The sequence below is a fragment of the Grampus griseus genome, assembly GCF_964374135.1.
Source record: "Grampus griseus genome assembly, chromosome: X".
Classification (NCBI taxonomy): domain Eukaryota; kingdom Metazoa; phylum Chordata; class Mammalia; order Artiodactyla; family Delphinidae; genus Grampus; species Grampus griseus.
In genome coordinates this window covers 57,986,503-58,057,446 of record NC_138999.1, presented here as the reverse complement: position 1 = coordinate 58,057,446, position 70,944 = coordinate 57,986,503, and the positions used below count along the sequence as shown (strand labels likewise).

The 70,944-nt window shown below is 49.5% G+C and overlaps 2 protein-coding genes across 4 annotated transcripts; both read left to right on the top strand.

The window, feature by feature from the left end:
* The first annotated feature begins 41,042 nt into the window (after positions 1-41,042).
* On the top strand, positions 41,043-41,405 carry LOC309839927 (large ribosomal subunit protein eL37-like). The gene has a single exon (XM_082681924.1). It carries the CDS (start codon positions 41,059-41,061, stop codon positions 41,350-41,352), a length of 294 nt encoding a protein of 97 aa, XP_082538050.1. The 5' UTR covers positions 41,043-41,058; the 3' UTR covers positions 41,353-41,405.
* A 7,573-nt stretch (positions 41,406-48,978) lies between these two features.
* On the top strand, positions 48,979-53,802 carry PJA1 (praja ring finger ubiquitin ligase 1; the record flags this gene model as incomplete). 3 transcript variants are annotated; one of them, XM_082681259.1, is made up of 2 exons in its annotated part: positions 48,979-49,077; positions 51,551-53,802. In XM_082681259.1, the coding sequence occupies one exon, from the start codon at positions 51,618-51,620 to the stop codon at positions 53,358-53,360; it is 1,743 nt and encodes a 580-aa protein (XP_082537385.1). In that variant the 3' UTR covers positions 53,361-53,802. The 3 variants fall into 3 exon arrangements, with proteins under 3 accessions (XP_082537385.1, XP_082537387.1, XP_082537386.1); XM_082681261.1 differs by having other exon boundaries at positions 48,992-49,077; positions 51,557-53,802; XM_082681260.1 differs by lacking the exon at positions 48,979-49,077 and having other exon boundaries at positions 51,453-51,745; positions 52,313-53,802.
* Between the last annotated feature and the right edge of the window lie 17,142 nt (positions 53,803-70,944).

The following is a 70,944-nucleotide window of genomic DNA, read 5'->3' as shown; positions in this document are numbered from 1 at the left end:
GGAGGGCGTTGGTAGGAGTATCAGGAATATCCCAAGGAGGGGCCACTGGTCACAAATGAAGCCCCACCAGACCACATCTGAGAAATTCAGTGTGAGATAAGGTGGGGCGAAATGGAAACTGGCCCAGCCTGAGGAAATAGGGAAGACAGGTAGGGGCTGGAAAGCAGCTGGGGCAGTAGATAGGCCAGCCCATCCCTGCCCGAGACCCAAAGGGCTTGACGAGAGATCCCAGGTGCCCACAGAACTGGGTGGAAGGGAGCCAGAGAGCTGAGAGGCCTGCCCCGGGGGCACACTCAAGGCTGGTTGCCCTAAAGAAAGGGAGGCACAGAGCATTCAGTCAGCCCCCTCATCCCAGGCACCGGGGAACAGCAGGAGTTCCTTTAAGCTACATACCCCCAGGAGAACAGACTGAGGTCGTGAGGTCCTGCCAGCCTAGACGCCTCAGCCTGCATGGAACTAGGTAGGAGTCTGGACTGGCAGACCAGTTCCACACCTACCCCTCAGCTTCCAACAGAGCTGGCATCCCTGGAGCCCCCCGTACAAGATTCTACTCAGGTACTGGCCTCAGGTGCTTCTAAACCCTTTGGGGTGACAGGGGTCTCTTCTATGCCTCAAGCCCTCAAGAGGAGATTACTGGCCTCCCTGGAACTCTTCCCAGCCACCGACCAGGATCCTTCACGCTGCAGCTGCTGCCCTGGCCTACCCTTAGTGGGTTCTGCTGTTTGCTGCACATTCGTGGGTGCTTGCTTCCTCTGTGCCACCAGGCCCTATGCTGCTTTTTGCACACATATCGCCGATGAACGGGTTAACACCATGTGCCCCACCAGAAGCCCTGCCCCCCGTTCTGGCATCTCCCCTGTACCCCTCAGGCAGCAGGAGTCATATTCCCTAAGGCGGTGCTTGGCAGAGAGGGGCCTGCTCTGCCCGGCTGGCCACATGTCCCTTCCCTCCCCCTCCCCCTCCGTTCCTCAGGCAAGTGTCAGGAAACAGGATCCAAGGAGAAAGCAGGCACCTGTTCCTGAAGTTCCTGACAGGCCTCCTCTTCCCTGCCCCAGCCCCTGGGCCCCCTGGGCCTGATGGGAAAGAAAGGCCTCAGCAGCACAGGCCACCTCTTCCTAGTTGCGTCTTTATTTGGCCTGCCGCATTTGGCCGACCCTGTCATCAGACGAGAAGCTGTAGAATGTAGCTGTGAACAAGCGCAGACTCCATGACCAGGTGGCCACGTAACAGTTTCGTAAACTTGGGCAAGTGACATCGCCTCTGACTCTCAATTTGCTCATCTGCAGAATGGGCATCATAATAGCATCCACCTCATAGGGTTGTTTTGAGGGTTACTTGAGGTAATATACGTATTTAGAATAGTGCCTGAGACATAGTAAACAAACAAACAAGGAAATAAATCATTAAATAAATACCACTCCTGTTTCCTAAGGTCTGCCTCAGGGTTTCCCCAGTTTCTGATCTATCTTGTTGCTCTCCTTGGACAGGCATGGAAACTCTGTCCTTGGCTCCTGCCTTGGCCCCCTCTATCACTGTCTGTCAGTCCCCTAAGGCTAGGCCCTACTCCTCTAAAACGGCCTCTGGGGATGCTGGAGGGCTCGAGGAGCCGGTTGTGGCCTGGCCGGAGCCTGCCTGGGAACCGGCCTTCCTCCACCTGCAGCTCAGCAGGGGCCTCTCCCCAGGAGGCCTCTTGCCTCCTCCTCCCCAGAGTGGGGCAGCTGCTCTGCCTCTTTAAGGCCCTAACTAGGTCATCGCCCAGCTGAACATCCCCCTCACATTCCCCTCACACTAAACAATCTGATCTGATCACTGGTGATGAGGTCAATTTCACATGGCTTTGTTCCTGCAGTGAGCTTGTCACGACCAATCATTTCTGAGCGAGGAGCCCATAATCCTGCACTGACTCCCTTGCCCCCAGAGGCCATGGCCCCTTTCTTGCTCGCCAATGTGAGGTCCCTAAGGTTGGCTCAGCACGAGTTTCCTCATGGCCTCTCTGTGCCCTCCTGCTCTTCCTGGCTGCATTGGGAGGGGGCCTGGGTTGGGGTCAACCATGCGGCTGCCAGGAGAGTGCAGAATGGGTATGCCGGGTAACCTGGGGAGGCATCAGTCCCCAGGGAGGGAGGTGGGTGGCTGATGAAAGAGGTCGGCCGCAAGACATGTATTTCTGGGCTGTGGGCCCACCCAGCTCAGAGAACCATCTTCTCCTTTGGGGTGACCCAGGATGGAGCCTCATGTCCTTGGGACAGGCGCTTATGAGAGATGCCGAACATAGAAACCCCCATGCCCCCTTGCCTGGGCCCTTGCATAGCATAGCGGCGGCTAGTGGGGGCACACTTGCGCATATGCCAGGCGTGTGTGGGCTGGGGCATAGTCATGCTCTGCAGGCAAAAGCATACTTCTTGGATTGAAGACTTGGTCTTCATTTCTGCTACATGCTCTTGGCCAAGTCCCTTCTCTCTGAGCCTGAGTTTCCCCAAGTGTACTGTAAGAGCAGTATGACAGAGCCAGCCAATGCTTCCTTTCAGTGTGGAGCGTCCCTAAGCCTTTGTGGGAGGAGACTTGGAGGCTTGGGATGCGGATGGGGAGACAGGGGTGGATGTTTTGCTGCCTCTCTGTCTCCCAGAGGCGCTTGCATGGCCCCCCACAGAGTGGGTGTCAGTTATGTTTGTTTTTGGTGGGGATAAAAAGCATCGTGACACAGGAAATGAAGGTTTCTTCTTTATTCTGCATCCTTTTGGCATGATAGGACTCATCCCATCTGCCTGGGCCCCAAGGAATGGACAGTAAGAATGAGAGAGAGAGGCTGGCAGGGCCCTGCCTAGAGGTGCTGGCTTCTGTGTGGAGGCTGGGGGGAGAACACCAGGGCAGCCAGGGCAGCCTGCTGGGCATCTGGGCTGCAGGTGGCCCCCATGGCCAAGAGGGAGGAGGGAAGGCAGCATGCCAGGCTCTGGGCAGGGGGCTTTGGCCATCTCATCTCATGTCTCATTTAGTCATCATGTAACCATAGATGCAATGGGCTGCTCTTGCATTTTACAGACGAACCCGCTAAGGCTGCTCCCCCTTCAGCTGCAGAAGTGGCTGGTGTCGGGAGTGAGGTGGGGCCGGGGGGATGAGGCGGGCAGAGCAGAGCTCAAGGCCAGGTTTAGAACATAGCAGTGGCAGGAGACTCCTCTTTAGACAACTGATATCTGGGAAAGTGTGATCCAAAGGCCTGGCCTAGGGCTTCCCTGGTGGCGCAGTGGTTGAGAGTCCACCTGCCGATGCAGGGGACAAGGGTTCGTGCCCCGGTCCGGGAGGATCCCACATGCTGCGGAGCGGCTGGGCCAGTGAGCCATGGCCGCTGAGCCTGCGCGTCCGGAGCCTGTGCTCCGCAACGGGAGAGGCCACAACAGTGAGAGGCCCGCGAACAGCAAAAAAAACAAAAAAACAATAGGCCTGGCCTAGCACAGGCCTGAGTCATGTTGTCAGGGAAACCACATCAATCTTGGAATCACACAGACCAGGCTCCTACTTCTAGTCTGCCACTTCCTTGCTGTGTGACTTTGGGCAAGCCACTTGCTTCTCTGAGCCTAAGGTTTCCTCCTCAGTCTAATGGAGGTAAATCAGCTTGACCTGACAGGGCAGTCAAGAGGATTCATTGAGGTGCTGGCTGCACTAATAATAGATGCCAAATAAGTGATCTTTCTTATTCCAATTCATTAGCAAGTCCTGCCATCTTCATCTCTAAATAAATCCCAGATCTGACCACTTCTCCATACCTCCACTGTCACCACACCCCTCTAGGCCACTATCACCTCTTGCCTGGATTACTGCAGAAGCCTCCTCATGGTTTCCCTGCTTCTATTTTTGTCCCCTGCCAACTGTTATTCACACAAAAGCCGAGTGATCTGTTATAGTCCTAAGTCAGTCATGTCGCTTCTCTGCTCAGAACCCTCCCCGGGCTTCCCATGTCACTCAGAGTAAAATGCGAAGTCCTTACCCATGGCCTATAAGGCTCTTCATAGTCTGGGCCCTACGGACTCCTCTGTCTCCATCTGGGATCACTTTCTTCTTACTTTGTTCCAACTGCACTCACCTCTTCTGTGCCTTGACCCCACAAAGCTGATTCCTGCCTCAGGGCCTTTGCACTTGCTGTTCCCTCTGTCTGGAACACTTCGCCCAGTTCTTCTCATGGTTGATTCCTTCATGCCATCCAGGTCTGGGCTCAGATGTCAAGTTTTTAGAAGATGCTTCTTCTCTAAAGCTTTCTTGGTTCTAAGTCCTCATCATCTGGGAATTCTTCCTAATGTCTAAACTACAGCTGTGCTGCATCATTTAACCTTGTTCCTTTGTGCTCTGTCCTTCGCATAAGATGTTCCTTTAAGAACACATTACTCAACTCTGAGACCCTCAGCACTTACTACTGCTGGGGTTCTGCTGGATAAGGCCCCCAGACAGACTATGAATTCCCAGGGGTACAGGTAGGAGAAGGAAATCGTAGTTTATTGGGATGCCTAAGGAATGCCAAGTATTTGTACACAGGAGCTCTCACCTAGTCCTCATGTTATATCATTTACTTCTTGCAACAGCCCTGTGAGGTAAAGGATTCCTCTACCCATTGTACAGATGAAGAAACTGAGGCTTGGAGAGGACAGGTGACTCAGCCAAGATCACACAGCTGGTTGTGTAGTGGTTTCCTGATTCCAGGGCCTGTTTTCTATCCCCCACATTAGAACGGATTCCATGCCACATGCATAGCAGAAGTATTCCTGGAGCCCCTGATAAGCCTCTTTAAGTGCTTGCTGAATACCCTTAGAGTTGCCCATTAGCTGTCTCTTCTTCAAGCGTCCTCTGATGTCTGACTCCCTGCTCCCTGCTGCCTGTTTCCTCTACTGGAAGGTGCCCCCCTTTCCTGGTCAGTCTCTGCTTGGTCTTGGAGAGGAGATGCCACCTGCCTCACTGTCCTCTGTACTGACCACCCTGCTGCTACTGTTCGATTCCATTACACTGGGCCAAAAGCCCCAGGGCCTCTCCTCCGGGCTAGGCTCCAGGCTGGCCACGGGGGACCAGAGAGAGCCCAGACCCCGGCTTCCTCTCACACCAGGAGCGGGTGGCACATGAGTCCCTGGGAATGCAGGCCTTGGCCAGGGTTTCCTTCACAGAGTGGAAAGTACTTGGACTGGACCTTGAAAGATGAGTGGGAATCTTTTACCTGGAGATGGAGCAGAGTGGGAGGGAACAGCATGGGTAGAAGCCTGGAGATGGGAAGAGCAGGGTGAGTGGCTGGGGGTGGCAGGAGCTTTGGGTGTGTAGAGAGAGCGGCTGGAGTTGGTGGGGGGACAATTGGGGCTGGGCCTCCCCTCCCCTCCCCAGCTACCTCCGGCTCCACCAGCCATTCGTTCTGCCCAGTCCCCCTGGACAAAGTGGGCAGGCATGCCTGCTGGGGCCATGTGTGCCAGGTTATGACAGCCAGAGTAGTGAGGGCCGGGATCCAGGGGCTACCAGCTCTAAGGCTTTGGGGGAGTCGGTTCTGGGCATTTTTACAGACAAAAGATTCTGCTGTGGTGGGAAGGGCCAGCACTGGGGATCAGCAGGTCTTGGGGTCTTGGCACTTGGACCAGGAGGAAGGGAGAGGCATGAGCCTTGGTCGAGAGCAGATAGTTTTCACCCTTGGCAAGAGACAATTACCACTGTTCAGGCCCATTAACAGCCTAATAAATTAGAAAGAAAGCATTAGCACTTGGGGGAAGCGTGGTGTGAGAGGGAGGTGGGATGAAGGAGGGGAGGCCAGATGAACCAGGGGCCAAACTCCCTCCCTATTGTGGGCCAGAGAGGAGAAAGGGATCCTGGGATCCAAAGTGGCTTGAATACCCACCGCAGGCCAGGCGGAGAGCTTTCAGACCGTTTCTCACAGGATTCCCGTGCCAGCCTGGGGGCCAGGCATTGTTGTCCCCATTGTACAGAAGGGAAACTGAAGTGCAGAGAGAGCCAGAGACATGCCGGAGCTCGCCCAGGATCACCTGGCTGCAGAGAAGGAGAGGCCCTGAGGACCCCTCCACCACCACCCAGGGCAGCTGGAGGGGGATGGTGAGATGCGGGGGGAGGCTGGGATTGGCTTGCCCACCTGAAACATTTCAACTTACGTCCTTGTAAAGTATAAATGCCTGACTATAAAGAAAGACTTGTTCACACACGTTTTGGGCAGCCTCAGTGCAAGAAGATAGCAGGGAGCTCAGAAGATCTAATTGCTTATGTAATCTCCGTTGAATTTGGTCTATTGGGAAATATCTCTTCGAAGTGTTTATCACATCCCCCGTTATAAATAGCCACACTCTGGCTCTCCTCCGCGCCTTCCCGTGGCTGCCTGGGAGCTGGGCTTGTGGTGGTCAGGAGAGAGGAGCTTCACAGGGAATACGGGCCCTCTGGAGAGGGAGGGCACCTGCTCTGTCTGCGGGGGCTCTTGGAAGCAAGCCCACAGGGCACTGGCCTTTGTGGAGCATGGAATCAGAGCGGCCGACTATCTTGCCCAAACCTCATCGCATCTCAAAGGGGGGAGGGGGGCCTCAGCATTTCTGTCTCCCCTTGGATCCTTTCGTGTAAAGAGAAGCAGCCTATTCTTGCCTGTTAATATCTCGTAGAAGAGAAGACGTCAGGCAACAAAGGGAAACTGGAAAAGGAGAAAATGTCCTTGGAAGTGCTGCCAATATTAGCCTTCCCATCTTATAGACCATGAGACTGAGGCTCAGGGAGGCAGCAGGCACTGGTCTGTGGTGGTGCTGGGCCTGAAACCCCATGTTTAGGCTTCTGCCAGCCTGACACGGGGCCACCCGCCTGGCGATGAGGGCACTGCCCGTCTCCCCCTGGAGGGAGGTAAAGTGGCAACTTGGCAGGATGTGGCCTTTTCACACACACACACCAACCCCTTTGTCTCCTGCAGCTGCAGTGTCTCTGGTCTTAGCAGGCCTGATCTGTTCCATTTCCACAGCCCGTCTCCCCACTCTGTCCGTCTCCTCCTACCACTGCTCTTGCGGCCCCAGCTCCAGGCCTACCTCTTCCATGAACCCTTGCCTGAGATTTGCAGCCACCAGTTTCCCAGCTTTCTCTGGTCTTGGTCTGGGCCCCCTCACTTGTCTGCTTGTTTCTCTCATCGACTATATTAGTTTCCTGGCCCTCAGCATTCCTTGGCTTGTGGCCACATTACTCTTATCTCTGCCTCCATGGTCAAATGGCCTTCTCCTCTTTTTCTGTCTGTGTCAAATCTTCCTCCACCTCCCTCTTATATGGATACCTCCTTCTTAGAGTATAATTGCATTTAGGGTCAACCCAGACGATTCAGGATAATCTCCTTATCTCAAAATCCTTAACGGCATCTGCAAAGACCCTTTTTCCAAATAAGGGAACACTTACAAGTTCCAGTGATTAGGACCTGATATCTTTGGGGAACATTATTCAGCCTACTCCATCACATTAGGAGCCCACCTGGTCTTTCTCCTTGTGAGACTGGAAGCTCCCAGAGGGTAGAGGCAGTGTCTGGCATCTCCGAATGTTCTCTGCAGCACCCCCATCGCACTCAGAGCCTAAAACAAGCCTCTGGAAAAGTTGTCTGGCTGATGGCTGGCCAGGCAGAGTAGTTGACATCGTGCCTCTTCTGCCCATGGGTCCACCATCAACTCCTGGACATATTCCTTCAGGCTCCTGGGATCACGGGACAGTGTGAGGGGTGCTGACTTCTCACCTCCAGACATCTGACAAGGGCTTTCAGGATGAATTTACAGAGACAGGTGCCTGGTGGCACATGTGTAGACATAGCTGCTCATTGATCAGGTTTGGAGCATGGGTCCAACTATAGGTGGGAGAGCTAATTTCATCAACCTTCAGAGTCTTGTCCTGATAGACAAGAAGGAGGGGTTGAAGCATACAAAGTAGGTACGACAGGGAGAAATGTCAGATCTTTTACTCTTGGATCCTAAAACCCAGTCCTCAGATGCAGGCTGGCCAGAGGGAACAGGCGAGAGGGCCTGAAGCAGAGTAAGGAGGTCTGCTCCTAAATAAGTCCAAGGAGCCTTAGGCTGCATCCATAGGGAGCATAGAAGTTTCTAGAAAAAGGAGGTGACAGACTGCCCTGGAATATGCTGTCAGCTCTAGGTCCACATATTAAGGGTGCCACAGACATACTGGAGCGTGGGCAGGGAGGCAAAAGCAGACTGGAGAGGAAGCTGGAACTCTGGCCTCAGGAGGAAGAGTGGTACGAGCTGTTTGGCTTGGAGAAGACTCAGGGGTTTTGGTGATGGTGATTCTTCAGACCTCTGAGGGACTATTTTAGAGCAGAGGGAGAAGACAGAGTCTAGGTGGCCTCAGGCAGCAGTGCTGTGACCCTTGGGCAGAAGCCACAGGGAGACGAAGTTCAGCCCAACTCAAGAAAGAACTTTCTTAGGGTGAGGGCTATTTTGAGATGATCTCTTTCTTGCAAGTGAATGAGCTTCCCGCCTCAGGAAGTAGGAAAGCAGAGACGGGTCAAGCATTTGGATGGAACATGGTAGAAGGGGCTTGAGCATCACGTTGGGCTTTGAGCAGCTCAGAGCAGACCTTGGAGGCCAGAGAGGGCCTTCTGCCCATAGAGCTTTCCCCCTCTTGTGTATGTCTCTTCTGTGAGTCCTTTCCTTACTCTCCCAGCCCTGCCATCCACAGACTTACCCTCTCCCTCCTCAGAAGACCCAAAGCACTGACCGTGGTGTATTGGAGCAAACCATTTAGGCTTTATTTCCCCCATGAGACTGAAGGCCTTCCAAGCAGAGAGAAGACTTCTTCAACTACGGGTTCACTCCTCCCCTCTCCTCACACATTGCCCAGTGGCCAGGCCACAGTAGCCACCAGAGAAGAAAGAGAATGGTGTCAAGGAGTGGTGGGCAGGTGAGTGGTCCACTGCCAGCCAAGAGCCTTTGAAAACTGGAGAGATTCACACAGATGAAATGCATCCTGGAGAGAGTGAAGGGGCCCTCTCAATATTCTTTCAGGCTTCAGAAGACTGTCATGAGTGTCAACCCAGATACCCTGGCATTTCCTTTTCTTCTTTGTGCCTTTCAGAGAGAGTTCTCCCAGTCCAGGCTCTGTTCCCAAGGGGCTCTCCCTCCCTGCTGGCCCCTCTGGCTCACTCCAAGGCCCCTCCAGATGGGCCCCATCCTCCCTCAAACCCCCAGCTGGGCCCGCCAGCTGGACTTTCTCAGGGAATGAGGCCCCAGGAAGGTCCAGAGCCCACCCAGCAGGCTAGAAGGAGAACAGCTGCCTGTGGGGTGAGAGGGGTGCGGGGTGAGGTTCCCCCATGGGCAGTCGGCCTTGGAAATGGATGAACTAAGAATGGGGATAGAGGTGGGAGTGGCTTTACTGGCCATAAAACAAATGTGTCAAGCCCAGAGATCCCAGGCCCAAAGCAGCTCCATGGGCCCTGTGCCCACTTCAATTCTACATGCATGTGGTGGTCAGTGCCCCACACCAAGAGCCCTGAAGCCCAGGCATCTGTTTCATGTTCTGCCACTGATTCTCCGTATGACCTTGGACAAGCCCTGCCCCCACCCCCTCCCTGGGCTTCATTCAGGTATCCCTTCAAAACTGTTAGCAGTGCCAATTTATGGAGTGAATGACACGGGACTAGGCAGAGTCCAGGCCCCAGCTGTTCTCATGTGGGGATATTTTTGGTTTGCTTACTCATTCATTGACTCCCCCTGGACTGGAAGCTCCCTGGAGGCAGGCATCTGTCTCACTCATCCCTGTATCTCTAGTGCCTAACTAACTCAATGTCCTGCACAGAGAATGCATTCAATCAATATTTGCTACACGAGGAGATGAATGGTAAAAGCTATGGATAGCCACCCCAGAAAACACATCCACACACAGTCTGGCCTATAATTCTAGCACATTCTCGGACCCTAGAAACTCACCTCTCAGACATGCTACAGGTCCATGGTCCCAGGTTAGGAGACCTAGGAAAGACCCAAGAAGGTAGCACACATTCATTGTATTATGCCCCGTGTGAACAAAAGGTTTCCATGGGCCTGGCTGGGGATGAGAAGAGAGGTGATCAGGGAGTCAGAAGGTATGAGGGTGTCTCCGGGCTTGGCCGGGACAGAGTGGCCCTGAGCCATGGAGCTACCAGAAGCAGCAGGCTGCCTCTGCCTCAGCTGTGGCCTTACCTTATGATACAAAGCCAAGGAGAACACAGTGTCTCCTTGATGATTTGATGTTTTACCCCAAGCTCATAAAAAGATCCTTTGGTTGAGGCCTCAGAATCTTGGGCTTTGGGCCAGTGGCAGTCAGTTGCCCCCAGTCTGGTAAACTTGACGGAGTCTTGAGCCTTCAGTGATGAGGAACAGCTCCTGGGTCATGGGGCCCCACAAGGGGAAGCTAGGCCTGGGTAGCCAGTGGGCCATCCCCTAGCCTCCCACCTGCCCTCACACCCACTCTGAAAGCTTTCTCAGTCCTTACCAGCATTAAGTGGGATCGAAGTCCCTGCCTTGCCTCCTTATCCGCCTCATGGGGGCCAGGCAAATACTTTGGACACTCTAAAGATCTGTTCCTGGGGGGTGGCTTTTGCTGTCACTTGGTTTGGGTTCTGTGTTGCAGTCCTCTCTCCGTGGGACAGACATCCTCTAGGGAATGCAAGGCCACAAGGAGGCTGTTTTCCAGAATGGGAAACAATGGGGCTTAGAAGTCAGCCTGGCCTGAGTTAAAATCCTGCCTCTGCCACTTCCAAGCTATGGGACGTTTGGAAAGTTACTTGATTTCTCTGAGTCTCGGCTTTCTCATCTGTAAAGTAGGGACGCCAATACATACCTATCAGGGCTGTTGCAGGGATTCAGTGAGAGAATCCACATGGAGCACTTAGCACAGGGCCTGACACTGGCTTTTCAGTGGATGGTAGATCTCCCTGGTAGTTAATGTTGGCGAGGGCTCCTCAAAGTGTGGTCCCTGGACCAGCAGCATCAGGGCTACCTGGGAGCTTGTTAGAAATGCAGTCTGTGGCACCACGTCCCAGACCTGCTGAGTTGGAATATGCATTTTCATAAGATCCCCAGGTGATTCCTAAGCAGGAGGAAGTTTGGGAAGAGCTAGGCTAGTGTCCAGCCTTCAGCCGGTCATATATGATGAATATCGATTTCTGGCAGCCTGTACAGGAAATAGCCTTCTACATCCTTTACTTTAAATGGTAGTAGCAATGGTTGCAGTAGTGAACAGATATTAAGCACCTGCTATGCACCAGATACTATTTGGGGTGCATCCCAGCAACCCTGTGAACTCGGTCCACAAGCATCCCCATTTTACCAACGAGCAACGCCAGGCAAGGTTAAGTCATTGGCCCAAAGTTGTGGTGAGTGAGTAATGGGACCACAATGCAAACCCAAGCCCCCTGCCTCCAGAGCTTACGCGTCAAGGGCATAGTACCTAGAAGAATCCATACTTAGTGAGCAAAATAGTCGATTCCATGCCACAGGCACCCACTGAATTGCTTCTCTGTCTGCTTGGTCCAGGCCCCAGAGATTCAGAGACAGACAAGACACAGGCTCTGCCTTCAAGGAACCCCTCAATCCAGTGTAGGAGACAGATATCCAAATAAATGATGAAAGGAGGTGGTCTGCAATCCCTGCTGCACCAGCAAGGATGAACACAGTGCAGTGGGGGATCGGAGGAGGGGAGCCGGGAGTCCTGCCTGTGGCCAGCCGGGAGGATTTCCACACGGAGGCGCCTTTCCAGTGGGCTGGGTTGCACCCAGTCAAGGCTTCCTTTGTAAATCTCCAGGCTCTTAGGCATGATTAAAGTGCTTTCCAGATCAGCCAGTGAGGCTAAGATTTGAGGGAGAAGAATTTGGGCAAGGTGGGGTGAGGTGGTGGTGGTCAGGGGCTCTGGATTTGAGCCCTGTCTTAGGTTTTAGCTATCCATATAGCCTTGGGCAATTAGGCCCCAAGTTTCTTCAGGGATGAGAGGCGATGCTACCGATGGGATTTTAAGCTGTAATTGAGGACCCAGGGGCCTGTTGGAATTTCTCTGGGGCAGGGACCACGTCTGCCTTGTCCACTGCTGTATCCGCAGCACGCAGCCTGTCACCTGGGCTGGAGCTGCCGCTCCATAATGCTTCGTTGAATGAATGTTGAGTGAGGAGTCACAGGGAACGGGGTCCAGAGTGACCAGATCCCAGCCCCCCTTATGCCCAGAAGCCCTCCATCCTCAGCAGAATCCAATCAGTCTCTTCTCTCTCTCCAGGGCTCTGCTCTCAACCCCAAGCTGGACTCAGTGATGCTTCTCTCCATCAGGGAAATGGGTCCCTGGAGATGCTCGGTCACTGCTGCCCAGTGAGAAACCCAGAACTGACAAGGCCCTCGGAGACAAGCCCATTGTACAGATAGGGAAAGAGGCAAAGGGAAGGTCCCGGCCCTGCGACGTGCAGGGAACCTGCCACGGGACTGGAACAGGCAGCCACATGTTCTCGTGCCACGTATAGGGCTCCCCACCTGTCCCCGCACTTGCCCGAATGGGACTCCCAAGGGTCAGGGAAAGAGAGGGGTACAGTGTGAATGAAGGAAAAAGGTCTGTCATGCAGAAAGATTGGCCTTTGAGGCCTAGGAGGCCAAATTGGGGGTGGAGGAGGGTCCGAGGTGGCAGTACCAAGGACAAGGCCATACATGGGCACGAGCTGGTGGGGAAGCAAGGGGAGCAGCAGGCAGGAAGCTGCAGCTGGAATGTTGAGGACACCTGTTTCCCATTAGGCGCTCCTCCTCTCCAGCCTACTCTCTCCTCTGGGAAGCAGAGGGAGAAGAAAGGCTGTGATGTGTAGGTGAGCCCCGTTATGCAGGACGTATTGGCAGGAGCTCCCCAGGTAAGCCCCTCTGCTGTGCGAGTTATCAGGCCCAAGGCCCTCCTCCGGGCCAAAGCTCCAACCTGCTTGCCCAGCTTGTCTGTCTTCCTGACGCTGGCTCGGCACCCTCAAGTTCCCTGGCCTGGACACTCACGAGATGCCCTCAACCCACTGGCTTTGAGTCAAACACACCCAGGTTTGAATCTCTCTTCCAACACTTGCCAGGTTACGTGACCTTGGTTAACTTACTTCTCGGAACCTTGGTTCCTGCAACTGTAAAGTGGAGAAAATGATCCCTGCCCGGCCATCCCCTCCCAAAGCATAGTGGAGAGAAGGAGCCGAGACTGCACACTGAATTCCCTGAGCTTCTGCCTGTCCATGGGCACTGGCGGGGGTCAGGAGTCCCTCGCTTCTTTCCCCCCATCCATCCTGGCCCTGCCTGGTGGGGAGACACCTCAAATATCAGGCCCTCTATGCAGTGGAGGTACTTCTGACCCCTCAAAACCGTGCCTTACACCAGCCATCCCCAAAGCAATCTCAGAAGCCTTTTCAGAGCACAAAACACAGCCACACATTCACCCTCTGCACCCACACCCACACCCCCACACACCCACACACACACAGGCTAAGGACTCTCTGCACCCAGAGAGTCCTCAAGCAGACCCCACCCGTAGCAGGGCCTCCACTAAGAGCTTGCCATGTATCACTTCCTCAACTCTTAGCCACACCCGTAAGAGTTGTCATTATCCTCTCCGTTTAGCAGGTAGAAAGGCAGAAAGAACTTTTATTTTTATTGAAGTATAGTTGATTTACAATGTTGTGTTAGTTTCTGGTGTACACGAAAGTGATTTGGTTATACATATATAATATATGTATATATTCTTTTTCAGAATATTTTCCATTATAGGTTATTACAAGATATTGAATATAATTCCCTATACTATACAGTAAGTCCTCATTGTTTATCTACTTTATATATAGTAGTTTGTATCTGTTAATCCCAAACTCCTAATTTATCCCTTCCCCCCCTTTCCCCTTTGGTCTGTTTTATAAGTCTGTGAGTTTGTTTCTGTTATGTAAATAAGTTCATTTGTATCATTTTTTTCAGATTCCACATTTAATTGATAGCATATGATACTTGTCTCTCTGTCTGACTTATTTCACTTAGTATGATAATCCCTAGGTCCCTCCATGTTGCTGCAAATGGTATCATTTCATTCTTTTTCATGGCTGAGTAATATTCCATTATATATATATGTGTATATATATATGTATATATATGTATATATGTGTATATATATGTATATATATATGTATATATGCCACATCTTGTTTATCCATTCATCTGTTGGTGGACATTTAGGTTGCTTCCATGTATTGGCTATTGTAAATAGTGCTGCAATGAACACTGAGGTTCATGTATCTAGAAAAGACTTTCTTACTGCAAGTCTCCCAGCTCCAGAGTGGCTGAGGCCATATCAGTCAGACCCCAAAGCCTACCCAGCCTGTTTTGGCCATCTTATGTGACCATCTCTCAGACTTGAGGGGACACAGATCATTATAACTGGATGTACCAGGGCATATTCACATGAAGGAACACTGCACAGCAACGAAAAAGAACAGTCTACTGGATGAATCTCCTGGACATTATGTTGAGTGAAAGAAGTCGAACCCAAAAAAGAACATACTATAGAATGCCACATTCATATTCCATTTATATGAACTTCAAGAACTGGCAGGACTGATCCATGGCGATAGAAGTCAAAATAGTAGTTACTCTTGGGGCAGGAGTGGGGATTACTGACGTGGAGGAGGCCTGAGCCTTCTGGGGTGTTGGAAATGTTCTACCTCTCCATCTAGGTATTAGTTACCTAGGTTGATTCATATGTAAAAATTCATGGAGCTGTAACACTTAAGATCAGTGCATTTGATTGTATGTAAATTACACCTCAATAGAAAAAGTATTTTTAAAAATCTAATGTGCCAAGAGCTTCCCCCAGATGTCTGCCTGGCTGGCTCCTGGTCATTCAGGTCACCCCCTAAATGTCATCTCTTCAGAGTCCTTCCAGTATTCACCCCCTCACCTAATCTAATCTAGTAACTTCTACGACCTCTGTGGCCCAGTTACTCTCTCTTCTGTTAGCTTGTTTCCTTTTATTTTTGGCATGCACCACCAATGTGCCGAAGTCGCCGGTCACTGACCCTTCCCAACTCAGTGTTCAGTGATTTCACATTGGTCACTTGGAATCAGCCACGATGGGAATATTTATACCACAGAAATCAGCAGACACTGCAGGTCAGGATTCTCCCCCTCCAGAGCTGGCTGTTAAACATTTACCAGCACACCCTGTACGTCTCACTATCTGAAATTATCTTATAAATTTGATTCCTTATTTGCTGTCTGTCTCCTCTGCATGTAAGCTCCACGAGGGAAGGGTCTGTGACTTATCATTTTTAATCGTTGTATCCCCGGTGCCTAGAACAGTGTTTGGCATCTAGTAGATGCTCAGTAAAGGCTGGCTGAAGGAATAAGGGTCTGATGGTAATGCTGTGGAAGCACAAAAGAAGGAACAGTTAACTTTGTACCAGAGTAGGAAACAATTGTGCTGGAGCTTCAATAATAAGGAAGAATTTGCCCAGTGGAAAAGAGAGAAAGGATTTCCCAGCATTTCCAGCCAAGGGAAGGAAATGGAGGCCTGAAAGAGCTTGGGAGAATCTGGGGAAAGCCCAGCAGCTGGAGTGGCCATGTTGTAGCGGGGTAGGTGGGGAGAGGTGTGGGGAGCAATGTAGAAAGGTAGGCTGGGATCGCAGTGTGAAGGGCCTTAACTCTTGAATGGAGGGCTGGACTTTCTCCTGCAGGGAGCCATCGAAATGTTTTAATTAAAGAAAGAATCTGATCAAGTCTTTGCTGGCAAGACGCCTCTGCTGGCAGGGTGGAGGGTGGGTTGCAGGGGTAGCTGCAGGCCCAGTCACCTCTCCACGGTTGCCTAGGACGGAAGGCTAATCTTTTGAACCTGCAGTCCTCCTTGCTGTTTTCCCTGCCTGTTTCCTCTCCCTCGGCCCTCAGTGAAGATGGAAAACAGCTGGCCCTTCTCTCAAAGCCTAGTGACCCTCTAGGCCCTCGGCCTTAGTTTCCATTGGCCACACTTCTCAGTGTGTGGGGCAGCTCATGTGGCCCTGCCAAGGTTCTCTGAGGGGGGGTGCCCAGTGTGGGCACCGGGACTGTCTGTGCCTTCCTAGTGTTCTGTCAGCCACCCCACGTGTTCTGGGACCCAACCCGCCGAGCCCCAGAGCGACAGTAGCCACTGCCACGGTCGCCGCTAGAGGAGGAGGGTTAAGGGGCCTTTGTTGTCTAGGATGTTGCTATGCAGGGCTGGCCACAGGCAGCTCTGAGGTCGGCTTGCGGTCTGGTGGGGGGCTCATGCTTGGCGGCGAGGCTGGCCACCCCAGCCTGGGCTCCTGCTCCAGGCAGGGAGGGCTAAATTAGAGCCTCCAGCCTTCCAATTTAGAGCACCAAAATAAACCCCGGAACATTCCTGCTGGAGCCCCAGCACTCCTGCCTCCAGGCAGAAGCCAAACTCTGCCCTCGACCCCTAAGTTACAGAGGTCAGGGAGCCAGGCAGCCCGGGATAGCTAAAGGCTAGGCCACGGAGTAGGCAGGGGGCAGGGGTGTGGGCACCACGTTGGGGCATGTGTCTGTGTTTCTATAATCACTCCACTTCGCTTCCATCTGATTCAACTCATCCCACGTTCAATGTCAGGCACTGGGCTAGCTCAGCCTTGGGGATGACTTCGGGGAGTCGTATTAGGACTTACCCATCTGGGAGATGCCTGAGAGACCATCTGGGCCATGCTTCTCATGTTACGGTAGAAAAAGGAGGCCCAGACATGAAAAAGGACTGACTCAAGGTCGCACAGCAAGTTAAGGGGCAGAGCCAGGACTCGAACCTAGGGCTCTAGTGCAGAACTAGCTCCACCTGAGGCAGGCCCAGGGCAACGTGCTGCTGGAGCTTCAGAGGGCATGTCAGGGGTGCCCTGGAGGATCCCTGGCACTCTGTTGACATGCAGGAACTGGGGGAGGCTTCCCAAAGGCAGGGCCTTGGAGCTGGGCCAAGGCAGAGGGCAATTTAGGCATAGAGAACAGGTCCACAAAGTTGCGGAGGTGGCAAATCTCATGAGAGCGTCTCCTAGCCAGAACCAGGAGCCTGACATGGCCCAAGAGTTGCATGGGTCCATGGGTGGACCTCCCTAGCATCAGTTCCAGTGGAAACCTCCCCCAGGAGTACCTGCTCCTTCTCTGAAAAGGAAGAAAGCTGAAATGATGATGAGTATTATCAAAATAATAGCAAACATTTGTTGAGAGCTTACTATGTTCCAGGCTTTATGATAAGTGCTCGTGTATGTTGTCTTATTTGATCCTTGTGACAACCCTATGAAGTGGGACCTATTATGACCCCACCCTCGTTTGAAAGGTGAGAAAAGTGAAGCACATTGAGGTTTAGTGACTTGATTGCGGTGACACAGCTAGCATTGAAGCTGAGCTTTGAACACAGGCAGTCTGGTTCTAGGGTCTGTGTACTTAATCACTATACTATAATAGTGTCATCGATAATTATAAGAATGAGTTAATGTTTATGGAGTACTTACTATGGGCCAAACATTGTTCAAAGTTTTTCACAAGGAGTAGCTTGTTTAATCCTCACAACAACTTTATGAGGTAGGTTTTATTATTATCCCCAACATACAGACGAGAAAACAGAGGCATAGAGAGGTGAAGTAAGGGCTAGTATTGCTTCCCGTAAGGCCGTGCCAATTGGACGAGGGAGAAAGGACTTGCCAGGCAGAGGAAACACAATGGAGGCCTGAAAGAACATGGGAGCATGTGGGGAGACCCAGCAGTTGGAGTATATTGTAGGGTGTGGGGAGGGAGAGACATCGGGTGGTCCTGAAAGTTGCCCCATCCCCACTGAAGGGGGACTTTGCAATGACCTGAGTGAGAGGGAATGAGGGCTTTTCCCTAGTTGATCAGGATTTGGGAGCTGGGCTGGTAAGCCAGAAACATCCTAAGAACGCCCTGCCCCAGCAGGCCAGGCTGGGCCACAGCAGGTACAAGTGTTGGAGGCAAAAGGTGCAGAACTCAGGCCACCTCCCCCATGGGCAGGCAGGGCCGGAGGGCAGCTCCGTAGGGTCTCTTTCTTTCCTCTTCACCAGGAACTCGCCCTCCTGGGGAGTCTGATCATTCTCAGAGACACGGAGAGCATCAGGCCCACAAGAGAGGCCCTTAGTGTGACATCCGTTCTCCTGGCACGTTCTCATGGCAACAGGGGCAAAGCTAAGCTTCACAGTGGTGAGGGGACTCATCCACTGCCCCTCAGCTCAGAAGTGGTGGAGCTGTGGTTCAACTCCCAGGCCCCAGAGTTCTTTCTTCTCCTCACCTCGCCACCTTTTGAGCAGGTCCTTGGAGTCAGAAGAAACCTGGGCATAGATGATGGTGGAGTTCTCACCCAAAGCCATGGAGGCCAGAAGGAAGTACCACCATATTGCTAAAATTCCAGAAGGAAAGAACTGTCAACCCCAAATTCAATCTCCAGTGAAAATATCCTTCAAGAGTGAAGTGGAAGTAAAGACATTCTCAGATGAAGGAAAACTAAGAGAATGTGTGGCCAGCAGATCTGTTCTAAAAGAAATGCTAAAGAAAGTTCTTCAGAGGAGAGGGCAGTGAGGGAAACTCAGGAAAGGGGGAGACTTCCTCATTTTGTCAAGTTGGCCCTCAGCACCCTCCCCGTCCCTGACCCTGTTGTTCTCTCACAGTCCCTCCCAGCCTGGACGCCCATGCCCTCTGCCCCCTGGCAAGGGCAGGGCTCAGAAGCCCTAGGCCTGGACCTGTAGGCAAGGCAGAAAGCGAAGGGCATGTGCACGGGATGTGGAATCCTGGAATGCAGAATGGCACCTACCATCACTGCTGACTTGCTGGGCAACCTTACGCAGGTTTCTTGTCCTCTCTGAGCCTCCATCTGGCCATTGGGGATAATGACCCTTTTGTGTGGCTGAGACAAGAGGAGGAGTGGAGAGCCAGTTAGTGGTGTGTGAAAAGGCTGTCCAGATGTGAGGGATGGTTATTATCATTCCTCTGCTGGCCTCCCCTCTATCCAGCCAGCCAGGCATCTGCAGCGGGGGCTGGGAGCAGGCCACTTAGCAACTCGGCTTCCTTTTACTTCCTCCCTGGGGCCTTTGCAGTTCTGGATTCCAAGGCTTTGATGGAAGGGGTAGGAGCTGCCTCTTCCATTAGCAGCCTGGGCTGTCTCACCCGGGACTACCTCTTTCCATGGATTCTTTCTGGTACCAATTGCTTCTTCACACATGCTATTGAAAGGGAAGGACGTGGACCAGAAGCAGGGTGGCTGTTCCCCTGGGAGTGGCTTGGGGGTAGCAGCTGACCCTGCTGTGCTCTGTGCTCATGTGGGGGGCTGGGGGCTTCTTGGGCTATAGGCCGGGCCCTGACTGCAGAGCTTAGGAAGGGATGGAGAGGGGAGCCGGGAGTCACAGCTGCTGGGGCTTGGTTACAAGGTGAGCAGGACAGGGATGCAGCCAGGCCTGGACACAGAGCAAAGGCTACCGGAGGAGTCCAGAGATCTGGCTTCTAAGCCTGTTGAATTGTTGCCAATCTTTGGCATCATTCTCCTTTCCCTCCCCAAGCCTCACTTTCCCATCTGTGCTCCGAGCGTGCATGAGTATGTGCATGTGTGTGTACACGGGTGTGTTGGGGAGGACTGGATAACTAATTTCTCGGGTCTCCTCAAGTCCTGACACACTGTGGTTCTAAGTGAGTGAGTTAAGGCCTGAGGCAAGAGGCCCAGGGGAGGAGGGGGTCCTGAAAGCTATCTGGGGGAGTTGGTACGACATGGTCCTTGCTAGAGTACTTTGTTGCCTGCTCAAGGACCTGGGTATTCCAAGTCTGCTCATTATCACTACATAACCTTGAGCAAGCCACATAATGGCCCTAATGTCCTAAGGCATGAAGCCTGAAGAAAAGCTTTTCTTTTTTCCCACGTCCCCCACCTCGGTAGGGCACTGCCATCTCAGCGGGTGATGGGAAGGACAGGAGATGCCCTTTGCCTCTGCTTGGAGGGCTCTCGGAACAGCTATGTGAGGGGCTCAGCACCAGTAGGTCCCCAATGTGGTTTCCACATCCAGCGTGGCCTGGTCTCCGGCACAGCCCGGCTCCTTGGCAGGCTGGCACCAGGTTCTCTCAGCCCCCTGGGCTTTGAGCAAACTGGCTTCCCTCTGACTGACTATCCTAGGGGCAATCACAGGTTTTGGCCATCCTGCTCCTGGCACCCCACTTTCACTTTTGACCCTGAGGTGACATCACGTTCAAGTTCACAGGGCTTTGAATTAGCCTGGGGCCAGGCAGAAGGTGATCCAGACTAGTAAGGGAGATGGCTAGGTTGGCCCCTCCAGATATGACCCTAAAGAACACACGTGACGAGGAAAAAGAAGTTGTTTGGCCACATGGCACGTTCAGAAAGCCCGGGGGTTCTTGCGGGTGTTGAATCCAGGGTTTTGGGTCCAAAACAAAGTCAGCTTCGGTCCAGGCTAAAGTAGCTGGAGAAATGGCAGGGAGAGAGGGGAGTTTGTGAGGAGAGAAGGTCAGAAGCCAGTCATTTTCTCCCCATGTAAAGAAACAGGGACATTTAAGAAATGGTTCTCAGTTTCAGTGTCAACTGTAAGGGCTGGAGGAAGAGCAGTGCCAGAGGTAGTAAACTAGCCTGACTGTCCCTTGGCCCTGTGACATTCTTCCCTGCCTTGCTGGGTGTCTGCCCTTTCTCCGAGGTTGGTTCTCCGGCAGACTCTGAGCCATCTCAAAGTCTTCTAGGAGATTCTTTTCAGTTTAAATTAGCTGGAATCAGATTCACCCAAAACCCCTGCTGGATACAGCCCCTGCTGGCTGAAAGTTCAGAACAGGCGCCGTCATCCCACTCTCGAACAGATTTGATGCACAATGAGGGGTTGGACCAATTCAGAATCTAGGTCTCTTGGGTCGTGGAGCAACACGTTAGGGTGTCCTATTTCCAAGCTGTCAGGCTAAGGCACATGGTACATGTTCCATGATGGATGAATGAATAAATTAATGAATAAATTCCCTCCACGCCAAGCTATCCCATCTATCCTGTCCTTGGTGCCAGACTCCATCTACCCCTGAGCACCAGCCTGCCCTGGGCCTCCCTGCCCATCTGAGCTCAGGGAGAAGGAAGAGAAAATCAAAGTCACAAGATAGCAGAACTGGCCTGGCCCTTACTCTGTGGAGCCCAACTGACCCAGTTGGGGAGGCCACGGCTCTGAGAGGTGAAGGCACTGGCCAAAGGTGTTAGGACTCAGCTCTCCTGCCTCCATCGTAACACATGGCAGGAATTTTTGTTTAGTTTGTGCTCCAGAGGTCCCACTCCGAAGCCATTCCTTCCCAGGATGCACTGGGACTTCAAAGCATGGCAGGATGGCATCTGGGCTCTCCCCACTCCCCTTCGCTCCTAGCACTCCTGGGGCTAGAGGGTGGGAGTGCCTTTGATCAGCCAGGAGTGTTGACTGTCCTTCACCGGACCTGACAGCAGAGATGAGCCAGAGGCTGGCCCATGCCCTCTGGATGCCGGGAGAGCACACAACGTCACTAGAGAGAAAGTCCAGCCTCCAGCCTGGGGCCTCCTGCATCTGGGGCGCGCCACCCAAAGCCTGCACAGCTGGCCAGCAGGGAGGCCCCCAGCTGGGGGATGTTTGTGCTAATCCTCAGCAATGGAAGCAGCTTGATAGCTAGGCTGATGTCTCCAGGGTGGGCTGCCACTCAGTGCTGGGGGCTTTGCTTCCTAGCGACTTTCCATTCCCACGTTCTTCCCCTCGACTCCCTGCCTTATGCACCCCCCACCCCCAGCTTCTCCCACTTGTCACCACTCCTTCGGGAAAGGTCATAGGTGTGGGAGAAAGGGCCTTGAACTGAGAGTCTGGAGACCTGGGCTCTGTCATCGTCTTGCTGTGTGATCTCTTGCCCTCTCTGGACCTCACGTTGCTCAGCTGCAATGCAAGGGGACTGAGGCAGATGGAACTGTCTTGACATTGCTACTTGGTGAGTCTCTGAATCAGGAAGTGTGATTTGTGACTGATGACGACACATTCATGTCTAAGGTTCGCTGGTTTCCTGTCCTGTTGGGTTTGGGTGGCTTGTCTCAGCACTCTTAGCCCCTGGCCATGCCCCTGAACCCAGTGGTAAAGGAACAGGGAAGTCAGGTCCCAGGGCAGCCTTTGATCAGGCTGGGAGAGGAGAAGAACAGAGGGAAGAACAGATTGTGTGTTCAAACCCCCAAATGCCCCATCTGTCCTTGGACCTGTAGCGCAGGGGACAAAGCCAAGAAGCCTGGCGATTGATAAATCCAGGAACAAGGTGTCCAGACCTCCTCTAAGAACAGGTTTTCTGGGTCCAGAGTTCAGTGTTTGCTCCCAGAGCCTGATGATACTCAGGCAAAGTGCCCCTTCTTAGGAGAGAAGACCACGCCATGAGACCCCCCAAGCCAAAGAAGGATGGAGGCTTGGACTCCCAGGCCCGTATGTGTTACTCCTGGAGCCCCTCGTGCCCAGTGGAGCCAGGAACCACCACCGTCACCTACACAAAACATGAAGCAACAACATAGACCTTGCTTGTTAAGATTGTACAAAACCTGTACATTAAGCACCAGACTGAGACTCTCTGGCAAGGGGTTTCCCCGCCAGAGCTTTCCTCTCTTGGGGATCCCTCAGGACCACTGGGTTTTGGGCTGGGAGAAAAATGAAAGGGTAGAAAGCCTCCAGGCGGTGGGTGGTAGCTGAACAATCCTTGGCAGTGAGCTGTGGACCAGGGCCAGAGACCCTCAGGAGTGTGCCCGTGACCCAGGCTGGGAGGGCCTGGGTCTTCACTTGTCATCTTGCTAGGTACCAGTGACAGAGTCTTTCTGCCTGTCTTGAGATCCAGGTTGTAAACTGTGAGAGCTGTGGGCATCTGGGGCTCCAAGGGTCCCCGCCTCACCTCTGCTCATGGCATCCCATTCCCTCACATTGAGCTCGCGATCAAATATCTCCATATGCCATAGCCCTGCACAAAGGCGATCCCCATGTGGCCACAGCTTCTATCCTAGGCCACTGCGGGCCTGAAGCTGGCCTCCTCAGATGCCCATCTATGGAGTGGTTGGGATCTGCCCCCCTTGCCACTCTCTCCAGGGCAGGGGGGTGGATGAGCTCGTGGCTTTGAAGTGCTTTGGACATCCTCAGGAATTCCCAAGGCTCGCCCATGCCCTAACCGCCCCTCAGAGGCAATGCAAATGCAGGTGCTGCTGGAATAGGAAGGCCTGCTCTGGCTTCTAAGAGGCTGCCAATGGCCCCTGAGACAGCAGACAGACCTATCCGCAGGCTTCAGCCCCAGGCTGTGAGCAGCTCGGAGCCGCAGGGGCCTCAGTGATCACAGACTTGCAGCCCCCACCCCCACCCCGTGTGTCGCAGCTTTTGCCGAGCGGGGCACTGGGCTCACACCTGCTCTGCTGAGCATCCCTAGAGAGGTAAGCAGGGCCTAACGGAGTAGGCAAAGGGGCCAGAGCCTCAGGCTCCCTGGGTTCATTCCTTCTCTTTGGCAGGAGGGAACACAGTGGGACAGAAGAACAGTGAAATACAGGACTGAGAGAGGCTGGGCTCTTGCACTGGGAAGAATACGGGATGTGGTGTCAGGACAGAGTGAGCCCCAGCTGATTGGCTGGGCAGGCTTGGGAAAGTGACTTTTCACCCTTCTTGTCAGAAACAGACTTTATTTGAATCTCTTTTATGTGCCAAGCACACAGGACTTCCTCTCATCTTAACAATGCCTCTCCGAGACAGGCCTTATTATGCCCACTTTACAGATGTGGCAACTACGGCCCAGAGAGGTGAAGTGACTTGCCCGAGCTCAAGCATCAGGAAAGTGGCAGAGCTCATACTAAAATCCAGGTCTATAAATGACAAGGCCTTACTGTATAGCACAGGAAACCATATTCAATCTTGTAATAACCTATAATGGAAAAGAATCTGAAAAAGAATATATAGGTATGTATAACCAAATCACTTTGCTGTACACCAGAAACGAACACCGCATTGTTAATCGACTATATTTCAATTTTAAAAATTGCTATAAAAAGAAAAAATATCCAGGTCTATCTAAATCCGGGGTCCATGCGCTCTCTCCTGTACCCAGCTGCCTCTGGTTGAGAAAATAGAGGAGGCAGAGGAGGAAGAGCCCATGGCTGCTTAACTAGTGAGTGGTGAGCTTGAGTGGCAAAGCCGGCACTTGTCCCACACAGGGTGGAGGCTGCCCTGGAGCCTCCTAAACCCAGACATCTAGGTGCTGCCCATAACCCCTGCAGGCTATGGCCCCACGGAGGGGGCAAGTTCCTAAACACCTGGCTCAGAGAAGGCCTAAAGGCCTCCTCTCTGCAGCTCAGCAGACTGGGAGCACCCGTGCTTCTCCTCAGCGTCGTGTAGACTCCTTTCTACCACTGACAGCTTAGGGGGTCATCTTACCTCTCTGAGCCTCAGCTTTGTCCTTGACGAAGTGAGGCTTAATGTTAACCTAGCCTGTTGGGATGTCATGCAGATTAACTGAAATAACTCACGGCAGGGAAGAAGTGGTCTGAGAATGCCTCACCCCTGTACACCAAGGCAGAGTTCACAAAATCACAGCCTCGTTCATTTCTAGGGCCTCCTTTGTTCCGTCCCACAGGCCCGATGCTGGGGACAGTGTTTCGGTGGTAGTGGTGGGGATGATCGGGGTGGTCCATATGAAATGCAACACGTATCCAACTGAAACATGGCTGCACCCTTCGTTCCCCCAACTTTGCATTAGGAATTAGACAAATACATGAAGGATGTTTATTGCTTTCATGTTTGTATTAGTCAAAAGCGGAAAACAACCTAAAAGTCCCATGCTATGGGATCGGTTAAGTAATTTATGATCATGATATATAGAGCACACACAGAGTGATGGATCATCAATATACTGTAAAAAGAGAAAACCCCAAAGACAGCCCGGCTCAAAAACTGAGATACGCAGCACGCACAGAAGCGCATAGCGGTGAGCGCTGCGGCAGCCCACCAGCCCCCAGGTTGGAGCACAGGTCGTGGGGTGCCCGGAAGTCAGCTCTTGGGGAGCTACAAGGGCTCCACCATAGGGTGGGAGGCTAGAACCAGGTTCACTATGGAAGCCAGTGGGAGGAGGGAGAGGGCCCTCCCAGTAAGAGCTGGAAATGGCCACTGCTCCTGGGAATTTTGCCTACAAGGCAGCGTGGACTGGAAGGCCATGGGGAGCTGGAGGGGCCATACCCTGACTCATGACCAGGAAGTGAAGCGAGCCACAAGGGCTCCAGGTTGGAGCTGGAAACCCCTAACATCCCCAAGGGCAGAGCCCTGACCCGCCATTATAAGACCGGAGTTTGGCCTGGGGGGTCTGGGAGACCAGAGTAGGCAACCATGAAAGCACCAGATGGGGAGGGAGGGATAGAACTGAGGGAGAGAGACAGACAATAAAACATAAACACAAACAAAACAGCACCGACTCTCCCTCTCCAAATGAGGCTGCAACCCCAAATTCCAAAACATATAAAGAAATATAACGCTCGGAGAGAGCCAACAAAATCTACAATCAGTACATAAATTTATTCCAGATGAAGTTTTGGAGAGCAGGCTGACAGATTTTGAAAATAAGCATGTCTAGGGTGTTCGCAGAGATAAACGAAGGCATGATAGTCCTTAAAAGGACAAGATATGATTGCACAAAAGCAGGAAGAGAGATAGGAAAAGAAAATCAATTAGAAATCTTTGAAATAAACAATATGGTCATTGAAATAAAAAAGAAAACCTCCATAAATGGGGTAGCTATAGCTGGGACCCAGTCATGGAAAGAATTAGTGAATTGGAGGCTAATACCGAGGGAGTCACACCAGCATAGACACAAACTTTGAACGAGCAGTTAAAAGGCATGAAGGCAGATACTGAGAGGCTCTAGCCTAAGTCTCACAGAAGGTCCACACAGATGATGGGGAACAAATGAAGAAAAGGCAACACTTGAGAGATAATAGCGGAGAATTTTTCAGAATTGAAAGAAGGTATGAGTTCTCAGGGAGAAAGCTCATTCGCTCCAAGAACTGAGCAGAAGAAATAAAAATAAGTCTATACCTGGACAATTTGTGGAAAATTAGCAGACCACTAAAGGTAAAAAGAGGACCTTACGGTCAACAGAAAAGCAGAGACGCGCTCTGTCCAAGGGAACCAGTCCACCTACGGTGCTGCACAGCTGTCAGCAGGAGGCAGAGCCCTGCATGGTGGGTGGCCGCTGTGACTCCATGATGGGTTAGGCTGTTGTTGAGGCCTCTCTGGTAGGCCACCTCTAAGGATGACCAGAGACACAGTTTTGATGGCTTTGAACTGCATCTCCTCAGCATGGCATTCCTGCTGACCTGCCTCGCCTTTTCCAGTCCTTCTGAGTAAACAGCCATTTTCCTTTCTTTGTTGCTGCCACCGAGGAATGGGGGTGCGGGGACGCTGGGAGGAAAGTTCTTTATGAAGCTCTGGCCTCAAAGAGAGCCGCCCAGTACACCGAGCATTGCTTTGGAGCAGGTGATCAGGATAAAGCAGCCCTTTATAAGACCACCACCGTCCCCGCCAGACCTTATATATGAGGGCAAAGTAGGGCTGGCCATGTGATGAAGAGCGCTTGGGAGTCACATGCACCCAGCTTTGAATCCCTGCATTGTGACTTCCAGATGACATGCCTTTGGGCCAATTATTTTCTCATTTGTGAAACAGGTATAATACCATCCCAATGGGATGGTTGTGCAGAATAAAGTGGACCCTAAAAATGAATGGAAATGTGCTGTGTAACCTGTAATGTGGTAGATTATTATGACAACCTCTCCCGGTTCCCAGCTTGCCTGGAATCCACCTTCTTCCCCTGAGTGATTTCAGTTAATCCTCACAACAGCCTTATGGGATGGGTGACAGTTTCCCCCGTTTACAGAGGAGGAAACTAAGGGTCTGAGAGGTAGAAGATCTGCCTCTCCGAGTACTAAGTGGAGGAACCAGGACTTGAACCTGGCTCTATCTAACTCCCAGCCTGTTTTTCCATGCAGGGCCTGGCCTGGCCCTGAATTTGGAGGTGGGTGATGGGAGAGAGGTCCTGCTGTGTTGGAGTCCCTGTTCTTCAGGGGGACTGAAGAGGCAGGGCCGGCTCCCAGGCGGAGGTTGGGGACGGCTGCGAGCAGAGGAGCTCAGGAGGTTGGGGTGGGTGAGGGCAGACAGCAAAGAGGGGGAGCTTTTGATTGTACCCCAGCCAGGGACTGCAGCAAGCAAGCAGCCTGTCTTGCCGATCCCAGCTCCGCTCTACAACGCCCCTGTCATCTAGGGCAAGCTATTTACCTCTCTGCACCTCAGTTTCCTCGTCTTTCTGTTAGGCGTCACAGCAGTCCCTGCCTCCCGAAGCTGTGGTGTATGTAAAGCAGACAGCCCAGTGCTCACGTAGGGGGGCCTCTCTGCACCACTTCCCATCACTTTCCCAGTCCTTAGCTCTGGGGTCTGCCCCAGCCAAGTCTCGCTTGCTCCTTGTTCCTCCATGCTTTTTCTCGCCTCACATTCTCAAGGAGGCAGAGATCCAGATCGCCTGGTTGTTCGGAAAGATGGCGGTTTCTATGTCTGGGCCAGCCTTTGGTAAGTGAGAATGGAATGTTCATTCATTCTGTTATTTGCTCATTGATTCCAGTATTGATTGATCACCTACTATGTGCCAGGCACTGTTTTAGGCACTGGTGATGGAACAGTGGGCCAAACAGACAAGGACTCTGTGCTCACGGAGCTCATGTTTCAGTAGAGGAGAAGTCCACCTTCCCTGTGGAGGCCCCCAGTGCAGTCCTACACCCAGGTCAGCTGCCATGTTAGACATGGATTTTCAACTCCCTCTGAGCTGTCCAGCCCTGGGACCACAGCAGAGAGCCCAAGAGATAGTGGAACCTGTCTTCTGCCTCCAGACAACCTCAACCCAGACAGCTAAAACCTGCTGCTGTGTATAAAGCCAGTGACCTAGGATCCAAGCCTGACTCTGCTGCTCATTAACTTTTTGACTTTGGACAAGTTCTGTAACTGCTCTAAGCCTCCGTTTTCTCATCTATCAAATGGGCATAAAAATAGCACCTACCTCATAGGGTCATTATGAGGATGAAATAACACACATAGCAGGCATGAAACAGTGCCTGGCACACGGCAGGTGCTCAGTGCAAGTTCAGTAGTATCATTATTATTATTGTTATTATTGCTGTTGTTGTTATTTTTAAAAGTTTATTATTTTACTGAAGTATAGCTGATTTACAATGTTTCAGGGAACAACAAAGTAATTCATTTATATATATTTATATATATATATATATTTTTCTTTTTCAGATTCTTTTCCCATATAGGTTATCACAGAATATTGAGTATAGTTCCCTGTGCTATACAGTAGGTCCTTGTTTATCTCTTTTATATATAGTAGTGTGTATCTACTCTTGTTATTATTATCATTACCTGACCTAGGGTGTCAAAGGCCTTTGGTTTTGTGTCCAGGTGCAGTTTTGGAAGATATGTCTATTCCTGACCCTGTGACCAGGCCAAAATCCATGTGGCAACCTCCCAGGAAGCCCTTCCACTGTGGTCCTGGGGGAAACCAGTCTGAGGTCAAGACCCCCTTCCAGGCATCCCCACAGCATGGTGTAGAGAGCCTGGCTCACATACTCGTCTCCTTCGGATTTACCTCAAATGCCTCCTTTTCAAGGAGGCCTTCCCTGACCACTCCATCTAAAATCCTAAATGCCCAGCGCTCCCAATCCCCCTTCACTGCTTTCTCTTTCTCCATAACACTTATCACCATCTTTCATGCCTCATACTTTACTTAATTCAAAAAAAATTGTGGACTGCCTCTCCCCGCTAGAATGTAAGCAGGAAGAGACTGTCAACTCTGCGGGGCCAAGTAGGCCCAAGGCAACTGGCCAAGAGATAAGCCAGATAGTTCAGCCTGCCAGTTAATAACTACAGGACAGTCTCTGCCTTAATCTGAACCGCAGTTTTCCCATTAGAAGCACAAGGTGGGTGGAACTAGTGGTCTCAAACGACCTGCTCAGCTCTGACTTACAACATTCTGTGCTTTGTGCCAGTTTTCATGGCACACAGAGCAGGGGCCTGGACTTCACTCAAACCTGCCTTCTGTAGGAGGCCGCACCACAAGCAGTGTCAGGGCTGCAAGCAGAATTCCTCTGCCCCTCAACCTGGCCTCCCCCTCTCAGACCTTTGTCAGGAAGGCCCTGGGCTTGGGAGCAGGGTGGCCTGGTCTCCCTCCATGTGGTGAGAGTATTCAACCTCAGCTCCCTGTCCTGGCTCACGGGGCCTCAGTCTGTGCCTCCATTCCCTCTGATAGTTTTGCCACCAGCCATGGCCGGCTGCACGCTCCCCTTCAGGTTGACACGGCTGGATATGGTACTGGCACGTGTTCTCATGAGCTGCCCTCTCTGATCAAAGGCTGTGGTTTGCAGATGGGGTGAACCAACCCCCTAGGACAGTTGGCTGGTCCGTGGACCACTGGCTTCTGGGTGTAAATCCTGCCTGGAATTCCATCCTCCCTCCTTATTCTGAGTATGAGGTATCTGCTAGAGTCCAGCACAGGTAAGGCCAGGACCTGGCACCTGGCACACAGCCCCTCTCTCTGCCTAGAAAGAGACCCCATCTGGAGGAGGCAGCTCTCCATCTTAGCATGGGGCCCCTCCATTCGTGCACTTAATTAGGTGACTACTATGTGCTTTAGGGGCTGGGGAGACAGTTGTAAGCAAGTACAGTTACAGTCTCTACTCTTTGCCTCCACTTACATTCTTGAGGCAGAGGTGGCATTTATACAGGGGCCCGAGGCACATCACAGAGACCGGGGCAGGAAACGCACTGTTTGCCTTTTCATGGTGATGGAAGCTACGAGCATGGATGAGATGGCTGAAGAGAGCGTGTATAGGGTGAGAAGCAAAGGGGCTTGGGATGGAAACTGAGGAAGTCCAACATCTCAGAAGTGGTCAGAGGAAGAGATGCTGGGGAGGATGCAGGCAGGGGGAGGGAGCTCCTGGGGCATCAAGAGGAGACAAGAGAGTGGATTTCCAAGAGGAAGGAATGGTCAACCATCAGATGAGACCCATGAAGGAGAGGGAGGCCAGGGTAAAGGCCAGAGCGTTGTTGAGTAGGGAGTATAGAAGGTGACCTGTCATGGGCTCCAGAGCACAGAGGAGAGAGTGACGGCAAGGAGAGTGACTGTTGTTTTTTATTTGTTTGTTTGTTTTTTTGGCTGTGTTGGGTCTTTGTTGCTCTGCGCGGGTTTTTTTCTGGTTGCGGCGAGTGGGGGCTACTCTTCGTTGTGGTGCACGGGCTTCTCATTGCAGTGGCTTCTCTTGTTGTGGAGCACAGGCTCTAGGCACGTGGGCTTCGGTAGTTGTGGCACACGGGCTCCGTAGTTGTGGCACGCAGGCTCTAGAGCACAGGCTCAGTAGTTGTGGCGAACGGGCTTAGTTGCTCCGCGGCATGTGGGATCTTCCCGGACCAGGGCTGGAACCCATGTCCCCTGCATTGGCAGGTGGATTCTTCACCCCTGCGCCACCAGGGAAGCCCAGGAGAGTGACTTTTATTGATCACCTACTACATGTCAGGTCCTCTGCTTGGTCCCCTATATGCCTCATTCTTTCATTGATTCAGTCAACAATTTTCCTAGATGCAGGGGCTTCATGATAAGCAAAGACAGGTAAGGCCCCTGCCTTCATGGATCTCATGAAGGGGTAATAGGAGTCAGACATGAATCAAAGAATCAGACAGATAAATGTGAAACCACAGCTGGGACAAGGGTGATGCAGGAGAGGCATAATGTACTAGGTGAGAACCTATAATCCTGGGCTCTGACTTGCAGGGAGGTCAGGGCAGACTTCCCCGAAGAGCAGGCGGGTAAGTTGAGATCTGAAGGACAAGTAGAAATAAATGAGGTGAACAGAGGAGAGGAGAGTATTTTACGTAGAGGGAACAACATATGCAAAAAAGAACTCTGAAGGCGGCCAGCAGGGCAGAGTGGAGAAGGGGAAGATGGAGTGGGTCAAGGAGAGGATGGACAGTGGGCACAGGAGGCTAGCTAAGGCTCCATGCCATCGTGCGGGGTTTGTCTTTACCCTAAAAGCACGGGAAGGCCACAGAAGGGCTTTAAGCAGGGGAATGACGTGACCAAAGTCATGATTTGGAAATGCACTCTAGCTGCTGTGAGAAGAGAGGGCAAGAGATGAGCTGCGTCGAGCATTTAGGAAGCTATTTGGCCAAGTCGAGTAAAAGATGGTGGTAGCTTTCTTACAGTGGAGACAAAGGAGACTGAAACAAGTGGGTGGATTAAAAAAATATGTTTAGGTATTGTTTACAATAGCAAAAGATTACATATAACTGGTGCTTAAATAAACGATGGCAGATCCAGAGAATAGCATGGATAAACAGAGTAAACAAGGTTTCCAAGTATTGAAGAGAAAGATTGACAAGATACGCTGTTAAGTGAAAAATGCCAGGTACAGAACAATGTATATTTGTGGAAGAAAGGGAGAAAATACACATTATATTCACTTTTCCATAAAGATGCACGGGAAGGCTACCCTCCGATAATAAAAGTGGCTCATCTGTGTGTGTCTGGGCGGGTGGGGGGCTTCAGGTTGATGGAAGTGGAGTGAGACTCCTCACACCATCCCTTCTTCTGTTTATTTTGATTTTTGAATGTACTACCTATTTAGAAATAATTTTCCAAGCCAAAGTGACTTAGGAAGTAAGATGATCAGGGTTGGCTATGGGGTTGGTAATGTGGGAGAGGTTGACAGTGGCTCCTAGGCTAAGGTCTGTGCACAAGATGTAAGGGGTGCCCTTTGTTATGTATGAGAAGGGACGGGAGACAGCAGGTTTGGGGAGGAAGATGGTGTGATCAGTTTGGAACCGGCTGGGTGTGAAGTACCTTCAAGGAGTGAGAGAAAAGAGGGAGAGGCAGGGCAGTAGCTGGAGAAAGAAGTAAGGTCAAGGTAAGTGGTTTATTTCAGTGAAGGAGACCTGAGCCCTTTCAAAGCAACTGGGAAAGATCCACTTGAAAGGGAGAGCCTGGTTGTCCTGAAGAAGGATCACCGGTGGGGTCAGATTTTCCAGAAGAGGCAGAATGACAGGAGACCCAAAGTACAAACAGAAGTTTGGTCTACATAAAAGAAAGTTACTCTATTTTAATAAGAGGTGAGTAGCCAGGGAGGGAAGGCTCAGGAGCCCATCTGGCTTCAGCCTTTGGCCCAAAGGGGAGCCATATCACCCCCTCCCAGTGGGCCACTGGGTCCTGATATCAACTGAGTGCCTTGCAAGCCCCAGACCTGCACTTGCTACTTTCCAGACGTTTCGCCTTCACAGCGGTCCTGGCTGCCATGTTATTACTATGAATCCCATTTTAGAGTTGAGCAAAGTGAGGCTCAGGAAAGCTCATGGTCACACAGCTAGTAAGTGGCGGAACCAAAATCAAGTCACATCTCCTGACTCCCAGGCAACCAGGCCCAGAGGCTCCGAAGACACCTGTGTATTCTGAAGATCCCTCTAGAGCAGTGGTTCTCATCCAGGGGGCGATTTGACCCCCCAGGGGCCATTTGGCAACATCTGGAGACATTCTGGTTGCCACAACTTGGGGTGGAAGGCTGCTACTGACAGATAGTGAGTAGAGGTCCCGGAAGCTGCTAAACGTCCTTCGGGGCACAAAGGAGTATGGGGCCCAGCGTGCCATAGTGCTGAGGTAAGGATTCTCTGCTTCTGGAGTTCTGGGACCAAGCAACTTGTCAGCATCTCCCCCACCTGCCCTCCACAAATTCAAGTATCTTCATTGGTTCTACTGACTTTTGACTTCTGTAATTTGTGCACATTGTAAACCATTCCAACAATGCCCAAGTGTTTAAAGTATTAAGTAAAAGCCATGCCTCCTCCCTTTATCCTAACTCCCCAGAGATAAATTGTTGTTACTGTAACTTTTAGCACACAGCTTGAACTGCACAAGCAGAAAACAACTTCATTTTCTCCCTCAACTCTCTCTGTGACCCATTTCTCCTCTGCTTCTTAGGTGAAATCTCTGAAAGATCCATACATTTTTCAGTCATTTTCAGAGAATTAAAAAAAAAAAACAAAAACTCCTCCAATTACTCTCAGGAATTAACATATCCAGTTCAGTGTTACAGATGAAACCCCAAACTTCACTAAAAGTTGAAGCTTTTCCCCTCTCCTCCTCTGGGCCTGTCAGGCCCAGAAGCAAGGCCGCCACAGGTGACAGGGGGGTGCTCTCTTGTCCCTCCTAACTGGTTGCAGAGTAAGCCCCTGTAAGGGAGCATCATGATTTCCTCAACCAGTTTCCTACTGATGGGCACTGAGGTTGTTTACAGTTGTTTTACTCTTAAAAACAATGCTGTGACACCCTTGCACATATGTCTATCTGTATACACTTGTTATGTCTTTAGGATAAATTTCTGGAAGTCAACGTGCCAAGATATGCATATTTAAAAGAGTGGAATATATTTCCAGGTTGTTCTCCACAGCAATTATATCAACCTATCAGTTTATACTCCCACCAGCAGCAGAGTATGAGAGGGGCCATTAAGGGTCTGGGTCTGTATTTCTCTCTCTCTCCTTCTCTCTCTTTCTCTCCCTCTCTCTCTCCTATAACACAGTGCCTGGCACATATGAATCAGGCTAGGCTGACATTACTGAATGAATGGGTGTTGGGAGAGTTAGCTGGGCATCTTGAAGCCCGTGAGGAAGGTGCAAATCTTTCTCTCAAGCTTCTTCCTCCTTCTTCAGCCCCTTCACAATCACTTCCTACTCCTTACCCACCCCCACCCCTCACAGTTCAGTAGATCCTAGGTCCTGAATTGCTCTTGAATCTGTCAGCTCCTCTCTGTCCGTGACCAATGCTAGAATTCAGGCCTCACCATCTCTTGCCTGGAAGAGTTCCTTGCTGGTCTCCCTAGCTCCAGTTTTGCCATCTCTGATCCATTCTTTCTTCTTAATTTTAGATTTTTAAAAAATATCTATGTATTTATTGGGCTGTGTCGGGTCTTAGTTGCGGCACGCAGGCTCTTTGTTGTGGCACACGGGCTTCTTCCTATTTGTGGCACGTGGGCTTCTGAGTGTGAGGGCTCAGTAGTTGCAGTGCACGGGCTTAGTTGCCCCGCGGCATGTGGGATCTTAGTTCCCCGACCAGGGATTGAACCCAAGTCCCCTGCATTGGAAGGTGGATTCTTAACCACTGGACCACCAGAGAAGTCCCTCTGATCCATTCTTGACACCTCCAGAGTGAAAGTCCTAAAATGCCATCTTGTCAGTTCCTCCCCTCTCCTCCGGAGGCTGGCTGCCTATGGCCCACTCCATGGGGCAGGCTGTGATCTCTTTTCTCCCCACTCCTGTCTCATCGACTGGAGGGCTTCACCTTTCCCCCGACACTCCAGTCATATGATGCTGCCCACCGGCCTCAAGCCCAGCAGGGTTTGGCTCTTTGCCCATTTGGTTGTCTCTGCCTGGTCCCTTCTCCTCTTCTTTTCCTGTCATCAGGGAGGAAGTGGCCATTCGTTGGTTTGTGGCTCCGCTGCATCCATTCCTCTCCCTTCCTTAGACCCCTGTTTGCTTTAAGCGAATTGTCTCTGCCTCATTTGGGGTAAGGTTGGTGAAACAGCAGATCCATGCGATCTGCTGCCATGGAAGCCAAAGGCACATAGTCTTCCTATCCCCGGCCCAGGCTAGCCACAGGCAGGCATAGGACTAAGCTTGGTCACTGGACACTCTCTTTGGACTTTGAATCTGGAGCCGGCAGTATGAGAATAGAGGGAACAGCCCTCATCCATTTCAGCAGCACACCTTCCCAACCCCTCCCTCAGTGCTGCCTTTGCTTACATCTATTTCCAAATCTGGTTCTCCAGCCTTTCCCTTGATGTTGTAAGCTCCCTATAGATAACCCCCCAACCCCACAAATTCCCTTTTCTCTTCAGTTAGTCAGAGATGATTTCTGTTGTTCACAACCAAAATTTCTGATAGGAAGCCCAGATCAAATGTCCCTTCCTCTGTGACGCATTCCCTGTTCCTGCACAAGCATACTTTTCTGTATGTTCCCATAGCATCCTGTGCGAAGTGCAGCTCATACCAGGGTATTTTTTCCATCCCTGCCACTAGTGTAGGAACTCATTTTGGTTCCATTCTTGTGAGCTCAGGACTCTAGCTCAGTGCCTGGTTTGGAGTCAAACATTTAAGAACTAAACTAATGGACTGGTAGCTCTGCCTTCCCCCCATCTGGTGGCCTCAGTGGCTTTGACAGACTCTTGTCCTGCCACAAAAATGATGACTCCCTTGTGAGGCTGGCTGGTAATAACATGGGCTGATTTCTGTTCGGGACACTCATCCTGTCTGTGCCATGGAGGATGCGGAGGGAGGAGGAAGGGAAACAGGGCGGAGGCGGGGAGGTTGTTGTTGGAGCAGCTTAGGTAGAACATGATGGCGAGCGGAGTTAGATGGTTGCAGTAGGAAGGGAGAGAGGAAGAGGCTGACTGGCGAGATCGTGAACTGAGCATTAGAAGTGAATATGAAACTCAATTGTTGTTGGTAATTCTCACAGCAAAAGCTGGGCGTTTGTGATGGCTTCCCTCAGAAGGAGGTGGCAGGGGAGCATGTGTGTGCGCGTGTGTGTGTGTGCATGGGGGATTGTTAGGGGAGGGTGTTGCACCGGCTCCAGCATCCCCCTCCCACTCGCAACCATGCAGGCTGCCTGGCCTGTTTTCTAAAGAGCTTCCCCAAGCAGCAGGGAAGAGAGGAGAAGGGGGGTCAGCCATGCACACTGTTCAGCAGAGGTGAGCTGAGGAGTCCTCCAGTGCCCCTCCCTCCAGCCACTACAGGCTGCCAGGTACCTTGTTTGTGATGAAAGCTTTTAAAAACCCATGGGCATGGATAGTCATGCATTCATTTTTGTTCATTTAACTAATACTCACTGAGCCCAGAGCACGCAATGGAGGGCAAAGCCCGCCATGGACCCTGCTCTCAAGAAGCTCCAGAGCTGGCGGGGGAGAAGATGCGTAATCAGGCAATTAGGAACCAGTGTGAGCGGGAGGTAAGCACTGGTTGCTATGGGAACACGAGGAGAGGCCACAGCTGCTGCTCTTCTCCGAAGAGTGGTGGCAGGCAAAAAAGGAGGCATGAAGCAGGCAGATCTGCTTGCCAGGCCCAAGTCTGCGTGGCCCAGCACCTAGTCCAGGACAAAATCGGGCCTGACAAAATCGGGCCTGACAAAATCTGTTACTTCTCTGTGCCTCCATCACTTCACCTAAGAAATGAGAAGGGGGAGCGTGATACCAAGGCCACATAAGACCCTGTATATCTGTGCCTGCCCCCCAGTAGGTCTACAACACAAGGTAGCTGCTGGGAAATTTTTTTCAAGAAATATTTGTGGGTTGAAAGTTTCTGGGCTACTAGACACCAGAAGTAGAGCTGTGAACAAGATAAACAAAGCCTCTGCCCTCACAGAGCTCATAGGAATTTGAGAGGAGAGACAGCTATAAAAAAAAAAAAAGGTGGCACAAATAATTACTATTGTGATGGGTAATGTGATGCTACAAGGGTGGTTCAGAGTAGGAACTGGCCCATGAGAGGGGGCCAGGAGGAAAGGCTTCCTGGAAGAGGTGGCATTTCAGCTCAAGTCAGAAGGAAGAGTTAGTCAGCAAAGAGATAGGAAACTGCATTCCGAGTGTGGTGAATAACAAGTGTGCAGGTGCTGAAGCAACAGGGAGTCTGGTGTGTTCTAGGCCAGGAAAGGGGGTTAGTGGAAAGTGGAGTGGGGAGACACAACAGAGGCGGGAAGAGGGGAGGCTGGAAAGATAGACAAGACACCAAGGAAGCCAAGCCTGTAGGCCATGGTGAGGAGTTCACATTGAATCCTAGGATGACCCCCAAGTCTCAATGTTACTCTGACTCCCACAGCTGATCAACTCACCTGTCAGTGCCTGAGGCAGGGCTGAGTTCACGGGGCTTTACTCAGAGATGACCTGTAGAAGATTCCGGAATATGAGAGCTGTCAGAGCCCTTGGAGAGCATTTAGGTCCAAACTCTCATCGTGCAGATGGGAACACTGAGGCTCAGAGAGGAAGAAGACTTGTTCAGGGTCGCGTGGCAAGCAGGGTTATCAGGCCCGGAACTAGAGCCCAGTTTAAGAGGCCAGCCAGTGCCTCGTGCCTCTGTGGAAACTTGAAGGTGGCCTTTTTCACTTGTTTTTTGGAGGTGCCACTTTCTCTCCCTCTCAGGGCAACCAGCAATGTTTACAGCCTTGTTTCTGCACTTCCCCTAGTGTTCTCTTCAAAGAGGCACATTTTCCATAACCTTGGCCCCCATTTGCTTATCCTCCACCCTTCTACTGTGAAGGGAGAAGCCAGGGGCAGGGTTAGGTTCACAGGCAGGGCCCAAAGAAGCTCTTCCCATCCCAGCCATTGGTCCGTCTTCCAGGCTCACCCTGTCTCCTGCCCTTGCCACTCCCCCAGTCATGTTCTGTGGGCAAAGCTCTCCCCGCTGACATGGCCCCAGCACTTCCCCACCACACACACACTGGCAGAGTTGCCATAGGCTTCAGCCATCATCTAATACAATCTCTCCATTGCTGAAGTGGGAACAGTGAGGTCAGAGGAGGGGAAGTTCCGAGTTCTTGCCTGAACTGACTGTGTTCTGGCCTGTTGACTCTGCCCAGCCCTCTCTCCAGCCCTCCCCCACCCTGGCCAACTCCCACCATCACCAGCTGCTCCCTTCTCTCCTTGTGGATAGAAGCACAGAGGCACTCAGGGTTGAGGGGAAACCCTATGGAAAGACAGTGGCCCAGTGCTGCCTGAGTTGAGGCTGTAGGTGAGGGGTGAGGGGAACCTGTTCTCTGCCTCTGTAGCTTAGCCAGCATCCCAGCCCAGTGAGCCCTCTCCACTCACTCCCTGCAGCTCAGGGCCAGGAGCCCAGCCATGGATCCAGTAAGCGGCTCTAGGCCTCCACCAGGAAACTCCTTACCTGGGCCTCCCTTTTAGTTAGGAACCGAGGCCCCCTCATTCCTCTCACCTTAGGCCTGGAAGTAGCTGGCTTTGGAGTCGACAGTCCCAGTTCTAAATTCTGGCTTGGCCACCTCTAGCCTTAGACAAAGCCCTTACAATCGCTGAGCCTCAGCTTCTCCATCTAAACATAAGAATTGCTACCTCACCAGCTCGCTCTGAAGATACACTGAGAGAGTAGAAGTAAAGTATCTGGCTTATGATAGGTATTTGACAAATGTTAGTCCCCTTCCCACACTCTGGGCTTGCCCCTCCAGCCCCACTCCCAGTAAGCTCTGCCTGATTCCTGCCAGAGATCCTTGGGGGTAAGGCTGGGACCAGATCTTGGCAAGAGCTTCCTGGCTCTGGGGAGAAGAGAAGGGAGCTGTGTCCCACGGTAGACAGCCCTAATCCCTGAAACTCAGCAGGCGGCACGCAAAGGGAAGCTGAGCCAGGGGAAAAGATGAAGGGCGGGGGCAACTGGAGGGAAAGAGGAGGAGGCAGGTGGCTTTGGAGCCTGTGGAAAGTCAGGACAGCCGGGAGAGGGCCAGGCAGCATGGGGTCCCAGCCGCTGGTCCAGGCGGTGCCAGGTGGTTGGGAGAGACAAAGGAGGAGGCCGCTGGGCTACAGGCTGCTTCGACATCTCTCGATGGCAACTCCTCTTTGCTCATCCCGGGGCACAGGACCTTGGGACCCTCCAGGCTCTAGCAGGCAACTCAGTCCAGCCACATCCAGCTCCAGATGGCTGGCCCTCCCCACATCCCTGCTCTGTCCCCACTTCCTTGAGCTAGGTCCAGAGTTCACTGCCCTCATTCTCTACCTCCACAAACCAAACCCCTGATCCCATCTCCCACTGGGTTCCCTTTTGATCCCTTATTCCCCGCAACTCAGAGCCCCCCAAAACATCTCTGACTTAGATTTTACCAGTTATTCCTCACAAGAAATTCCCCTCTGTCTCCAAAGTCATCAGCATTAGTTGCCACAAAGAGGCCTTTACTTTTGGGTTCCAGGCTCTGGATGAAATGTACCCACTAGCTCACCTGCCCCCCTTGCAACCAGGAGCACCCCTCAGAGAGATGCCGAGCAGGGGTCAGGGAAGTCTGGGGCCGGGAATGGGCTTCAGTCTCTGACTAGGGTGAGGACTGAGTCTGTGGCCAGGATCAGAACTGAATCTGTATCTGGGCTCGAGGCTGAGTTTGTGACCAGGTTTAGGGATTTATGTTTCTTTTGGTTGTAAGCAACAGAAGTCAACTCTGGCTACCTTGGGCAAAAAGTAAGACTGTCAAAGATATTGGGCTGATTTTCAGAGTTGATTGATGTGAACATGACTCCTCTCCAATCTCCCCAGTCTCTGCGTGTCTCTTGTGAGTTTCACATCCACAGGAGAAAAGTGGATCTGCTCCAGGATCAGTCAAGTGAGCCATGCTGTAGGCCACACCTTGCTGGTGGAAACAGGAAGAGTTCCAGTCTTTGGGAAAAACAATCTGGTACCATCCACTAAAATTAAAAAACATATATCATTTGACCTAACAATTCTATTTCTGGGACACCATTCCATGGAAATGAAAGCCCTGGCACCTAAGGACCTATACGTACAGAGATGTGTGTTGAAGCATTGATCATAGCATTTAAGAAACTTGAAAATCATAATTATTTATCAGTAGGTTGATGGTCGAATAGATTATGGTATATCCACATCATGAAACACTAGGCAGCCATTGAAGGTTAGTAATTAGAGTCATACCAATCGATTTCAGGGAGTGTTATTGAGTGAGAACAGCAAGAAGTGATAGAATGAAATTAGAACACTACCTAACACCATATACAAAAATAAACTCCAAATGGATTAAAGACTTAAATGTAAGAGCAGACACTATAAAACTCTTAGAGGAAAACATAGGAAAAACACTCTTTGACATAAACCACAGCAAGATCTTTTTTGACCCACCTCCTAGAGTAACGGAAATAAAAACAAAAAATAAATAAATGGGACTTAATTAAACTTGAAAGCTTTTGCACAGCAAAGGAAACCATAAACAAGACAAAAAGACAACCCTCAGAACTGGAGAAAATATTTGCAAATGAAACAACAGACAAAGGATTAATCTCCAAAATATACAAATAGCTCATGGAGCTCAATATCAAAAAAAACAAACAATCCAGTTAAAAAATGGGCAGAAGACCTAAATAGACATTTCACCAAAGAAGACATACAGATGGCCAAGAGGCACATGAAAAGATGCTCAACATCACTAATTATTAGAGAAATGCAAATCAAACCTGCAATGAGGTATCACCTCACACCAGTCAGAATGGCCATCATCAAAAAATCTAGAAACAATAAATGCTGGAAAGGGTGTGATGAAAAGGGAACCCTCCTGCACCGTTGGTGGGAATGTAAATTGATACAGCCACTATGGAAATCAGTATGGAGGTTCCTTAAGAAACTAAAAATAGAACTACCATATGACCCAGCAATCCCACTACTGGGCACATATCCTGAGAAAACCATAATTCAAAAAGAGACATGTACCACAATGTTCATTGCAAGTACTATTTACAATAGCTAGGACGTAGAACCAACCTAAATGTCCATCGACAGATGAATGAATAAAGAAGATGTGGCATACACATACAATGGAATATTACTCAGCCATAAAAAGAAACAAAATTGAGTTATTTGTAGTGAGGTGGATGGACCTAGAGTCTGTCCTACAGAGTGAAGTAAGTCATAAAGAGAAAAACAAATACCGTATGCTAACGCATATATATGGAAACCAAAAAAAACCCCAAAGAAACCCCCCAAAAAACTGATGAACCTAGCTTCAGGGTAGGAATAAAGAGGTAGACATAGAGAATGGACTTGAGGACATGGAGTGGGAGGGCGAAGCTGGGGTGAAGTGAGAGTAGCATGGACATATATACACTACCGAATGTAAAAGAGTTGGCTAGTGGGAAGCAGCAGCATAGCACAGGGAGATCGGCTCGGTGCTTTGTGATGACCTAGAGGGGTGGGATAGGGAGGATGGGAGGGAGGCTCAAGAGGGAGGGGAGGGTCTCGGCGGCAGAAGCGAGATGACGAAGGGAACGTCCTCGTTTGGAAAGCGTCGGAATAAGACGCACACGTTGTGCCGCCTCTGTGGCTCTAAGGCCTACCACCTTCAGAAGTCGACCTGTGGTAAATGTGGCTACCCTGCCAAGCGGAAGAGGAAGTATAACTGGAGTGCTAAAGCTAAAAGACGAAATACCACCGGGACTGGTCGAATGAGGCACCTAAAAATTGTATACAGCAGAATCAGGCATGGATTCCGTGAAGGAACAACACCTAAACCCAAGAGGGCAGCTGTTGCAGCATCCAGTTCATCTTAAGGATTTCAATTATTAGTCATGCAATAAATGTTCTGGTTTAAAAAAAAAAAAAAGAGGGAGGGGATAGGGACATGCGTGTATGCGTATAACTGATTTGCTTTGTTGTGCAAAAGAAACTAACACAGTATTGTGAAGCAATTATACTCCAATAAAGATCTATTAAAAAAAAAGTGATGATATATATGATCTCATTTTAATAAAAAAGGGCAAATAAAAACCCACACATGTATTGCACATGTATATATATATACATAAGTGTACATATATCTGTATATGATTATACAAGTATAAAAAAATGAAATAATGAATACTAGGTTATTGATATAGGTTATGGGGAGCAGTGATATAGACAGAGAAGGGAGATAAGTAAAACTAAAAAGAAGAAAAGACTATAATTTTACAAAATATGCACATAGGATTCTTTATGATTGTATCTAAAATTATATACCTATTTGTGTATAATTATAAAGATGTTACCTTAAAAAATTTTAAAGAAGAGATGAATAAAAATATACCAGAACAAAATTCTTTTCAAAAGAAAATTGGGTAACAGGATCACTGACAAGATTGACTTTAACACCAAAAGTATTATTAGAATCAAGGAGATTCATTTCTCAGTGATCAAATGAACAATTCTCTGGAAGATGGAACAATCCTTAAACTACGTGCCCTCTATGTGTTTGAAAAGTATATATAAATGCTATTATGCTGTGAATATCTTCTGACATCTTTTTTTTCATTCAATATTATCAGATGTATCCATTGTGATACATGTAGACTTAGATTCTGCACCTTAGTTGCTCTATAGTAAGTATTCTACCATAATAATTATTCATTTCTCTTTTGATAAAGATTTAGGTTCTTTCTGTTCTTTTACTATTAAAAACAATGCTGCAATGAACAGAATTGCACATATTTCATTTCAAATCGTGTGCAAGCATATTTGTAAGTGAATTCCTAGAAGTAGACTTTCTGGGTCAAAAACTATATGCATTAGTAATTTTGATAGATACTGTCAACTTGCCAACTAAGAGACTGCACCAGTTTACTTACCCACACCCCAGAAACGTTTGAAGGTTCCTGAAGCTCCACACCCTCCACCACACAGTGTTTACAAGCTTTTTCATATTGGTCAGTCTCACAGGTGAAATGGTATCTCATTTTATTTTTATGAGTGAACATCTTCTTGTGTGTTTCAATGGCATTTGTATTTCCTTTCCAATAAAATGTCTATTTGTATCCTTTGCTCATTTTAACGTTGGTTTGTGGGTCATTTATTGATTTATAGGAGCTCTTCATGTATTTGGGAAATGAGCCCTTTGTGAAATTCGCAGAAAATATTTCCCCCAGGTTTTCATTTATTTTTAAATGTCCTTAGAATTGTTGATTTATAGACTTTTTTTTTTGCCTGCCAGAACATTTTGTTTTTGTGAAGTTGAAACTTTCCCTTTTTTGCTCCTGTACATTTTGTCAACTTATAGAGGTCTTCTCCACTTCAGGCTTATAAAAAACATTCCCCCATAGTTTATTTTAAGTACTTTTATAATTTCATATTTACATTTAAAGAAAACACCAGCTAGAAGATATTTGCAACTGTACAAATATAACTAACGTTTGGTATGCAGAACATAAGTAGAATTCCTAGAAATCAATAATAACAAGACAAACAACCCCAATAGAAAAATGGACAAAATATATGCACAAACAATTCAGAGAGGAAGAAATCTAAGTGGCCAACAAATGTGAAAAGATGTTTAACCTCAATACTAATTTAGGAAAAAGCAAAGTCAAACAACAGTGTTCCATACTCACCTTGACAACAATTTTAAATTATGAAGGTATCAAGAATGGTGGGATGTGGGGAAACACTGATGTGAATAAACTGCAGGTGGAACAATAATTGGTAAAATCCACTTTGGAAAACAGATTGGCAATATCTACTGAAGTTGAAATGCTCCTGCCCCCTTCTGCCCCAATGACCCCTACCTCCTGGAACTCCTGGCCTTATGTAATCCCTTCCCCTTGAGTGTGGGCCAGACTTAGTAATACACTTTTAATAAATAAAATTTGGTAAACAAGTGTTGGATGTCACTTCTGAGATCTGCCCTGAAGAAATGTTAAAAGTTCTTCAGAAAGAAGAAAAATGATATGGGTCAGAAACTTGGATTTGCATTAAAAAAATAAAAGGGAGGAGGGACTTCCCTGGTGGCACAGTGGTTGAGAGTCTGCCTGCTGATGCAGGAGACACGGGTTCGTGCCCCGGTCCGGGAAGATCCCACATGCCGCGGAGCGGCTGGGCCCGTGAGCCATGGCCGCTGAGCCTGTGCGTCCAGAGCCTGTGCTCCACAGCGGGAGAGGCCACAGCAGTGAGGGGACTGTGTACCGCACAAAAAAAAAAAAAAAAAAAAAAGGGGGGAGGAGTTTTTGAGAAGGAATAAATGAAGTTATAAATAAAATCTTTCCATATTCTTATTCTAACTGATCCAATGAATAGCAGTTTCACCAAAAAATAATAACAACAATGTATTAGATGATTATAGCTTATGGATAAGGGAATGATAGCAATGTTATAAGGGACAGGAGAAAGGAATTGGAAATATTCTGTTATAAGGTGCCTGCACTACCCATGGAGTAGTATAGTGTCATTTGAAAGTGGGCTTGGATCAGTTGTAAACATATACTGCCAACTCCAGGGCAACCATTAAAAAATGTAAACATAAGAAATATGGTTGAAATTTGAAGAGAAGAGAGAAAATAGAATCATATAAAATGCTCAATTAGAAGTCAGAGAAGGCAGAAAAAGAATGGAAGACTCTCCCCACAAACAAGAGAGAAACAAAGAACAAAGGCAATGAATAGGAAACAGTTACAAACGTGGTACATATTAATCCAACTATTTCAACAATCACTTTAAATGTGAGTGGTCTAACTATACCAATTAAAAGGCAGAGACTATCAGAATGTATTTTTTTAAAAAGGCCCAACTATATGTTGTCTGCAAGAAACCTATTTTAAACATAAAGACACAGATTAAATGTAAATTAAAGAGAAAGATATACATGCTAACATTAATAAGAAGAACACTGGAGTAGCTATGTTAATTCCAGACAAATCAGGTCTCAGGACATGGAAAATTATCAGGTATAAATACGGATATTACATAATGATAAAAGGGGTCAATTTGCCAAAAAGACATAACAATCCTTAATGTGTATGTGCCTGACAACAGAGCATCAAAATACGTGAGGCAAAAACTGGTAGGACCACAAGGAAAAATAGATGAATCCACTATTATAGTTGAAGACTTCAACACCCCTCTATCAGTAATTGACGGAACCAGCAGGCAGAAAATCAGTAAGGACATAGTTGAACCGAATTGCATCGTCAATCACCTGGATCTAATTGACATTTATAGACTACTTCATCCAACAACAGCAGAATACACATTCTTCTCAAGCTCACATGGAACATTCACGAAGATAGACCACATCCTGGGTGATAAAACACACCTTAACAAATTTAAAAGACAACAAATTTAAAAGTCTAGACATCATACAAAGTGTGTTCTCAGACCACAGCAGAATTAAATTAGAAATCAATAACAGAGAGATAGCTGGAATCTCAAAATATTTGAAGATTAAACAACGTACTTCTAAACAACACATGGGTTCAGAAGAAATCTCAAGAGAAATTTTTTAAAATTTTGAAATAAAATGAAACCAGAACTTATCAAAATTTGTGGGATACATTAAAAGCAGTGCTTAGAGGGAAACTTATAATATTGAATGCATATATTAGAAAAGGAAAAAGATCTAAAATCAATCATCTAAGCTTCCACTTTAGGAAACTACAAAAAGAAGAACACATTATATCCAAAGTAAGCAGAAGAAAAGAAATAATAAAAGAGCAGAAATAAATGAAATTGGAAACAATAGAGCAATAGAGAATATCAATGAAACAAAAAGCTGATTCTTTGAAAAGATCAGTAAGATTGGTAGATCTCTAGCTAGGCTGACCAAGAATAAAGGAGAGTAGACAAAACTAATATCAGAAATGGAGGAGCCATCACCACTGATCCTGTGGACATTAAAAAGATAATAAAGACATTATGAGCATTTCCATGCCTACAAATTTGATAACTTAGATGGACAAATTCTATGGCTTACTTCTGATAAATAGGATATGGCAAAAGTGTTGGGATGTCACTTCTGAGTTTAAGTCATAAAAGAACGATGTCTTCCATCTTAGGTGCTCTCTGGCTCTCCCTCTCACCAGCTGCCAGGTTGTGAGGAGACTCAGGAAGCCTATGGTTAGGCCCGCATGACAAGGAATTGAAGCCAGAGAGCAACCACATGAGTGAGCTTGGCAGTGAATCTTCTGAGGCCTACCAACAACCGTGTAAAAGAGGTTGGATGTGGACCTCCTACCCCAATTTTGCCTGCATATGAGACTGCAGCCCCGGATGACAGCCTGAGTGCAAATTCATGAGAGACTTTGAGCCAGAGACACCCCAGCTAACCCAGGTATAGATTCCTGACCTGTGAAACTGTGATATAATAAATGTCGGTTGTCTTAAACTGCTAAGTTTTGAGGCAATTTTTTATACAACAATAGTTAACTACTACAAACTCTTTGACCCAGAAATTCTACTTCAAAATACATACACTAGAGCAGTTTTTTCTAATCTTTTTCACATCATAGCATATGTTTAAAATGCTAATATGTGTACCAGCTCACTGGGATGAACAGATAGCCTGCTCTTAGCCAAAGGGAACAGCCCCCAGGGCAGCAGCTGCGTGAAGCCAGGCCCATCTTTCTGGAGGGCTAAGGGAATCAATATATTAGAACCCCCATTACTCAGCTGGGAAGGTCTGCCCCAGAGAAACTTTTCAATATGGGCACAAGGAGACATGCCCCAGGATGTTCATTAAATCTTCACTTATAATTGCACAAAACGGGAACAACTCAAGTCCATCAGCAGGCAAAGAGATAAAGAAATTGGATAATTCATGCAACAGAAGTCCGTACAATGATATATTATAGTAATATCATATTGGAAAATAGATACAATCATATTCAGTAGTTAAAATGTATGACCTAGATATAAATGTATCAAATCACTAACAAAAAATAATATTAAATGAAGATTTAAGTTTCAAAAGGCTATATTTATTATACCATTCACATAATGTAAAATACATAAAACAATAATGTATATTGGTTACATATATATATATATATGTGTGTGTGTAGAAAAAAGAAAAAAACATGCACAAGAAAGAAACTTCTAAATGGTGCTTTTTTGGGAAAAAGAAGTAAGATAAGTAGGATAAAGTGAGAGCTTCAACTGTAATATTTTGTTTCAAAAACAGAAGAATCTGAGGATCTGAAGAAAAAATGTGCTTGGTCTGTGTGACAAGTACATGTGGGCAAAAGTACGTTTAATTCTCTGTACTCTTCTGTATGTTTGAAATATTTTAAATAAAAAATACATTATTTCTTGAGTACAAAAATACATATACATTAGATGAGGCTTATTAATTGGGTTGTGGAATCTCTCTATATCCTTGTTTATTTTGCAATCTATTTGCTCTATCTATACCAAAACAAGTGTGGTTAAGTCTTCTACTATAATTGCAGCCTTTCTGATTTCTATAATTCTAACAATATTTGCCTCATATATTTTGAAATTACTTTGTTTGGCATATAAATTTCAGTGACTATATCTTCTCGGTGAATGAAACAACCTGATTTGTTTTCTTTAATGCTTTTTACTTTGAGTTCTTGATTTTTCTGATATTAACGTTGCTACATGTCTCTTTCTTTATCTTTTTTTCTTTCTTTCTAAAATTCCTTCCTTCCCCTCCTTCCATCTTTCCTCCTCTCCCTTCCTTCTTCTTTCTTTCCTTCCTTTCTGCTGGTATTTAACTGGCATATATATTCTATTCCTATTTCTGGTTTAGGTGAAGCATATAAACAGCATATAACTGGATTTCTATTTTTTAACATCTTTATTGGAGTATAATTGCTTTACAATGGTGTGTTAGTTTCTGCTTTATAACAAAGTGAATCAGTTATACATATACATATGTTCCCATATCTCTTCCCTCTTGCATCTCCCTCCCTCCCACCTTCCCTATCCCAACCCTCTAGGTGGTCACAAAGCACCGAGCTGATCTCCCTGTGCTATGCGCAGCTGCTTCCCACTAGCTATCTATTTTACGTTTGGTAGTGTATATATGTCCATGCCATTCTCTCACTTTGTCGCAGCTTACCCTTCCCCCTCCCCATATCCTCAAGTCCATGCTCTAGTAGGTCTGTGTTATTCCCGTCTTGCCTCTATGTTCTTCATGACTTTTTTTTCCTTAGATTCCATATATATGTGTTAGCATATGGTATTTGTTTTTCTCTTTCTGACGTACTTCACTCTGTATGACAGAATCTAGGTCCGTTCACCTCACTACAAATAACTCAGTTTTGTTCCTTTATATGGCTGAGTAATATTCCATTGTATGTATGTGCCACATCTTCTTTATCCATTCATCTGTTGATGGACACTTAGGCTGCTTCCATGTCCTGGCTATTGTAAATAGAGTTGCAATGATCATTTTGGTACATGACCTTTTTGAATTATAACTGGATTTCTAAAAACTAAATGCTAAAACTAAAATGAGAGTTTGCTTTTTTATTTTTAATGGGAGATGTTAACCCATAATACATCCTGACATGTTTGGATTTATTTCTGCTCCCCCCTTTTTAAACATACTTTCTTGTTACCTCCCATCCCATTTCTGCCTTCTGTTAGATTTTTTTCTCTTTGTTCTCTATATTATTTCTTCAACGGTTTGAAAGTTATACATCCTATTTCTATTTTGTTGTTACTTCTAAAATTTCTTGCTCTTCTATTATGCATTTTATTCCCAGTAAAGAACAAAGCTTTGCTACTGTTGTGAACATAGGCAGTCTTTACATTTGACGCAAATATTAGAGATATATGTAAAGTGCAATTAAAAAAAAAGATTTCGGAGTTCAGTAAAATTGTATAAATCCAAAAGGCATAGCTATAATATTTTGAAGAGCAATGCAATTACGAAAATGTGAACCCATGCTGTGCTGCAATGATTGATCATTTCTTTTGGACAGAGAACCTCGATTTTGTGATTAACAGCAACAAATTCTACTGTAAACAGTTCAATTTGCTTCAACCACCAGGTTAGACAAAATTCAGCTGACTGCAACCCTAAGTACCGTGATACTTCCACTACAGATCGTAACATAGAACATAAGATAGGATATATTAATATCATTACTTTCACATCAGAATGAATCAGAAAGAATTTGCGGATTTCATTTTATTTCAAACAACAACAACCACCCAAAGCCCAGAACAGAAGGGCAAATGACTAAATGTTTAACATTTGTTAAAGCTGGCTGTTGGTTACATTTTTCGCTGTCCTTTTCTGTATCCTTGACGATTTCATCATTTCAAATGAAATAATGTTTTCGAGCCCACCCTGATTTGTCGAGAGCAGCTGCCGCCCCCGCCACATCAAGGGGGCGGGCCGCCGCGACGCTACAATCACTTCCGCCGCCGCAGTCGCGCCCGTCCCGCCGCTGTCTGGAGGGGGAGGAGCTGGAACCCCGGGAGCAGCGGCTCTGGTGGTTGTGGCGGTCGGAGGTCCGAGGGATCTTCTCTTTCCGAGAGCGTGCGGGGGTCGCGACTGGGTGAGTGAAAGGCTGTTTATTTCCTCGATTCCCTCCAGACGTGGCGGTGGGGCGAGTGGCCGGGCGTAGGGCGAGTGGCCGGGCACCGGCGTGAGGATGTGGAGTGGGGGGTGGGGGCTCTAACGAACAGATTTTCGGGCTCGCCCCTCGGGAAGGGGTGGGGCGGACGCGGGACCTGACCGCAGAGGGAGGCCTGTGCCCTCCACCGGCCCGATTTAGGGCTCCATCCTTCATCCCCCGGCCCCTTACGTGTGGCTCGGTCCCAGCTCGGGTGGCTTGAATCGCTATTCGAGAGGGGAGTGGTGGTCGCGGCCCTCTCCGCCTGTCCTCCCCTCTCCTCCTGCCTCCCTTCTTGGCCCCTCTGTGGAGCGATCCGTGGCCTTTCTTTCCCCATTTTGAAGTTGTTTTGATGAATGGTAACTGGTGAAGATTTTTAGGCAAATATATTGTTACCAGGAAAAGAATTGTCAGAAAAATAAATCATTCCCAGGGAAAAACTATAACCCCACACGCCCTTTTCTTTCTTTTTTTCCCCCTTGCCTGCCACATCGGTTTGGATCTACCGTTTGAGCCTATAAACGTTTCCCCGTCTCATTATGACATTGCGGACCCCCTCCCATCCCCGTGTCTCGCGTGCGCGCGCAGGGACACATACACGCACATGCCCGCACATACACACATACACGCACATGCGCGCGCGCTCACACGCATGCACAAAAACCTTCCATTGCAGCTGCCTTACCGCCACCCCCCCATACTCAAGGTTCCTTCGTGTCCCCCTCCCCCACACATGCTTGGACAGACATGCACACACACCCTCTCACACACTGTCACACTCTCCAGTGCCTTCCCCTGAGAGAGACAGACAGACTCACACACACACACACACACACACACACACACACACAGCCTCACACTCTCCAGTGCTTTTCCCTGCCTCTCACCTCCTACCACATACACACCTCCAGAAGCATCCCCCTCCTCCCTCTGCCTCTTCTTGCTCTGGTGAGCACACACACTACATACACACACACACACACACACACACACACACACACACACACACACACACACACACACACACACACACACACACACACACACACACACACACACACACACCCTGTGGGCCGCCTTACCCCCTGCCTGCCACTTACACAGATTGCTGGCTCCTCTTTCCTATGCCACTTACATGCATACACACCCACACGCTCTTTTACATACCCCTCTCAGGTGCTCCCTGTCTGCTACCTATGTGCCTAGACAGCCTCCTTCGCTGGTCCCTGCCATGCACACACACTCACATAAATCCTTCTCCAGGGACATCCCCCTCTTCCTGCTCACCACATCCATGCATAGAGACATTCTTTGATTGCTGGTGCCCACCCACCTGCCCGCCTGCCATACGCACATCCGTCTCCAGTGCTGTCCCCATATCGATGCATTTGCTCACACTGACCCTTCTCCATTGTTGCCTCCCATTTTGATGAACACACGCACACAAACTCAAGGACACCCCCTGTTCAGTGCCACTGTACCCTTCCTGGCTTGCCACAGGCACATAAACACAGGCATTCCTCCCTAGAGTTCCAGCCATCACACATCGGAACCACATGCACGTTCTGTCTATCGTGCGTACACATGCTCCTCTCCCCTGAAGCCACCCCATCCATGCCTGTCATTTTCATACCCACATCCAGAATGGGTCTCATTCTGCCTGACACTCATGCCTCTTCCCAGTGCCACTGTCACCTGCCCTTTCCCCCTACAAATACAGGAGTCTCTCCACTTCATGAGTGCTGGTCCCCCTTCCACCTGCCTGGTCCCCCTTCCACCTGCCCCTCTCCTCCTGACAGACACGTAGACACTCTCGCATACACAGTGATGGTGATCTATATTTTCCACCCCTATTCCAATTTGCATTGCTCCTGTATGTATACAGGACTCAGAAAAATGCAGATACCCCATAAAAAAAAAACCCACAGCCGTCTTTCCTCTTCCCATGTTGGCACAATCCCAGTGCTTCACCTATCTTCCCAGCATCCAGTCACCCCTCCCCCGTCTTCCGTCGGATTCTCCCCTGAGTCTGGCTTTCCTACAAACCCAGTTTTGTAATTATTTTGCCAACATTAAAAATGTGTTCCAGGTCTACACCTGACAGTCACTGGAATGCTACTCCAGGCCATAGAAGAAAGTGAAACTAATTTTAAAGCCCCCTTATTCTTTCTGTAACCTGTCTGCTGAAGTGAAAATAAATCTCCCTGCTCCTTTATTCCGAACTGATTTGACCTTCCCATCTCCAAAGCGTGCGCAGGGAGCAGGAGCCTTTCCGCTCAAGCCCCAGATGTACTGGAAACCCTCCTAAGTCAGAGCAAATGGGTCAGGAATCTAGCAAGCCTGTATGGCCCAAGCCAGCAGGAGGGTATCAGTCCAATACAGGCAGGAGGTATGGAAGAAGGCATGCTTATGTCAGTTTCAGGCCATCCACGAGCCAGCAGGAAAGGATTTCCGGCCAGAGAAAGACGTCATCCGAAGTCCCAATGCACAGATCAGCCCCCAGTCAAACCACCAAGAGGAGCCGATCACCATTTTCCACCACCCGTCGTAGTTGGGACGACAGCGAGAGCTCGGGAACCAGCCTGAATGTTGATAATGAGGACTACTCCAGGTACCCGCCCAGAGAGTACAGGGCTTCGGGGAGCAGAAGAGGAATGGCTTATGGACATGTTGACTGTTTCGGGGCAGATGATAGTGAGGAGGAGGGGGCTGGGCCTGTTGAGCGAGTGCCAGTGAGAGGGAAAACTGGCAAGTTTAAAGATGATAAGCTGTATGACCCAGAGAAGGGGGCGAGGTCTCTGGCTGGGGTGCCCCCACAGTTCTCTAGTTTTAACCGTGATGTGAGAGAGGAGCTTGACAAGTTAGACCCAGCCGCTACAGCACGGGGCTCTGCTAGCAGAGCTGAGTTCCTGCAGCCAAATAGCATGGCCCCTCAGCCATCTTCTGCTGAAGGCAAGGTGGTCACCAATGGCAACAGCCTGGAGAGGGAGAGACGGGAGCAGAATTTACCTGCGTGTCCCAGCAGGGCTCCTGTGAGTATTTGTGGTGGTGGGGAAAACACCCCAAAGAGTGCAGAGGAGCCGGTGGTGAGGCCCAAAATCAGAAATCTGGCAAGTCCCAACTGCGTGAAACCAAAAATATTTTTTGATACTGATGATGATGATGATATGCCACACAGTACTTCCAGGTGGAGGGAGACTGCCAGCGCTGATGAAGGCCACTCGGATGGCCTGGCAAGAAGAGGCAGAGGCGAGAGTTCAGGTGGCTACCCTGAGCCGAAGTACCCCGAAGACAAAAGGGAAGCCAGGAGTGACCAAGTGAAGCCGGAAAAGGTGCCGAGACGGCGACGAACCATGGCCGACCCTGACTTCTGGACGTACAGTGACGAGTACTACAAATACTTCGAAGAAGACTCTGACAGTGACAAAGAGTGGACTGTGGCTCTGCGTCGCAAGTATCGAGGTCGGGAGCAAAATCTGTCGTCCAGTGGCGAGAGCTGGGAGACCCTGCCAGGAAAAGAAGAGCATGAAGCCGAGCAAGCCAGAGTGAATGCCAGTGCCAGTGCCAGCCCCAGTGCTGGTGCCAGTGCTGGCAGCAGTGGCGGCAATGAACTTGAAGAAGTTCGAGGGCCATCTCTCCAGGAAGAGGAACGGGCAACTACCGAAGAAGGAGAAGTTCCTTGGCTCCAATACAATGAAAACGAGAACAGCAGTGAGGGGGATAATGATTCCGGTCAGGAGTTTCTGCAGCCCAGCGTCTTCATGCTGGACGGCAACAACAACCTTGAAGATGACTCCAGTGTCAGTGAAGACCTCGAGGTGGATTGGAGCCTCTTCGATGGGTTTGCAGATGGGTTGGGGGTGGCTGAAGCCATTTCCTACGTGGATCCTCAGTTCCTCACGTACATGGCACTTGAAGAACGCCTGGCCCAGGCAATGGAAACTGCCCTGGCGCACTTGGAGTCTCTCGCGGTGGACGTGGAGGTGGCCAATCCACCAGCCAGCAAGGAGAGCATCGACGCTCTTCCCGAGATCCTGGTCACGGAAGATCACAGCGCGGTGGGGCAGGAGATGTGTTGCCCCATCTGTTGCAGTGAATATGTGAAGGGGGAGGTGGCAACGGAGCTGCCGTGCCACCACTATTTCCACAAGCCCTGTGTGTCCATCTGGCTTCAGAAGTCAGGCACTTGCCCCGTGTGCCGCTGCATGTTCCCTCCCCCGCTTTAAGACCAAGGCTCTTTACTCCTGGTCTGATGATTTTCCCCATCTGAAATCCACAATACTGCAGGAGCCCTCTCCAAATTAACCATTGAAGTGAAGTCAATCAGTCGATTAATCTCCACCTGTCGATTCCTTGTGATTATTTCCAGTGTGAAAACGGTTGTGTACGATTGCATTGAAAAAAAAATCATCCTGTGTTTTAGAGGTTAGAAAGGGAAAACTAAACTTTCTAAATGCTACTTGAGATTGCAGTAAAAACATAAATTTTCTAACCTGAACGATGAAATAAGTTGCATTTGTTTTTTTCAGTAGAATATGTTGCTGTTGATTGTAATGTCAAGTTTATCTGTTAAACTTGTCCAAAGGGCATCATCATTTCTGTTGCATGTTATGGGTTAATGTTCCTGTAATTGCAGTGCCGTAAAAGCTTATTAAAATTCTCCTTTTGGTTTTACATGGTATAGTGGAATGTTTGGTTTTGTCTAAAACGGTGGTACTAAGTGACTTTATAATTGATCTCTTGCATTTGCATCCCAAATAGGGTTTTTTGGTGTTCCCACTAGGAGAAAAACTTTAGTTTCACTGGAAATGCTGACTCCAACAACAGCAAAAGTAAGGGTAATTCTTTCTAAGTAGGGGTAGAGTGTATGGTTGCCAGGCTACTAAAGGGGCAAAGGTTGAGTAGAGGATACTCTGTCAGTCTATGAGAAGGAAAGAAACAGTGAGAAAGCATAGTAAAAATAATGATGGTAGGAATACATCCAATTGGAGTGTAGGGGTGAAGGAGTTAAAATCCCCTTTTAGAAAAAAGTAAGTCTCAGAGGAAGTGGGTAAAAAAAAAAAAGCAGTATGCTGATTGCATACATTAACACAGTGACACAAAAGGAACAGAAAAATATATGCCAGACAAGTGCTACGAAAAACAGAGGTACCCACTCACACAAAGTGAACAGGTTTGAACATTTAGCCATATTAGCTTCAGATCTCGCTCTCTCTCTCCAATAAATTTACACTTGCAGGCACAGGTGAAGTTCTTCACCCGTCGTATTTACCTTCCTCCACAGAGGTAAGCACTACCCAGGAAATTGTTTACTTCTCGTCTACATTTTTAGATGTGTGTGTGTGTGTGTGTGTGTGTGCGTGTGTGTGTGTGTATGTATTTGTGTACATATGTATATATATGTGTGTGTGTATCTCCATAACCAATATAGAGTGTTTGTTTTTTAAATGGACATAATTGCTAGAATGTATGTATCATTTTGCAACTTGCTTTTTTTCACTCAACATTGCTTTTGAGATTTAGCCATTTTGATACATGCCTTCTAACGGCTGTATACTAAATATTCCATTGTATGAATTACCACAAGTTATTTATCTGTTCTCCCATTGGTGGACATTTAGGTTCTTCCCAGTATTTTGCAGCAATAAACATACTTTAAAGATGTTCCTTTGTGCACACGTGTGAATTTCCCTAGGGATAAGTATACGGAGGTGAAATTTGGGCATCTTAGGTTTAGAGCATCTTCATTCTAACTAGATATTGCCAAACTGCTCTCCAAAGTGATTGTACTAATTGATGCTCCTCCCAGCAGTTGGAGAGCTGTTTTCAGCTCCAACAGCTTGGCTATTGCTAATGATCAACCTCACTGGCAATCAGTGCGGTGTAAATTAACACGACAATGAAACCGATTGTGTCCATCAGAAAGCAATAGTTTTTCTTCGTGATAATATCTAGTTTGGGCTACAAAGAGAAGAAATGGGAGCACTCGTGCTGTGGGTGTGAATGTAAATGATAGCAGCCTTTTCAGGGGGCAGTTTGGGGAGTAGCTTGCTTTCAAAATGTAAAATGGTACGTGTCCCTGAGCGCAACTTAGATACATCGGTTGTATAGAATTAATACTGTGCAACAGTTAAAAACTGTATGTACTGATATGGAAAGATCTCCAAGACATAATGTTAAGTAAAAAAAGCATATTGTAGAGCAATATGTACAATCTTGATGTAAAATAAAACCTTACAAAACCAAACTATATATGCAAATGCATAAAAGTGTCTGGAAGGCTACATACCTAAGTGATGGCAGTGGTTACCTTTGGGGAGGGACAGGGGCTTCCAAGAAAAGAGTAAGGAAGGGGGCTTTTGATTTTTTTCACCCGAAATAGTCTGCTTGATTTTTTTTTATAATGTCAGTGTATTTTCGTGAATGTTAACAAAATAAGTCAAAATAGTTTCCAATTGATAAAAAATAATTTTTCTCTCGTTGCAAGCGTGGAAATATGTGGTGGAAGCCACAGTCTTTTTTTCCTGCAACTGGTCAAGCTGCTATTTATAACTTCGTCCCCCACAGCCATTCTGTGTCCCCCCTTGGCCTTCAGCCAGCACCTCAGCTGTCATGGTGTCTTAGAAGTCTGCGACCTTGGAGGGCCCTTGTTGGGTAGCGGTGTGGTGGTTGGCCTAACATTAACCTTTGCTGTGCCCTAACTGGTACCACACAAGGAGATGTGTTAGGAACCCCCTTGGGTCCTGGTCGTCTTCCTCCCTGCTCCTTGTGGAGCGGCAGCCCCGATTTCCCTTAGGGTCAGCATTAGTACATCCACGTAAAGGGACCCCTCCCCAGGGCCCGTCTGAGAAGCCTATTGCTGTGGAGGGTTGTGCCAGAGGTGAGGCTCTCCTGACTAGGGACACCAACAAGGACTGAGACCCAGGCCCAGGACCCAAGCAGCCTGAACTGAGACCTCAGTCTCAGCACATCAGACACTTATGCCTGTCTGGAGGTAGGAAATCAGAGGAGCGGGGGTCTTGAAGCATTTGCTCCTGCGCTGCTTTGGTGCTGAAGGTGGTGGCGGCCCAGGGGGTGGGATGTGACCGTGTCCTTGTCTGCCTGGTTCCCTTGTTCTTGCCAGTTTCTGACTCTCTATCCTCTCTGACAATTCCCCAAGCTCCGCCATTGCTTTCCAATAAAACTCTTCTGCTTAAATTAACTAAAGTAGGTTTCTGTTGTTTGTAACTAAGAACCCCAAATGGCACACTTGCCAACACCATAGCCCACTTTTGTGCCTGTTTTCCTAGTCATATGAGATATCCCCAATGACCAAGGGTCAGGTGATTTCTGTTTACAGTGCAGTGGACCCATTATTGGCACCTCCTGCCATGGTTCTAGAACAGCAGGCCTTGGGGACACACAAAGCAGTCATGTTTGAGGGTAGGTTATTTGATGTATCCATGGAAGGTGCCACCCATCACACTGGACGTCTTGGTTTCTGGACATGTTTCCTGGCTGCAGAATAAATAGCCTCCCATTTTGGTCACTGATTTGGAGTAGAAACCACTTCATCTTGCGAGAGAGCACCTCAGCTTCCTGAGGTGGTCCCCACAGCTGGCACTACAGCTGAGCCATCATAAGGCTTTTCCTGGCTCTAAGGCATGACCTTCTCTCAGCCCTCTGTTCCAGCTAGGTCCTTCTACATTTGTGTCTGGACCTCTGACCTGAAATGTCCCTACCAGCCCTGTCAATTCTATCAATTTTCTAAGAAGCCCTGTTCACATGCCAGTTCCTGAAAACAATATTTTATGATACCCCCTAGCTCCTTCCCTCTCTGCATCCCATCCCCATGAGTCCTCGCGGTCAGGAGCTCTCTGTGTCTGACTCATTTCCATAGTCCTGGCACTCAGTGTTGGGCTCAGAAGTGTTCAGCAGCATTTGCTGACAGGATGAATGAGTTCCCCAAGGTAGGCTCAGGGCAGGGGGTGTGTTCAGAGAACCTGGGAGGAGTCACAGGGATCTGGCCGGACCAGGTGCGTGTGACCCACCCCCAGCCTCTGCAGGCTCCGCCCCCCTCCTCCTCCCCTTCGTCCCCATCAGCCAGCCTCTCCTTCTTACACCTTCTGTCCCATTTTCTGTTTGTCCTGCTGAATCCCCAGTGTTTCAGAGGCTGTTCTTAGGCCCAGGGCCGGTGGCTAGGAAGTGGTGCTCATCTTGCAGATCGAGAAATACATGGCAAACAGCCTCAGCACATCCCTCTTTGGCTTGAGTTGAATCTCTGACAAACGTGGGGCTGATATGGTGCTTGTCCATCTGCCATCGGGCCCCACCCTCTGGCAAGGCCTGGCATGGATCAAGCTGGGTGCTGGGACCGTTGAGCAACACTTCCAGCCTGCCTTGGCATTCACATCTGCAGAATGGGACACTGCTGCAGGTTTCTGCTGGCCCCTGCATGCCTCTTGTACTATTTCCACCCTCTGGACTTCACTGTCCCAAAGAGGGTGGTGGAATGTTAGGCTTTATAATCCCTTCCATTTGGATAAGATTTCCCCAGACCTCTTCACATTCAGTGATGTCGCTGGACCCTCCTGTCACCCCCAGGAGGTGAACCATAAGGAGACCGAGGTTCGTAAAGGCAGTGGCAGGTCTGAAGGGAGAGCAAGAGTACGTGTGCGTGGAGGGGGAGGGCAGCAGGGATGTCTTCTCTGCACCTGTCCCAGTCCCAGTGTGGTGAGGAGCAGGTAGGGGTCTGGTCCTCAGTGTAAAAGTCCAGCCTGGCTCCAGCTTGACCCCATTCAGGGGTGCTGGCCACAGGTACCCCAGCCTGCCAGCCTCCCAGCAGCTCACTGAGGGATTGGGCAAGAGCTGCCCAGGGGCACCCAGACAAGAGGGCACTAGGCATTTGGGTGGGAGGAAGAGGAGAAACAATACCCAGATCACAGAGGACTTCCTCCACAGCAGCTAAGGACTAGGAGATAGTAACTGCTTACACAGCTGGAGGAATGCAGCTCAAGCAGGGCCTGGGAGCCAGCCTGAAGGAAGGTAGGGACTGAGCACCAAACCCATGAAGACAAATGTCCGGGGACCTAGAGGAACCAAGCCGAAGGCACTGCTCAGCTCAGACCACGCTTGGATTCAGCAAACTCTGTGCTTGGAGCTGGGGGTTCAGAGCTGACTAGTTTAGTTCAACAAATATTTATTGACCTTCCGCCCGTGGTGTGTTGGACCAGGGCATGCAAGAGATGAATAAAGCTTAGTCCTTCCCTCAAAGAGCTCACAGTCTAGGGTGGGAAACAGATGTGTAAAGAGAGGCTTGCAATCTTTTGTGAAAAGCACTGTGTGGAGGCAAATATGGGGTGACTGGCAAGAGTCACCCCATGGAGGAAAAGAGCCCTGCTGGCTGTGCTGGGCAGGGGGGCTGGTCCTTGGAGACATCCTGGACGAGACCACTCCGAAAGCATGAGTTGGCATTAGGCAGATGAAGAAAGGAGGGAAGGAGGGTAGGATGGGTCCTTTCCAGCATTGTCTATCGGTGGGAGTTTCAGTCGGTTTGTTTGAAGGGATATTGAGTGAAATGTATTGACATTTAAAATCTGCACACTCTCTGATCCAGCAATTCCACTCGTAGAATTTCTCCTCCATGAGCAAAAGCACAAGGTTGTCTGTACAAGGATATTTATTGTTGCATCATTTGTAGTAGCAGGAGACTGGAAAGCATTTCAGTGTCCATCATTAGGGGCCTAGTTAAATAAATTATGACACAGCCATCAGATGCTTCACTAGACAGCCTTTACCCAGCACGAGACAGACCTGCAGCTAATGCAGTGTGAGAGTATCCAAAAACCAAGAAGTTACAAGAGTGAGTCATAGAATAGTGGACACAGTTGCCATGCGTGTTTCACAAGAGATACATGCACATCAGTGCTTACTTGTACATAGAATATCTCTGGAAAGACACGAGAAATACGCACTGAGGTCAGGGGTGAGAAGGAGCCACACCCTTTATTATATGCCCTTTTGTCCCTTTGGAGTTTTTGTTAATTTGATTTTTTTTAACCATGTGTATACACGACCAATAGAGAGAGAAAGGAGGGAGGGAGGCAGAAGGGCAGAGACCTCTGGCAAAGGGAGCTGAATGAACAAAGGCAGGGATATGACATAGCGTGGTGTGTGTGCACGGGCCCCTGGGAACCAGAAACTTCAGCCGGAGCAAGCCTTACAGAGAGAAGAGGAACCACAAGTTCAGCTGAGGACACAGTGTGGGGCTGGCAGGTGGCCCAGCACCTAGAGCAGGTCCACTAACATCTCAGGTATGTAAAAGAGATCTCCAGATCGTATACGTGCATAACAGAGGAACTATCAGGAAATCTACCTCAACCATCATGTTAGCTAGAAGTGGTAGGATTGTGGGTAATTTTAATTTTCTTTCCCTTTTGAGGGCCTTTCTCAAATTCCCTTCAACAAGCAGGTGATCAGAGCAAACAGGGAAAAGCAAAATTGGAATGTTACTGGAACACTGACTCAAGGCTGGCTCTTCCTGAGGGAAGGCAGGCAGGCTGTGGGCAGCTGCCCTTGCCCTTCAGCAGTGCGGGCTAGCAGAGAGACCAGGGCATTTGGAATCAGGTCTGCGTCAGAAACAGTTTTCATGCTAATTCACTGTGAGTGGCGAGCAAGGCACACACCCTTTCTCGGCCTCGGTTTGCTTATTTATAAAATGGGACAAAAGAATCCCTATTTCATGGGGTGGCTGGAATGAGCAAAGGAAATAACAGAGAGACAGAATACGCAGTATAAGCGTAAGAGGATGGTTGCTGTTCGCTATCATTTCTCCTGGCTCTTTTTTCTGAGCTGGACCAGCAGGAGCCTGGGTCTCAGAAGAAAAACCACTACTCCCTGGGTAGAAAGAATCCCCCCACACACATCGTTCTCTCTTCAGTGACCAAGCAAGGCCGACTCCGGATGCCTGGCCCTGGTCTGGAGAAAAATACTTAACAGGAGTCCAACATTCCCTTTGGAAGCAGAGTGCGGCGAGATGGGGGAGGAGGAGGAAGTAAAATGTTTGCTATTTTTTTCTGTGCAATTGACTCTGCCGGCCGAGGTCCTTTGCTCACCGCTGTCTGTATGCACAGATGGCGGCTGAGCCCCTCTCGTGAAGGGCTTGGCTTCCTGTGGAGCGTGCCCACCCCATCCAGGCCCGCTGAGGAATGTGGGCTGGTCCCGGCTGGATGGGCTCTGTGTCTGCCCTGGCCCCTCCCTGAGCCCTGGCCTGACCCCTCCTCAGGCCTGGATGAAGGAGCTTCTGTGTCCTGGGGCCCCGCCTGATTAGGCACGGCTGCTGCACTGACTCCTCCCTCGCAGGCTGGGCATCGGGAAAGAAAAGCCCGAGGCTTGTCCAGAGTCCTCCCGGCTAAGAGAGTGGAGCTCCTCTGGGTCTGTGCGAGTCAGAAGTTCCCACAGGTCTCTTCGTCCCTAAGTGAAGGGGTCCCAGAGTGATACGTTCAGGCCGGCGAGGGGTAGGGGCTTCTCTGGGGTCTTCAGTGAAAGCCTAGACCATATACGGAAGACCCGTGGTCACCAAAGAAGTGTTTCTTTAGAGAGTTAAAATGTACCTTCCTCCTCAGCCATGTATGGGGGGCTGGGGTCTTTGTCTTTTCTGGTTTTTTTCTCTTCTCTGCATTCAAAGACTACTTGTGAGCTCCGGGCCTTGAGTGAGTCACTTGACCTCTCTGGGCTTCAGTTTTCTCATCATAAAATGGGGACGATAACCTCATGGAACCGCTGTGAAGAGGACATGAGGGACTAGTGCAGTGGCCATATATAGGAGACCTTCTAGAAGTGGCATTTCCTTCCTGTATTTACTAAGCACTTCCTTTTGTGGAGCACTGAGGAATCCAGGCGAGACCAAGACGGTCTCTGCCCTCAAGCAGTTTCAGGGGTTCGAGTCCCCTTGGCCTCTAGCCCACGCTTAACCTTGAGCCCTGCTTCTGACCAGGGGATTCTGGCCTGTCCCCGCGACTCTGGCATTGCTCAGGTCCTGTTAGATGCCTGAGGCCCAGGCTTCCTCCTGACTCAGCCCAGCAGCTGGAGCCCACAGCCTGGAGACAGTCCTCCTTGGGCAGCCTGCCAACCTGCTACCAAATACTTCCAGAAGTATATCGCGCAATTTTCACAACAGCTCTGCAAAGGAGGTGCGCTGATCGCCAGTCTCAAAGATACCTGCTTTCAGGTCCTGGGTCTGCATTTCGCTTACTCTGCGATCTTGGGCAAGTGCCTTAACCTGTCTGTGCCTCAGTTTTCTCATCAGTAAAATGGGAGTTCAATAATAGTAGCTCTCTTTGAGGGGCAGTTAAAGTGCTGAGAGCTGTGCTTGATGCATATTAAGCTTTTTAGTATTTGTTAACTGCTATCCTTAGGAAACCAAGTCTCGAGAGGGAAAATGACCTGCTCAAGGTCACACAACTAGGAAGTGGCAGAGCTGGGGCTGGTACCCCAGCCTTTCTGACAGTAACTAATCTGCCGCCCTTTGCTTCCTACCCTTTGGATTTCTGGATCCTATACCCGGATTTCCTATGCCAGACGTCTGCTAGCTAATCTGGACTCTGTTGGATTTCCCATGCGGACTTCTTGACAGGGCCATTGCAAGCACCCACTGCCATATTCTTGCAATCTGATCCATTGCCTCTCAGGCAGGCCTCCCACTGGGTTCCGATAATTTGGTTTATCATCAGGCCCTGCCTCACTCCATACTTTAAATAATAAAATTAACCATGCTAATAGAACACTGTGCTTGCACTTGAAATATACATACATATTAAAATATATAAAAACTAAGTACTCAATCATTATAGTAGCCCTATGAGGTAAGTGTCATTGTCACTTCCATTTTCCATGTGAGAAAACCAAGGCACAGAGAGATGAAGTGATTTGCCCGAGGTCTCACAGCTATAAGTGGTAGAGCCAGAAATCAAACCCAGGCAGGCTGGCTCCAGAATCACTGCTCTTAACCCTTCTGCTCTGGAGGGAAGAGTCTTGGAAGCTGGCTCATCCAGGGAGCCCCATCCCACTGCAGTGAACCCAGCCATGTCGGGCAGAAAACTCCACGGGAGCAAGAGCCAGCTGGATTTGCTCACAGCTGAATCTTCAATGGCTATAGCACAGTGCCTGGCACATGGTAGACGCTTAAGAAATCATTGTTGAATGAGTGAATGAATGAAACTAACATAGAATGATGGCCATGAGGAGCGAGAGAAGAGACAGATTCAAGAGATAAGAAGGAGAACTGACCAGATTAGGAAACTGATCCAATTGGGGGGTATGAGGAAGTCTTGGATGACCCCCAAGATTTAGGCTTTTGGGTGACTGGATGATGAGGTCATTTACTGAGATAGGAACCCTATAGGAGGGACAGAATGCAGGCATGGGGAGAGTAGCATTGATGAACTCAGTTTAGGATGTCAAGTTTGAGGTGCCTTTGAGACATGCCAGGGGATGTCCAGGAGGCTGTTGGATGCAAGGCTCGGAGCTTAGAAGAGGGATTCGGGCCTCCTGCACGGCCCCCTCCCATTGGCCTGCCCCCTTCAATCACACTCTAAACCTCTGGCCCAGTGGCCTTTACTCTTCCTACTGGGAAGGAAAGGAAGGAATCTTTGATGGTGGGAATGGGGGGGGTGCTTTTCTAAACCAAACAAACGCATACACAGTGCCTGCTTGTTGAGGAGCAGCTTGCCTGGCTCTGGGCACATGTAGGCTGGCTTCCAGGGTGGACCCCCCTCCTACCACCCGCCGGCCCCTGCCGCCTGCTCCCTGCCAAGGTGAGCTCTGACAGGGCGACTTGTCATCTTTTCAACACCTCATTTTTCCCTCCTTACTCACTGCCCGGGGAGAGGTCCTTCCTGTTTGCACACCTCGGGGGCTAGGCCAGGAGGAGGAACAAAAACAGCCTTCATGGTACAGGCAGAGGGGAGGGCAAAGGGAGAGGACTGGGGGAGAGGAAGAGAGGGAAGACATGGAGGGGAGGAGGAGGGGAAAGAGGAGAAGGTTACAGACCCAGCTCCCGCGCATCCCCTCAGCCAGCCCATCACACACCACACACACACACTGCCCCCCCGTAGAGTCCTAGCACTGGGGAGGCTCATCCCCAGGGCACCCAAGGAGGTCAGGATCCAAGCTGGCTTTAGAAATTAGCTACCCTGTCTTTCCTACCTCCAGCCCAGGCTTGGGCCTAGAGTTGCCCAACTCAGAAACCCCTGCTTCATCTCCACCCCCGGCCCCGGCCCCCCACACCCACCCTCTATCTCTGGGTGTCCAGCTCAGTGGGTCTGCACACCTGGCCCCAGGCCCGGGGCTCCTGTACCCCGATCCAGGATCCCGGCAGGACCCCCTCCTGGGAGCCCCGCCCCCGTGGGCCGCCGACCCGCAGGTAATCCCCTCCCCCTTCCTGCCCCCGCAGCTCCAGCCCCTTCCAATTAGCCCAGTCTCGGATCCCCTCCGCTGGGAACGGCCGCCCCCCTCCGGCCCCCTCCCCCACTCCGCTCCCACGTGGGGAGCCCCGCTCCCAGGCCCCGCCGCCCTATTCAAGGCGCTCTCCTCCATTGTCTCCGCCTGCCACTCACTCAGGCCATTAGCATTTCTAAAGCCCGCTTCTCCTGGTCGCCGCTTTGGCCTCAGCCTGGGCAGAGGAACTTAGCCCTATAGAACAACTAACAATTCCAACTAACCTTCAAGAGCACCTTGGAGTATATAATTCACTTTTCTATGTAGCCATTTCCTTTGCTTCTCACAACAGCCCTTAGCGGTGGGACACTGACATCCCGAGAAGTTCGGAGATTTGCCCAAGGTCGCAAAGTAATTTCTAAAGCCAAGATTTCAACGTAGGTTTGTCTGATGCCAGAGGCCACATTCTTTCCACTACACCACCTTGTCTCTCTGTCAGGCTGAGCTGGCTTCCGCTTGGCTGGGCTTTCTTAAAAGGTGAGCATGGCGGCTTGATGCTCCTGGGGAATGGTTGCTGGATTCAGCCTGCAGAGGAGGTCCTGGGTGGTTTCCCTGCTGCTGCTAACCCAAGGATTCCTAGGTGGTGACTCCAGGCCACTGCCTGGGGAACACAGCCTGGCTTAAAGCGCAGCGTGGAGAAGTGGTTAAAGGCTCCGGAGTCAGATGCCGGGTTCAGATCCTGGCTCTGCCACTTGACAGCAGGGTGGCCTTAGATAAGTGACTTTGTGCCTCAGCATTCTCTTCTATACAACGAGGAGGATAATAATGGTACCTAGCTTGTAAGGTTGTAGTGAGTTAATACGAGTAAAGGACATAGAGTAGTGCCTGGACAGCACTATAGGAGCCTGGCAGCGTCATTATGTGCTCATCCACAATTCTTCTGATGTCAGGAGCAACATGGTGTGCGCAGAGAATAGCTTTATTATCAGATAGCCTAGAATTCAAATCCTGGCTCTGCCATTTACTAGCTGTGTGACTTTGGATAAATGACTTACCCTCTCTGGGCCTCAGCAATAAAATGGAGATAATCATGGTTCTCGCTTTCCAGAGTTGTTATGAAGATTAAGATTTGCCCAAGTGTTTTCCGAAAAGGTAGAATACCATAGGCACTCTATGCTTTAAAAATTATTATTAATAATTCTGTTCAAGACCATATTTAAGATCTTTAAATCCTTTGCCTCTTCCTGCCTCACCTCTGACCCAGGGAATGCCTGTCTTCCCTCCTGGGCTCCAGTTGCTTCCTAGGGTCTGGTCTACCCCAGGACCACAGTGGACAAAGCATTTTCTGAGTCTCCCCCATGGACACTGAACATGCCGAAGATAGCCAGAGGCCACCAGGAATCTTCATGTTTGCACCCCTGTTTTCCTTTGGGTGAGCTCAACACTTGGAAGTTTATAGAATCCATTTGCAACTGTTAGTTATGGCATCAGGGCCTCCCTCGCAACCATTCTGGGCCACAGTAGCACAGGGAAGGCTCCGTTCAGTCCCACCTTGCAGATGGGGATGCCGAGGCTCAGAGAGGGGAAGAAACTTGCCTACAGCTCCCATGGCCAGGAGCTGAGACCAAGTATTCAACACAATGCTCTCAGGGGTAATGCACAAGCAAAATACCCCTTTTTCTGTGTCCTGGTACCCACTCGCAAGATTTGCCCCTCTAGACACTTATGCTGGCCTATTCCACCTTCATAAACAAATCTGGAATCATCACAGAAAAATCATTTCATGAACTGGAAGTACAATTAATCCTACAGACATTTGACCTTGGTGATAAGAAGGTCACTTTACTCCAATACTAACTTTAAACAGGTTATACTTTCTTTAGAAGAATCTTTTTAATAGGCCAACATTGTTCCAGTTGGATTATAACTAGTCCAAACCACTAGGAAATGCCCTTGTCTCCTCAACTCTCAGGATCAGAACCATAGTGAAAAAGCTGATCTAGAGGCTCTAGGGTTTCAGTTTCAGCCAGTGATTCTGGGTGGGGTGGGGAGGCAGGGACATGCGGGTCGTGGATTACAGAATTCCCAAGGGCGTGTGCAGTTGGTAAAAGCATCTTCAATATACCTAGTTTTCCCCCATGGTCTAAACTCCATAAAGTCAAGCTTGTACCAAACCTTTTTGGTTGGTGTGTGATACACAGAACATGGAGGGGGATGTACACGAGAAACACTGAGCTGGCCAGGTTTTCTAGAAAGGCGAAGCCCGATTGCCCGCTACACTGTCGAGCTCACCTCTGCTCAAACTGCTCCTGTGACTGGAAAGATGTCCAGTCTCTATTTGCACAGATTTAGGAGTCTCTCGGTGCTAGTCCAAGGCCAAGTCCACTGGTCACGAGGAATAAAGGGCCAAGCTCCAGGTAACCAGGGATATTTCTAGAAGAGGCCACAGTTGTATGCTCCGGATAAAGGGAGCTCTACCAGTGCTCATCACTTACTGGACTTTGTTCTTACTGATAACTAGATACCATGGACGTGTAGGGGGGACAGGAGGGGTGTGGGAGTAGAATGTTCCAGCTAGAAGGGTCTTTAGGCAAACCCTCTTATTGTAGTCTCCAGAGAAGGTGAGGGGGTTACTCAGGCTCACCGGTGACTTGGCATCAGCACCGAGAGGAGAACCCGGGTCTCTGAACCCCCAAGTCGGCATCATTTCTGCCCCCCCAACAGTGCACCATCCCCCCTCCCCAGGTTAGTTTAGTTATGTCTGTCCCCGGGGTTCCTCAGGTCCACAGTCTGCCTCTAGATTTTGCTGTTCAGTTCGGTAGTGCCCAGGTCAGATGTGCTGGAAGCATAAAATACACACTGAATTTGGAAGACTGAGTGTGGAAAAAGAAAGTAAGAGATCTCATTAATAATTCTTATATTGATTACATATTGAAATGATAATAGTTTGGATATAGTGAGTGAAATAAAAGACATTATTAGAATTCATTTCACTTTTTTAGTTTTACTTTTTTAACCTAGCCACTAGAACATTCCACACGTGGCTTGCATTATATTTCTATTAGACAGCAATGTGCTAAGTATCCAGCAGCAGTAACCATCCTGTCAGTTCTGAAGAGATGCCTGGACAGGGCAGGATAGGTAATGGAGGAAGGTCCCAGCAGATGGCGAGGAGCCAGGGTCCAGACTGGCAGGCGGGAAGGTCAGTGAGCCCCGAGTCAGAAGCTGGGCCAGAGTCAGGCAGATGGGTGATATCCGGAAAGGAGACTCTGAGAGGTAGCTCATGGAGGCAGAGCCACAGGGCATGGGGTTGGGAGGCCTGGCTGCAATCTTGGGAACCCTGGGAGGATAGGGAGAGGGCAGCAGTCCTGGAGGGCAGTGATTACATGCTTAAGAGCCTGATCTCTACACCGGGCTGAATCCCAGTTCTGCCACTTGCTAGCTCTGTGACCTCGGACAACTCTGTGCATCAGGTTCCTCTTCCGTAAAATGAGAGTAATGTTAAGAGTTCCTATGTCACAGGATACATGTAAAGCCCTTGGAAAAGTGCCTGGCACATGGTAACAACTCAAAAGGTGTTGGTTATCATTATGATCATTACTCGTCAGGGAAGCAAACCAGGGTTGTACTCTTATGGTGTCCTTCTGCAGTCCTAGGATGGGCCCAGGCTGATGGGCTAGGGCGCTAGCTGTTGGATCTGGGGTACAAGGCAGAGGCACGCATTGGTGTGAGACCAGCTGTGGATGTTGTTGACCCCCAAGCCAGGAGTCCAGATGAAGTTTCAGCTGAGGTTGGGGTCAACCCTAGGGGCCAGGGTGTTGGCTCTGTGGCCACAGCTGTGGGCATAAGAGGCTGCAGGCCCAGGAAACCAGGCAGCTCAGCCCAACTCAGGTCCCCACTGATCTTTCTGGGACCATCCCCAGATGTGAGAGGCTTTGTCCCAGCCCTGCCATGCATAGGGATTCTGGGCCTCGACTCTGCGAGGGAAAAATCACACAGAGACATATAAATCCCTCTGTCTGTAGCTCAAATAACAAGACCCAGCTCTTGCTGCAAAGCGAGAAGCAGCACTCGACCGCTCCAAAAGCTGTCGTTGCTGCCATTTCTGTGTGTGCTCGTCTCTGGGCTTAAAGAGCACGTCCAAGCGGACACAAGACTCCATTGATATTCTCGGTCATGCCCAGGAGTTGAGCTCTTCTTTCCCCTGATAATGGGGTTGCAGCCTGGGTCTGGCCCTGCAGATCGTTGACTCCTTGAAAGTGGGTCCTGCTCCCCTCCCCCCAACGCTGTTTGGGGCCCTGCCGAGAGGGAAACGCAAGTGTCAATAGTAGACTCGGAACAAAAAGGATTTAGGAAATACTTGTTAATATCTGGCTTAATCCAGCAAGGCGTGAGGCACTGGAATAGGAGACTCAGTGAGGCTGGGATGATCCACTCTGAGGAAGGGAGTGATTTCTGGTTCCCCCATGGCAGATATTCCCCCTCAACTTCAGAAGTGGGAAAGAAGCTTGCCCATCTGGTTGGAATTTACTGCAAGAAAAAAAGAGAGATGGAGAGGGAGGGAGGGAGGGAGAGAGAGAGGGGGATGATGAGGACGTTTGTGTGTGTGTTTGTGTATGTGCGTGTGAGAGAAAGAGAGAGAGAGGAGGGTGTGAGTACAAGAGCATGGAAAGAGAATCTAATCTCCTTGGCCATCATCTCCCCAAACCTGTTCCTTAGCATTGATCTTTGGCTGCATTGGCCTAGATACCCACAGTCGGGAGTTTTCAAAAGCCCCCTGGGGCCAGGGCTTTTAGCAGATAGTGGGTCATGGGTGACTGCTGGGCTGCTAGTCTTAACGGTAGGGTAAGGCTAGGCCAGATCCCTAGGCCCAAGTAGCAGAGCGACCATCGCCAGATGCTTCTGGAAACGGTGTATGTGTGTGCACACACCAAGTGTGTGTGCATGTGTGTGGGCATGTATGTGTAGTGGTGGGTATCTACAGCCAAGCCCTGCCAGGAGCACAGAGGGCATCCAGAGACAGCCTCACCTGGCCTCAGGTGGGCATGAATGGAGATGAGGGCTAGGGCAGACCTGGCCAGGTGTGGGGCAGATATGAGAGGCGGGGGAGCTGGGCAGAGACGGTAACAGGGCTGGACAAGACTCTCCTCCTAGGGGAAGGCCTAGCCAGTGGCAGGCTGGAAGCTCTGTTGCCAGAGATAAGGTCACTGGCCCTGTCACTTGAGCTGGGTGCTCACCGTTTGACCACACTGCCCACAACCAGCTATGGGTGTTTGAGGCTGGCCTGGGCAGTGGGGTGGAGGTGGGGTGGCGGACACTAGTATAAACCTCCTCATGGAGGACCACGGCTACCAAGCAAATCGAGAGAGACCTTTCAGACTTCACAGAGAGCCCGTGAAAGAGCGAGCCCAGAGCCTTGATTGGAGCCGGAGCCAGACACACTGAGAGGGCTGGGGCACCTGCTTTCCTAGAAAAATCAGAGAACACTGAGAAAGGGGAGCAGTGTGAAGTGAAAGGAGCACCGGACAGGGAGTCAGGAGGCCTCTGATCTAGACTTAGTCCAGAGTCTGGTCTGCGCCACCCTGAGCAATGTCTTCCCCACTCTGGGCCGCAGAGCCTCTATCTCTGCGAGGGCCGCGCTCCATGATGGCGAATGCCAGCCCTGATTAAGTCAGGACTCAGCGAATCAAGATATAGAGATTCTATTCATATCTGCAGACATCTTTGAATCCTTTCCATCTGAAACTCAGTGGGACCTCCCAGAGCAATCATCCTTCCAGGCATACCCCCTCCCCCCTCTGCCCAACCCCAGATAGGAATCTTCACAAACTTGTCTTTAGGAGAAGGGGCGAGCTGCTTCCCACCTCTCCCATCTCACGTGCACCTCTGGAAGTCCTTCCTGTATCTCCCTTTCATCCCTTCTTTATACTAGGGTTCTCTAGGGTCTCTAGGGTCCCATTTTTAATTTCTTTTGTTTCCCCCAACCAAGGAGAGGAAGAATCTGACTGCACATCTGTTTGGAATTTGGGGGTGGGGGTAGGGAAATGAGGCAGTTTGCTTCTCCTGCACTCCATGAGTTCCAGGGTGGGGAGAACGGTGAGAGCCAGGGCCTCCCCCTCCCACCCCCCATGGTCCTTGTCAGCTGCCTTCTCGGCCTTTCTCATCGCGAGACAAACAAACAATCAGGAGGCAGACCTGAAACCTTGTGTGGAGACGGCAAACAGCATGGCTGGGCTCCGGCCTTAATGGGCCCCAGCCCCGGGCTGTCTGCTCCCGCCCTGCCTGCCTCCAATGTGTTTCTGATTTGTACTGAGCTAGCGGCTCTGCCACGCTGAATGTGGCAGCTGCCTCAGCCCCGCCTCTCAGGGATCCAGGGGTGGGAAGGTTGGGAGAAGCCAGCTTGGTGTAGAGGCCATGGCAGGAACTTCTGAGACATATACACAGACGTAGCTGGGGGAAGGGGTAGGAGGAGGGATGGATTTCATCTGGCTATAAACAAACATGCTTCTCATTTAGGGACCTAGGGGTGCCAGTCACCAGATCCCACTTACCCATTTTCCAGGGGGCAGGCAGAGCTAGAACTGGAGTGGGGATGCTTAGGGACTAGAGTGGACTCTTTTCAAGGAGTCCCGCTCCCAAAAGATGGTAGGGATTTTCTGAGGATGGGAAAGGCAGAAGTGAGTGTGAAGAAAATTAAATTCCAGGAAGTCTTGAATCCAGAAAAGGCAAAGGGTATGGAGACAGGAAGTTCAGTGTCTGCAAAGTAACCAAGCAGAAAGGGCCAGAGAAGGCAATGTTTCTGATCCTCCCCACCCCAAATCCTAGAATGGGAGAATTGGGGATGTCATGGGGTCATTTACTATACACCCTACTTGCTCCAGGTAACAAGTGTTTATCAAAACGTGGTCCCTGGACCTGGGTGGCTTGGCCCTGGGCCACTAAGCGGGGTGGCGGGGTGGGGGGGTGGGGGGTGGCGGGGGGAGGTGGGTGTATCCTTTCATTTTGCTCGTTTGCCTTGTACGCCTACCCTTACATTCAGATGGGCGACTTCTTGAGCACCTGGGCAAAGCATCTTGGAACAATTTCCTTTGCACTTTCATCCTGGCCCTCTGCATTAAGATAATACCTATACGTTCTTCAATGCCGAGGGGACTAGCTAAGGAGATAAAGAAGTTGGCCACTTTTTGGCCAAAGTGGTTCTCCCAAATCATCTGCTAAAATCAGCTTCCTTTTTTATTCCCCCACATCATTCCCAGGTCTTTAAGCCACTGCGTCCCGTCTCAGGGATGGCTTCATCACTGGAATTTGGGCTAAGATTGGGGTCAGGGTCAGAGTTGAATTGAAACAACTGGCTTCACTCTGTAGACCTAACCAGGGTGTATGGAGACATCCCTT

Excerpts from the sequence above, each read along its gene's own strand:
- LOC309839927 (XM_082681924.1), top strand. The coding sequence starts at position 41,059 with ATGACGAAGGGAACGTCCTCGTTTGGAAAGCGTCGGAATAAGACGCAC.